The following is a 72,089-nucleotide window of genomic DNA, read 5'->3' as shown; positions in this document are numbered from 1 at the left end:
TTTGATGGGCGCTGGTGAGGCTGCATTTGATGGGCGCTAGTGGGCTGTATTTGATGGGTTCTGGTGGGCTATATTTGATGGGCGCTGGCAGGCTGTATTTGATGGGCGCTTCTTTAAAAAGGTGGGGTATACATGGGCAGGGCAAATGGGCTGTAGTCAGGGGTGGAGCCGGCAAAATGAGGTTTCGCCTAGGGCAATGATGGCGAACCTTGGCACCCCAGATGTTTTGGAACTACATTTCCCATGATGCTCCACTACACTGCAGAGTGCCAGAGCATCATGGGAAATGTAGTTCCAAAACATCTGGGGTGCCAAGGTTCCCCATCACTGGCCTAGGGTGTCAAAAATCCTTGCACCAGCCCTGTTCATCAATGCAGGCGTAACACAAGGACATGCGGAAAACAATGGTTCTCTATATTTACACCACGCATTTGCTTTAGTGTGCGTTGCATAAAAGTGCGACATCCTGAATGAGCAACATACAACTTCAAATTATTTATAGCTTATTCATCTCTATAATAATACATATATTACTACAATAATAGAGAATAGTTGCAAATAATGCAGCAAAAAAAGTAAAAAAAAATCTAATAATTACTCAAACTCAATTGTAAGGTAGTGACAACCAGGAACACCTGCATGACACAGAGAGATAGAACTTAGAGGGAGAAAAGTACCAATTATTATTAGAGCTTCAAACACAATGATTTTGAGTAATGACGGTTTCATCCATTACACACATACAGTATATACTCATCACAGTATACTCCTCCTTCATGTCTTTCTATTTTTACTTCTCTGTGTTTCTATACTATTTTTATAAGTTACTATATATAGTACAGGAAGAAAAGTAACTACGGGTAATATGAACATCACTTTAATCACTCAAAGTGAAGGGGAAACCTTTATACTAAATATACGGCAACAAAAAATGCATTTTAGCACAATCAGAAAAACTGTGACATTATGGCGGACTGATAAGACAATTTTGACACATATTTGGAACCATTGTCATTTATACAGCGATCAGCACTATAAAAATGCATTGATTACTGTGTAAATGACACTGGCAAGGAAGGGGTGTTAACCACTAGGGGGCGATGAAGGGGTTAAATGTGTCCTAGGGAGTGATTCTAACTGTGGGGGGGGGGGGGTGGGCTTCCACTCACATGACAGGGAGCAGTGATCTCTGTCATGACACTAGGCAGAACGGTGAAATGCCTTGTTTACACAGGCACTTCCCCATTCTGTGGCTCTGTAACACGATTGCCGGGAGACCGGCGGACATTGAGTCCGCCAGTCTCGAGGACAAGGTGCCTCTGTACGTGGCGTGCACGCGCCTTCTAGCTCCGCCTCTTAAAGGGGACTGACAAAACAAGCAGGACAAAACTCTGGATAGCCGCACACTGGAAAAAGACTTGAAATCCCATCATTAATTGAAACAACGTGGGTCACATCAAAACAAAATAAAAAAATCCACAGCAAAAGGAATAACAGGGTACAGGAAAATTCTGACGTGTTTCGCACCGTAATCAGTGCTTACTCATAGCCTCTTAAAGGGGACTAACAGGTATGCCCATTTGCCCACCTCTGACATTGTGTCATATATCTCGACATATATCGGCATGCAGTGGTTAAGAACGGACACAGGAGTGATTGGTATCAATCGCTCACTGTGTTCATTCAGCAATAGAAGTAAATTACATATCTACCGGCCCCTTCCCCTGCTCTCCATCCTGAAACATCCCCCGTGTGCCTTCAGCTGCCAGCAGGAAAGGAGGGAAGCTGACAGCGTTGCGGGGGGGAGGGGGAAAGGGGCACACAGGGGGGCCCGGACAGCAGATGGAAGGGGTGCATGTGCTGGAACCTGCAATGCAGCCGGACAGAGAAAGAAGAGAAGCTGGCAGTGCTGCAAGGGGAGGCAGAAGAGGAACGGTGTCTGCAGTAAGACTTTACAGAGGGACCTGCTACTCAGCAGGTGCCGGGCCCCTCTTTTGAACTGGTGGGGCCCAGTACAGGAGGGGTGGCTGTACTGCCTTATCAGCGGCCTTGCACATACCAATCTGTTTGTAAAGGTGTACACCCCACCACCGTACCTCCCAACCTTTTGATATGGGAATGAGGGGCACCTATCAGCAAAGGTATGCAGGCATAGGACACACCCCTGGCCACGCCCCCCTAAAGCAGAATTGTACAATTTAGAAACCAGATGAAAAGTTAAGTACTAAAAAACACTTTTTGATAGATAAAAAGTGCATTTTATATATATCTCTATAGATCAGACCAAAATGAGGTACAAATGAGGAGGAATGAGGGACATTGCTCCAAAATCAGGGACAGTCCTTCGAAACCAGGGACAGCTGGGAGCTATGCCCACCACCCCCCACATCAGAAACTTTGTCTGGAATTTTCTCATAGCTCAGTGGTAAAACTCCAACAAAATATTGAAAATCCTGGCAGTTTGGTCCCTGAGCTGTCAGTTGTTGATAAGGTGAAGGAATGAAGAAGTTTGCTTGCACACTTTGATGTAGTCACCGGCATCACTATAAACACTCCAATACCGTCCGGCGCCCGGGCTCTTTTGTCCCGGGCACATTCCTGAACATTTTGCGGCATGCAGCAGGTTCAAATCTTTCATCAGCTTTACAGCTAAACAAAAAAAATGTGAAAAACGGTCGGAGAACAAGACGATCGGCTTGTGGTTACACGAGTCCAACATCTGCTCGCATGAAATGTAGTTGTCACCCTTCATTTAACCTCCTGCTTGTCACAGGTGTGTAGACTGAGCGCTAACATTGTTCAAACAATCTGGCAAAGGAAATGACAAAGGAAATGAATACCTCTCTTATCTATGGATAGTTCATGGAATCTGACTGCCGTCCTTGAAGGGTAACTCCACTTTCGTGGGAAAAAAATTGCAAATAAAAAAAAAAATAATAATAATAATAATAATATAGCATATACAATTGCTACACCAGTCATATCATAATTGAATGTTATTAAAAATGACCTTTCCTTTTCAATCTGCAGCTCTGTAATTTTCTGTAAAATGCAATGCAATATGGCTACCTGTCCGGTACACAGATGATGTACAGAACGCCCCCCAGAAATCTCATTTCCTGCATGTGTGATTGGCTCACTGATTTTCCCAGAAGTCTTCACTAAGATACTCTCAAAGGGAAGGTCCAGACCCTGACACTTTCCTCATTAGAGCCCTGCAGATGCAGCAGCTGATTGATAATTATCAAATCGCTTCCATATAGCTGTACGTGGACGCAGATAAACAAACCGCTATTTCTTCAGAATAACAAAAGGTAGGAATCTGCAACAAAGTTTGTTAAAATCCTTGCAATGTACACAGGTCACCCGGAGGGGAATTTTTGTTTTTTGTAACAAAAGTGGAGTTACTTTTTAAAGTGGTTGTAGAGGCTAAACCTTTTTTTTTTTTTTACCTTAGTGCATTCTCTGCATTAAAGTGGTTGTAAAGCAGGGCTGCTGTTAGAAATCACGGGGGCCCCATACAGGCTACCTGACAGGGCCCCCCCCCGTCCAAAAGTGACTGAGAACATCGATTTATCAGTCCCATTCTCTACAGCCTCATCTGCACAGATGAATGAATAGGAAGCGCTCGGAGGCTTCCTGCTCATTCACAAACTGAAGCTTAGTAAACAGTTTCTTATGCTTCAGCGATGCATGGACACAGGAGTGATTAATACCAATCGCTCACTGTGTTCATTCAGGAAAGGAAAAGACCAGTAAATTACATTTACCGGCCCCTTTCCCCGCTCCACATCCTAAAGCATCCCCCTGTGTGCCCGCAGAAGCTGCTGGTGAGAGAAGAGGAAAGGTGGCAGTGCGGTGGAGGAAAAAGGTCACACGGGGAGGCCCAGACAGCAGATGGAAGGGGTGCATGTGCTAGAACCAATTCCTGGGCCCCCCTTTTTGAACTGACGAGACTCAGGAGCAGTACAGGAAGGCTGGCTGTACTGCCTTATCAGCAGCCCTGTTGTAAAGTCTCAAGGTTTTTCACCTTAATGCATTCTTAGTTAAGGTAAAGAATCTTCTGTGCTGCAGCTCCCCCCCCTTTTTTTTCTTACCTGAGACCGAATTTTTGAATTTTTGCATTTTCGAATTTCCGAATTTATGATCTTTTGAATTTACAAATCTGCAAGTATTTGAATTTACGAATTTCGATCATAACGAATTATATTGTGTTTGTAAATTAAATTTAACCACTTGCCGACCGCCGCGTGTATATACACATTGTATATATATATATATATATATATATATATATAAATATATATAATGTGTATATACACATTGGCAGAATGGCACGGCTGGGCAAATAGGCGTACAGGTACGTCCCTTTAAATTTGCCTCCGTGTGGTCACCTGTGCGCCGGTGGCGCATGCGCGACCCTGCCGGGAGCTCCATGAGTGGGGACAACCGCAATCGTCTCACGGAGCTGAAGAAAAGGGAGATGTTAATGTGAACAAGCATCTCCCCGTTCTGCCTAGTGACAGTGTCACTGATCATAACTCCCTGTGATCGGGAGCGGTGATCAGTGAAGTGTCATTCGTAGCCCCTCCCCCTAACAGTTAGAATCACTCCCTAGGACACACTTAACCACTTGATCGCCCCCTAGTGGTTAACCCCTTCACTGCCAGTGTAATTTTTACAGTAATCAGTGCGATTTTATAGCACTGATCACTGTAAAAATGACAATGGTCCCAAAAATGTGTCAAAATTGTCCGATGTGTCCACCATAATGTTGCAGACTGGATAAAAATCGCTGATCTCCGCCATTAATAGTAAAAAAAAAAAATATTAATAAAAATGCCATAAAACGAACCCCTATCTTGTAGACACTATAACTTTTATTCAAACCAATCAATAAATGTTTATTGAGATTTTTTTTTAACAAAAATATGTAGAAGAATACGTATCGGCCTAAACTGAGGAAAAAAAATCATTTTTTTATATATTTTTGTGGGATATTTATTATAGCAAAAAGTAAAAAATAATGCGTTTTTTTTTTTCAAAATTGTTGCTGTATTTTTGTTTATAGCGCAAAAAATAAATCCACAGAAGTGATCAAATACCACCAAAAGAAAGCTTTGTGGGAAAAAAAGGACGTCAATTTTGTTTGGGAGCCACGTCGCGCGACCGCGCAATTGTCAGTTAAAGCGACGAAGTGCCGAATCACAAAAACTGCTCTGGTCTTTGGCCAGCAAAATGGTCCAGGACTTAAGTGGTTAAGTATATTTTTTCCCAGAAAACACCCGTTTGACCCGTTTCATGTAACATAAAAGATCCGGCAATGAAGATCTTTGCTCGGGTACTTCCTCTACTTCCTGTTCTTACTTTAGGAGTGACTGTTCCCGTCCCCCAGATGTCATCCTGCATTGTCAGTTGTCGCCTTGTCATACAGGCCTCCGATGTAGGCTACAAGTGGCTTTTAACACAAGTGTGATCCACTGTTGTCACCATCAGGAACCCCACCCTGAGAAATGCCCTGCAGCCATCATTGAAGAGCATGGAGACAGGAAGTGACCGCAGGGAATCCGTAACACTGAAATGCAACAAAGGATCAAAAAGGGTGAAAATCTGTTTTAGTTCAAAATAAAATATCAGTTTAAAAAACTTAGCAGGTTAAAGGTCAATCGATCTAGGTTTTCATCTATTCTATTAAATGATCTGACAGGTACTCTTTAGGCCTGAAGTAAGCCAGGATTACGTTTGTATGATGATAAGTGATACCCTGGGAGAGATATGACAAGTATATAAATGAGGTCTCCAGACGGGGATGTTGCCAGGATAGAGAGGGTCGGAGCTGGAGATCCAGCCATTGACGTACACAGCAGGCGAAGATGGGCTGTAAAGGTGGAAAAATATCCTTTGTTACTATAGAGGCAGAATCCAAGAGGATGGAACCTGTGTAGACCTATTGTAAGTAAATGACCTTCATCAAAAAGAAAATAGGAGCAGGATAGAAAAAAGAATGCTAAGATCAAGATATATATATATATATATATATATATATATATATATATATATATATATATATATATATATATATATATATATGTATATATATACACACATACACATACACACATATATATATATACACACATGCATATATATATATTGTAAGGGATCTTCCCGGGGTAGGGTGTGTTTGGACACAGTTCACAGCAGACTTGGAATTTGATAAAGCAGATCTTGGCGTTTATTCATGGTACAAACAGTCCAGCAAACAAAATATACAGCAACACCGTGCTTTCTAAGTACAACAAAAATAAAAGTCCTAGCCCGGCTGGGCGCTTACTAACAGGTTCTGCTCACCTATCTGACACTTACAAACACAGCGTCTTTCGCCTGGATATCGCAGGGTGAGTTTTAGCTCCAGCAGTGGCTGTGCTTGCAGCTTCCTTCAACACACAGATTGTTCATTCCCTGGCTGAGAAGCAATCACCTGCAGACCCTACAGAGCCTTTAGCTTCCCAGGCTAATTAGGATCCAAGCTCACCTGATCCCAAACCCAGAACTGGATCGGGGGATGTGGAATGACAGGTCCCTCTACCAAACCTACCTGCCATTCCATATAAACCCAGGCCCGGCAAAATTAAATAACAACTCAGCAGCATATCGCTGCTGAGAAACTGATCCATCCTGGATTTACCATCTCACACTGTGTAGCAACCTAGGTGAGATGTACACCCCCTCGATCACTTCTCCAGTGACATGTCTACAATATATATATATATATATATATATATATATATATATATATATATATATATATATATATGTATATATACACACATACACATACACACATATATATATACACACATGCATATATATATATATATATATATATATATATATATATATATATATATATATACACATACATATATACATACATACATCTGTATATATACTGGGAGGTGAGGCAGCTGTTGAGGAGTATTCTGCCAGAAGGCGAAGGTAGGGGTTATCGGAATTAAAGAAAGCATAGAAAAACTTGCACACTCAGCAAACATGATAAAATACCTACATAGCATTAGGAAGACTCACACATCCAATGGATGAAAGGGGGGGGGGGGGGGGGGGGTATCAATTCTGTCACACAGCAAGGTGATGCTAGCCAGGAGCAGTGAGGCAGATTTACTATGGGATTGCAGCTTCATTCATAAATTCTTCCCTCTGCTAATCTAATGTAGCACTGCTACAAAAAAATACAATTGCCCATGGTCCATTAGCCGACAGCTGAGCGGCCAGCTTTCAGAAGGAAGGGCTGAGCCCAGCCCTGACAAGGATAAAACCTGCCTGACCTCTTCCCAAGTGTACAACAGACTAAAACCTGCCTGGACCTCCTCCCAACTGTACAACAGAATAAGACTTGCCCAGACCTCTTCCCAACTATACAACTGAATAAGACCCGCCCTGACCTCTTCCCAACTGTACAACAGAATAAGATCTGCCCTGACCTCTTCCCAACTATACAATTGAATAAGACCCACCCTGACCTCTTCCCAACTGTACAACAGAATAAGACCTGCCCTGACCTCTTCCCAACTATACAACTGAATAAGACCCGCCCTGACCTCTTCCCAACTATACAACTGAATAAGACCCGCCCTGACCTCTTCACAACTATACAACTGAATAAGACCCGCCCTGACCTCTTCCCAACTATACAACTGAATAAGACCCACCCTGATCTCTTCCCAACTATACAACTGAATAAGACCTACCTTGACCTCTTCCCAACTGTACAACAGAATAAGACCTGCCCTGACCTCTTCCCAACTATACAACTGAATAAGACCCACCCTGACCTCATCCCAACTATACAACTGAATAAGACCTGCCCTGACCTCTTCCCAACTATACAACTGAATAAGACCCGCCTTGACCTCTTCCCAACTGTACAGCAGAATAAGACCTGTCCTGACCTCTTCCCAACTGTACAAGAGAATAAAACCTGCCCCAACCTCTTCCCAACTGTACTACAGAATGAAACTTGCCCCGACCTCTTCCCAACTGTACAAGAGAATAAAACCTGCCCCAACCTTTTCCCAACTGTACTACAGAATTGTCAGAAACCTTGAATCAGACGAAGTACAGTTAAATCACACTTGTTTAATAATAATAAAAAAAGGTAAACAGAGTAAACTTAGTCAAAACATAGAGTTCAGGAACCGGAAGGGAGAGTCAGACAAGCCAAAACATCAGGGAGCCAGAGATGAGCTTAGTAGAATAGCAAGCAGGATCTGGAGCCAGAGGGAATAACAGCCAAGCAAGTCTTTAACAGGAACACAGGAAAGCGTCTCTAGAGATGTGACCAAGGTCAAGGCAGAGATCATCTGGACTGGACGGGCTTAAGTAGACAGGACTGATGAGCAGGATATCATCAACAGGTGGGTCATTGTGGAGAGATAGGAGCTGGCAATTAGCTGACAGCTGAGCGGCCAGCTTTCAGAAGGAAGGGCTGAGTCCAGCCTTGACAAGAATAAAACCTGCCTAACCTCTTCCAAACTGTACAACAGAATAAAACCTGCCCTGACCTCTTCCCAACTGTACAACACAATAAAAATCTGCCCTGACTTCTTCCCAACTGTACAGCAGAATAAAAACCTGCCCTGACCTCTTCCCAACTGTACAACAGAATAAAAACCTGCCCTGACCTCTTCCCAACTGTACAACAAATAAAACCTGCCCTGACTCCTTCCCAACTGTACAAGAGAAAAAAAACCTGCCATGGCCACTTTTTCTCCTACAGGAGTTTATTAGCAGAAAAACCTGGTAAAAGCTGTGTTTTTGTATGCACTTTAGCGTGCCCTTACGCATTGGCATTTCTGAATTCTATTGGCCGGAATGTTAATTTATTTTGACCATTAGAATGTATTAAGGAGCAAACGTACATAAACGCACCTAGCGTTAATGCGTTTTTTCATGTTTAGGAGCTTTTGAGCATTTTTTTATGCTCAAAAGCTCCTTTCCTTTGGTGGGATTTTTTTCTGCCTCTAAATGCCCCATCCTCTAAACTCCTGTAAACACCTATAGCGTGCAATGGACACATAGGGGTTGATTTACTAAAGGCAAATACCCTCAAATTAAACCTGAGAGTGTGCACTTTCAGCCCATATACATTATATAACTATAGCTTGAAAATGTTTTGGTAAATACCTGAAAAAAACTAAAATTGTGTCGGTGTCCAAAAATATATGGACCTAACTGTACATAGTTACGTTGATCCAAGCTGGACCAGTGTAACAATGTATAATATAACCAAGCCTGGAATTCTTCTTTAGAGCTCTTTATGTTTGACATGTGTCAGGCTGTTGTCTGAAGTGTCCACAATGCGATAGTGTCCCTCCCTGCCCCCCCTCTGGGACACCACATGTATTATTTATAACCGGTATGGACGCACAAAAATAACCGCAGTGATAAGGAAATGTCATTTTACACTCTTGCTGCAACCGCAGTGTGAAGTGTCAACAACAGGAGCAACGGAAGAGCCATGAGCACAAAGTGTGTCTATGGGAGGGATAAACAAAAGACTTGTCTATCCACAGGGCAACGCTATGATCCCGAGCCATGGATCACTGACCTTAGGATGGTATATTACTATTATAGTTGTATCATTGGCTCTGCAGAGCCAGGCAAAGTGTATACACTAAATTACAAAAAGTATTGGGACACCTGCCTTTACACACACATGAACTTTAATGGCATCCCAGTCTTAGTCCGTAGGGTTCAATATTGAGTTGGCCCACCCTTTGCAGCTATAACAGCTTCAACTCTTCTGGGAAGGCTGCCCACAAGGTTTAGGAGTGTGTCTATGGGAATGTTTGATCATTCTTACAGAAGCGCATTTGTGAGGTCAGGCACTGATGTTGGACAAGGAGGTCTGGCTCGCAGTCTCCGCTCCAATTCATCCCAAAGGTCTTCTATCGGGTTGAGGACAAGTTTCTCCACCCCAGACTGGCTCATCCATGTCTTTATGGACCTTGCTTTGTGTACTGGTCCAAATCATTTGGTGGAGGGGGGATTATGGTGTGGGGTTGTTTATCAGGGGATGGGCTTGGCCCCTTAGTTCCAGTGACGGGAACTCTTAGGGCGTCAGCCTACCAAGACATTTTGGAAAATTTCATGCTCACAACTTTGTGGGAACAGTTTGGGGGACGGCCCCTTCCTGTTCCAACATGACTGCGCACCAGTGCACAAAGCAAGGTCCATAAAGACATGGATGAGCGAGTTTGAGGTGGAGGAACCTGACTGCCCTGCACAGAGTCTTGATCTCAACTCGATAGAGATAATGAAGATGTTTTCTGATTAATATCCACATGTGCAAATGAATGCCCAATCTGTGCCAATCAGTGCCCACAAATGGGCACTGACTGGCACCATTATGTAAAAAAAATTACATCAGTGATGCCCAGCAATGCCATCCATCAGTGTCATCAATGCCACCCATCAGTGTCCATCGGTGCCACCTATCAGTGCCCATCCATGCCCATCAGTGCCCACCTATCAGTGCCCATTAGTGCCCATCCATGCCACCTATCAGTGCCACCCATAAGTACCCATCAGTGCCACCTACGAGTGCCCATCCGTGCCAGCTATGAGTGCCCATCAGTGCCACCTATGAGTGTCCATCAGTGCCGCATACCAGTGCCACCTATCAGTGCCCATCAGTGCCACCTATCAGTGCCCATCAGTGCCCATCAGTGCCATCTATTAGTGCCCATCATCAGTGCCCATGAGTGCCACCACAGTGTCACCTCATTGGTGCAACCTCATCAGTGCCCATCAGTGCAGCCATATCAGTGCCCGTCACTGAAGAAGAAAACCAACTTATTTACAAAAATTTTTAACAGAAACAAAGAAAAACTTGTTTTTTTTTTAAAGTTTCGGTCTTTTTTTATTTGTTGCATAAAAAAGAAAAAAAAATCGCAGAGGTGATAAAATATCACTAAAAGAAAACTCTATTTGTGGGAACAAAATAATAAAAAATTTGTTTGGGTACAGTGTAGCATGACCGCGCAATTGTCATTCAAATTGTTACAGCACTGAAAACTGAAAATTGGCTTGGGCAGGAAGGTGTCTAAGTGCCCGGTACTGAAGTGGTTAAAATAGCTACAAAGTTGCTTATGCAGAGTCAACTCAGGCAGGAGGAAGTTGTAAGAAATGTTTTGACTTTTTTTGTATTTTGTATACTTGTATTTGTATCCAGTTACAGTTCATCTCAACCTGCTACATTTTCTTTTTTTTTACTTCTGAACTGTTGAATATATCATGGATTATACAAAGAATGGAGCCGGTGTTCTATCGAGAAATGCCTCCTGTCAAAAAATGCCTCCGATGGGTCTGCGCATGAACAGTACCAGTGGCAGCCTATCCATTAAGGGTGCATGGCCGACACCCCTCTGTTCATGCCACTCCCCTATATGGTTAATGGATAGATTCATGCATAGCGTTGCGCTCTGAGCCCACCCAGGTGTGTTAGAAAAGCAAATGAATATTTGCTTTTCTAACACTGAATCGCCTCTCCGCCAATCAGGAAGCGCAGGTCGAAGCCGCCGTGATCTCAGGAGAGAAGAGGACACAGAAGATGCTGCCAGATGCCCGCTGCAGCCTGATCCCCTGCCCGATGTGCCCGCTGATCTCCAATTTGCCTGCCGGTCCCCGCTGCCGATGGGGTAAGTGCCGGAGGCATTTTTTAGACAGGAGGCATTTCTTGATAGAACACCAGCAACTCCAAATGTCCTTGTTGCCTCTTTATTGGTGCATAAAAAAATTGAGTAAAAATATACAGGGGCTCACGCGTTCCGGCTTACAAGCCTTGATTTCAGTGTTGTGCTGTGATTAAGGCTTTTGAGGCAGAACGCGTGAGTTCCTTTGTATTTTTACTTTTTTTATCACCAATAAAGAAGCAACAAGGATGTTTGGAGTTGCCAGCTCTATTACATAATAAATACTAGCACATTATGTGAAACTAATGCCGCGTACACACGATCAAACAATCCGGTGGGCTCCGGCGGACTTTTTTTACCCAAAAGTCCGGCAGACTAAGAAATTAGTTTTGCACATCAATCTGTCCGCCGGACTCGCATTTCGGCGGACAATATGGCCGTGTGTGTGCTAGTCCGCCGTACTTTTGAAATGAACGGACTTTTCCCACCAGGAGAAAAGTCGGCTCATTTTGAGCATGGCTCTAGGTAGCCGGGACCAGCGAAGGAGGCGTCGCTGGCCCTGTCACCTGGTATGGACTTAAAGGGGAATCCCTACGCCGAAAAAAACGGCGTGGGGGTCCCCCCCTGGTCCATATCAGACCCTTATCCGAGCACGCTACCCGGCCGGCCAGGAAAGGGGGTGGGGACAAGCGAGCCGTACCAGGCCGCGTGCCCTCAACATGGGGGGGTGCTTTGGGTAAGGGGGGCCGCGCGGCCCCCCCACCCCAAAGCACCTTGTCCCCATGTTGATGAGGACAAGGGCCTCTTCCCGACAACCCTGGCCGTTGGTTGTCAGGGTCTGTGGCGGGGGCTTATCGGAATCCATGAGCCCCCTTTAATAAGCCCCCGGATACTGGCCCCCCACCCTATGTGAATGAGTATGGGGTAAAATGTACCCCTACCCATTCACCTGTGAAAAAAATGTAAAAAAAATACAACACACAAGGGATAAAATAGTTTATTGCACAGCTCCGGGGGTCTTCTTCCGTCTTCGGGGGTCTTCTCGCCGGACTCCTCCGCTATCTTCTGCTAGCTCTTTTACTAGCGGAGGAGCCCGGCTTTCTTCTTCGCCGCCGCCCTCTTCTTCCGACTTCGGGGGTGTTGTCCCCCTCTTCGGTTCTTCTTGCCGGGCCACCGCGCCTTCTTCTAGCTCTTTTACAAGTGGTGACCCGGTCTTCTGTCGCCGCCGCCGCCGCCGCCTTCTGTTCTTCTGTGTAAAAAATAGTCCGGGTCCTTAAATCGTTAACATCAGGGTGCCCATCAGAGTTAATCTCGATGTCCCTTCTTATATCAGAGTCCTTTCTACCGTTAGGGCCCCCCTTATATCGGACTCCCCATCAGAGCAGAGACACATCACCACAGCAGTATTATTATTATTTAAGGTACTTATGTAGCGCCGTCAATTTACGCAGCACTTTACATATACATTGTACATTCACATCAGTCCCTACCCTCAAGGAGCTTACAATCTAAGGTCCCTAACTCACATTCATATACTAGGGCCAATTTACACAGAAGCCAATTAACCGACCAGCATGTCTTTGGAGTGTGGGAGGAAACCAGAGTACCCGGAGGAAACCCACGCAGGCACAGGAGGAACATGCAAACTCCAGGCAAGTAGTGTCTTGGTTGGGTAGGCTGCATAAAATCTTGTAGCGGGCATCATGCTGCCTGTGGTTCTTAGTTTGGAGACCCTGATTTTAGAGCAATACTGCAGGCAACCGTAAAAAAGTAACACGTAGCCGAAAACATGTGAAATGTGTTATCTGATAGTAAGATTTTTTTCTATGATCAGAACTTTTTTTCTTAAACCAGTAAAATAACTTTTATTTGCTCAGAAATCCTGACCTTGTAATAAAATGTCAGTCTGTGTTTCCGGTTATCTATAAACGCATGCAGAATTTTTGGAATATTTCAGATTTTTTCACCCAGGTTACAAGAGGAGTTTGTTTGTAGCTAGACAAAAAGTAACTATTACTGTTTTATTTGTTTTTGTAATGGAAATGTTTCCAGCGTGTTCAGGTCTGCTCTAGTTTATTCATGTAGAGCTGCAGGGAACAAGCTGTGAAAGTGTTAAAATATTTAATACAAGTTTAGGAACCCTCTGCTCCAGCTAATGTCTAATGAGGTAGCTAAAACGACTCAATCTCTTCTTGGACTCTGGCGCCACCAAGTGGATTTTTTAGAATTTTAAAGCAAATCTAAACCCTTAAAGCCCCATACACACCAGCAGATTTTCTGCTGATTTTTTCCTTCAGAATTACCGAAACCATATAATATGAGGTCAAACCTTAGGAGTTTCAATCAGTATGCAGTCAGGCAGGCCCCTGCACTACATGGTTTTGGTAAATCTGAAGACAAAAGGCTGCATTCATACTTGATCTGATTGTCTTTGCCCATTTTGCTGGGTTTTTATTTTTTAGGTAATTGCCTAGGTGTTTTTTGGGGTATCTAAAATTTGGGGTATTTTCTTTGTTTTTGGCTGATGGAAAGTTAGTTATTAGGGGGAAAATCACACATCTTCCCACTGACCACCAATGTAAAGAGCATTCTTCCCACTGATCACTGATGCAATGAACATTCTTCTCATTGATCACCAATGTAAGGGACATTCTTCCCACTGATCACCAATGTAAGGAACATTCTTCCCACTGATCACCAATGTAAGGAACATTCTTCCCACTGATCACCAATGTAAGGGACATTCTTCCCACTGATCACCAATGTAAGGAACATTCTTCCCACTCATCACCAATGTAAGGGACATTCTTCCCACTGATCACCAATGTAAGGAACATTCTTCCCACTGATCACCAATGTAAGGAACATTCTTCTCACTAATCACCAATGTAAGGAACATTCTTCCCACTGATCACCAATGTAAGGGACATTCTTCTCACTGATCACCAATGTAAGGAACATTCTTCTCATTGACCACCAATGTAAGGAACATTCTTCTCACTGACCACCAATGTAAGGAACATTCTTCCCACTGATCACCAATGTAAGGAACATTCTTCCCACTGACCACCAATGTAAGGAACATTCTTCCCACTGATCACCAATGTAAGGAACATTCTTCTCACTGATCACCAATGTAAGGGATATTCTTCCCACTGACCACCAATGTAAGGGATATTCTTCCCACTGATCACCAATGTAAGGGATATTCTTCCCACTGATCACCAATGTAAGGAACATTCTTCCCACTGATCACCAATGTAAGGAACATTCTTCTCACTGATCACCAATGTAAGGGGCATTCTTCCCACTGATTACCAATGTGAGAGGCATTCTGACCACCAATGTAAGGGGCATTCTTCCCACTGATCACCAATGTAAGGGGCATTCTTCCCACTGATCACCAATGTAAGGGGCATTCTTCCCACTATCACCAATGTAAGGGGCATTCTTCCCACTGATCACCAATGTAAGGGGCATTCTTCCCACTGACCACCAATGTAAGGAACATTCTTCTTAAGCCCCATACACACTATCAGATTTTCTGCTGATTTTTGTCTTCGGATTTACCAAAACCATATAATATGAGGTCAAACCTTAGGAGTTTCAATGTGTATGCAATCAGGCAGGCCCTTGCACTATGTGGTTTTTGTAAATCCGAAGACAAAAATCAGCAGAAAATCTGATAGTGTGTATGGGGCTTAACTGATTACAAGTGTAAGGGACATTCTTTACAATGACCATCGATGTATTCTTCCTACTGTCCACCAATGTAAGGGAGATTCTTCCCTCTGACCCCGGATTAATTCATTTTATCAGGGCTTCCCTGGTTCAAGGTTTTCTCTGTCCCCCAGCTATGATTCCCCCCTGGTCCCTCATCCAATCAGTAAAAGTAGGTTCTCATTTCACTTTAGCACATGCACTAAACAGAGGCCATCTTGGAATGGGCAGAGTACAAATTGACGCTGAACCTGGCGCCCCCACCCGTGCTCACACGAAAAGGTGTACGCATCCGTAGGTCATGCATGCATATGTAAATAGTGTTCACACCACACATGTGAGGTATCATCATACATTATAGCAAAAGCAATAGTTCTAGCACCAGACCTCCTGTGTAACTCTAAACTGGTAACCTGTAAAGGCGTTTAATGCGTCGCTTATGAAGATTTTTAAGTACCGTGGTCTATCGCCATTCCACGAGCATGCACAATTTTAAAGCGTTACATGTTAGGTATCTATTTACTCGGCGTAACATCATCTTTTATTTTTTACCAAACAATTGGGTATTATACTGTGTTTTTGTGCATTAAATTCATTAAAGTATAATTTTTCCACAAAATGTGTGTTTAAAAAAATTGCTGCGCAAATATTGTGTGACATAAAAAATTGCGACACCCACCATTTTATTTTTTAGTCTTAGGGGGTTCTAACTTAGAATGTCTAAGAAATTTTCTAGCAAAAAATACAGATTTTTGAATATAAACAAAATGTGTGAGAATTGATCTAGTCTTAACCCGTTACCGCCGAGCATACGCAGATGTGCATACTTGGATTTCGGGGGATATACCGAGATGATGCTCGCAGCTGCAGGCATCATCCCGGTACTGTTGTTTAGATCGGGTGATTGGCTATCCAGGGATAATAACCGATGTGGTGTCCCCCCCCCCCCCCCCGCCGCCTTCCGTTGCTCTTCCCGGGCCTACCGGTGTCATGGGAGGCCCGATCGACAATCCGTCGCTTCTGGCGGCTAGGGACAGTGTAGAACAAAGCCAGAAACGGCTTCGTTCCAGCCTCCTGAGTGTAAACACGGAAGCGACGTTGCAATGTCACTTCCTGTTTACTTGGCTGCCAATGGCGCCAGTTTTAAAAAAATATACAGTATTCAGAATCACCGAAAACGGCGATCTGAATACATTGAAGTGCAAAGGAGGGATTGGAGGTCTTTTAGGCCCCCGATCCCTCCATAAAGAGCACCTGTCCCCACCTATTACTGTCACAAGGGATGTTTACATTCCTTGTGACAGCAATACAAGTGATCAAAAAAAATTTTTTTTTAAACACAACTTAATAATATAAAAATAAATAAAATAAATAAGATTTTTTTTTTTAAAGCGCCCCCGTCCACGCGAGCTTGTGCAGCAAAGAAAACACATACGGAAGTCGCGCCCGCATATGTAAACGTTGTTCAAATCACACATGTGAGGTATCTCCGTGATCGTCAGAGCGAGAGCAATAATTCTAGCACTAGACCTCCTCTGTAACTCTAACCTGGTAACCGTAAAAAAAATGTAAAGCGTCGCCTATGGAGATGTTTAGGTACCGTCGTTTGTCGCCATTCCACGAGTGTGTGCAATTATAAAGCATGACATGTTTGGAATCTATTTACTCAGCATATCATCATCTTTCACATTATACAAAAAAATTGGGCTAACTTTACTCTTTTTTTGTTTTTTTTTAATCCATGAAAGTGTCTCTTTTCCCAAAAAGTTTAAAACACAGCTGCACAAATACCGTGTGACATAAAATATTGCAACAATTGCCATTTTATTCTCTAGATTCTCTGCTAAATATATATATATATATATATATATATATATATATATATATATATATATATATAATATTAATATAGTATAATATATATAATATATATATATATATATATATATATATATATATATATATATATATATATATATATATATGTTTAACTCAAGTTAAGTTTACACATGTCCACATGTGTTTGTGCCCATTGTGTATGGAAAAACTCCAGCCTTCTCTACTTTTTTTAACCCCATAACACCCAATATCATATAACCGCAATGCTACTACTGTACACTCATACTATAAACCATTTGCTTTTATTGTCTATGCGTTTGGAATGCGTTTATGAATGTATCCAAGTGCAACTGATGTGAAAGGGCCCTAAAGGGCCAAAAGGTGTTTTGCATGTAAAGGTAGGAAATGGTAATAATTACATTCTACTGAGCAGATAACAAATGTATCATCACTCAACAAGATTTTCCAGTCTCTGTGCAAAACAAAAAAATTTAGTATTATCAGGGTGTGAAAGAGATAAGGATCCTAGCAAGGCATCATACACATGTGTGATCATGTTGAAGGATGAACCAGCTCAATTTAAATTATTTACATGCAAAATTTACATGTAAACTTCATCATGCATCTCCAGCCAAAAACGACACCTTTCTAAAAAAAACAATAAAAATACCCACGTTATTATAGCTTTGGATAATAACATGGGGGAAGCAGGGGATTAACAAAGAGCATAAAAGCAGTATCTTCTCTAAATGGAGAAAACAGAGCAGATCCTGCTCCTTATTAACAAAGAGGGACCTAAGCCCTCTTAAGAGCAGAGCGTTCTGCCCCATTTTCTATGCCAAGTCTGTGCCAGACACAGCATAGAGAGCAGGAGAAATGGAGCTACTTGCTCAGCTGAGAGCAAGAGGGAGGATGAAGGCCCTACCCTTCATTTGCTGGGTAGGGCCAGGATAAGGGGAGTGGTGGGGGATGGCTGCCCTGGGCACTGTGGTATCATTTGAGGCGTGGGGACGCCACAAGGAGATTGGGGGGTATATTTGTGATGGGTGGGGGAATTTTAGGCACAGCAGGGGGTAAGAATTGTTCTAAGAGGGGAAATTATCGGGAAGGGGAGGGGAGCAAGGAAAGGTTATTGGGGAGGATCTGTGTTGGAAGGGGGAATGGGGAAAGATGATTTATGCTAGAAAAGGTGATGTGATAGAGGGGGGGGATTTGTGCTTAAGGGGGAAACAATTTTTTTGGGGGGGGTGTGCTTGTATGGGTGATTGAAGGGTATTTGTGCTTGGAGGGGAAATTTGTGAGGGGGGGATTGGTGCTAGGAGGGGAGGAAGGATTTGGAGTAGGGGGGAGAGGATGTGTACTCTGAGGGGAAATTTGAGTAGAGGATTTGCGCTAGGAGGAGTTGTTTTGGGGTTTTTTGGGCGGGGGGAATTTTCCTGGGGACAGAGTGTATTTAAGCTGGGAGGAGGGATGGTGGATTGCAAGGATTTATGCTGTTGTGCCCAATTCATTATTGGTGAAACTTCCGCTAAGAGTGCTTGGCTCCGCGTTCCTCCCTGATGGTGTACGTATGCTACCGCTGCCTTCTTGTCCATTTGAAGTGTGACACTGGCCCCTTTTATCTGACCCTGGAATGCCTTCAGTGCTTGGAAGGCTGCCATTATTTCTATTACCTCTCTCCTCTTGCTTTCCCATCGGCCCTGGGCTAGGTGCCCATTGCAGTGTGCTCCGTAGCCCACTGCTGATGCATCCGACGTGACCACTATTGGTATCAGTGGATTGAGTTGGTGACAGTTCGCTAGATTGGTCGACTTCCGCCACTAATTGAGGGAATGTTTCACTATTGGTGATAACCTGATCTGCTGATGAGTGGATCGGCTCCTCCACTGTTTTAAGAATTCCATTTGAAACGTCCTCATTCGCCAATGGGCCCATTTTACCATTGGAATTGTGGCTGCTAATGATCCCAATAGTCGGAGGCAGTGAAATGCTGAGAGGTATGTCCGGGTTGTTATTCTTTCTAGTCGGAAGATTAATGCTGAGCATTTGAGGAAAAAAAAAAGAGACTGCTGCCTAGGGGGAGACGACTTTTTTAAATATAGTATAACCAGTCCTGATTGGGCAAGAGGTGGAGCCTATCCCATATGTGTTTTCTATTATGCCTGTGTCAGGAAAAATATATTTTCCAAATATTTTTTCCGGAGTTTTTGTGTGTTTTTTTTTTTTTTATATGCATTGTTTCTTTTAGAAAGAAGAGATGAAAAAAACAATTTTTTGAAGCATTGTGCGGAGTATGCGGAACAGCGAAAAAATCAGAATAGTCTTTATAATGTTCGATAGATATATTATTAGTGGGTTTTTTTCTTCAACTGTCTTGTATTGTAAAATATTTGTTTAGTTGTATTCTACTTTTTTTTTTTTAACAAAAAAAGTTGTATCTACATTTTAGTATGTGGATCAATGTGATAGATAGATAGATAGATAGATAGATAGATAGATAGATAGATAGATAGATAGATAGATAGATAGATAGATAGATAGATAGGGAATAAGTATATAGTTTATATTGGTATTCTGAGCGTTGTTTACCATTAGTTCCAGGAATGGACTAGGTTAATTTAACCACTTGCCGACCAGCCGTCGAAGTTGTATGTTATGTTACGTCGCTTCGCCCTGTGGCCACTAGGGGTGGTAATCAAAGTAATCAATGCACTTTTATAGCACTGATCGCTGTATAAATGGCAATGGTCCCAAAATAGTGTCAAAATTGTCTAATGTCTCCGCCATAATGTCGCAATCCCGATAAAAATCGCAGCTCTCCTCCATTACTAATGAAAAAAAAATTATAATACAAATGCCATAAATCTATCCCATATTTTGTAGATGCTAAAACTTTTGCGCAAACCAATCAATATATGCTTATTGCGATTTTTTTTTACCAAAAATATGTAGAAGAATACGTATCAGCCTAAACTGAGGCAAAAAATAGTTTTTTTTATATCTTTTTGGGGGATATTTAATATAGCAAAAAGTAAAAAATATTGGAAGTGCAGTCGCTTTAAATCTAAGGGGTAAATCTGAAATGAGTGGAAGCTCTGCTGATTGTATCATCCAATCATGTGCAAGCTAAAATGCTGTTTTTAATTATCCTTGCATGTCCCCCTCGCATCTACAGCAACTTTACTTCCAAGTGCACTTGTAGTGCAAAGTGGAGTTGCCTTTAGTAAATAACCCCCATTGTGTTCTTTTCAAAATGGTCAGTCTTTTTTCGTCTATAGCGCAAAAAATAAAAACCGCAGAGGTGATCAAATACCACCAAAAGAAAGCTCTATTTGTAGGGGGGGGGGGGGAAAGGACTTCAATTTTGTTTGGGTGCAACGTCGCACAACCGCGCAATTGTCAGGTAAAGCGACGCAGTGCCGAATCGCAAAAAGTGCTCTGGTCAGGAAGGGGGGTAAAATCTTCCGGGGCTGAAACGGTTAAGGTTTAACAAGGAGATTGGGGAAGGGATACACCTGTGTGGGCTCTGATGATCTGTGTGCATGCGGGGCAATAAATGTGAGTACGAAATTCGGTATTAGACATGCAGCTTGATGAAGGACATGTGTTTGTCCGAAACTCGAGAGTCACTTGGCTTGTAAACCTTTACCTTTATATGCATGAAGATTTGAAATAAAAGAAATTCAACTGAAGCTGAGATTGCATCTCCAATAAAAAAAAAATACATATATATATATATATATATATATATATATATATATATATATACTGTGTATATATATATATATATATATATATATATATATATATATATATATATACTATATATATATATATATATATCCCTGGAGTTTAAATAGCTCATCTGTATACAGTAAACACTTTCTTTTCTTTACATCTGCTCTATATTCCATATACTGTGTCACATGACCGCAATGCAGACGATTTGGCCAAAGGTCTGGGTGTGATCAGGGTATGACAGGTAAAGGTGCACAGTGTACAGTGGGTGTGTCTATCTCTCATACAGCCTCAGACAGTCATCCCGGCTACACTACACCTGCACCCAGCACAGGGACCATGAGGACCATTCGCTGCTCCTACGCTCCCCTGGTAGGTGACAGAAGGCTGCCGGCACATTGTATGCTAACCTTCTGCTATGTGTGTATTGTCACTTGTTATTGTCATGGATGACTATGGCAAAAAGCTGATTGTCAGAGACCCTTATCACGTTTCAGCAAGAAAATAGCATAGCTAGGAAGGACAGTCTACTCATTGAGCTATTTATCTTTTTTGATATTTTTTTATTATATTATTTAATTTTTATTTTATTTATTATTTATTTTATTTTATATTATTTATTTTATTTTATTTATTTATTTATTTCAGGTACATATATATAGCATCGTCAATTTACGCAGTGCTTTACATATACATTGTACATTCACATCAGTCCCTATATTATGTAAATTTAGTGCGAAAGTTGACCCATCTGATTGTCCACTGTAACCACTGGAAGAGCTTAGTCAATTCTGCCAGCCCCTTGGTATATAGACATAAATTGCAATATTGCTGTCTTTTACATATGTTTAATGGTGGCCGTGCACATTGAGATTTTTTTTTTCATCCAATCGGTATGCAATTCGATCAAAACTGCAACCAACTGACTAGCCATATCTTCCCTTACGATCAGATTCAATCAGTCAAGTGGAAATCTATTGATCGTGTGCATCAATCAGCGGCACTGAGAACTTGAATCATGTTCAGGAATATGATCATATGTTGATATGATTGATAATTCACAATATCATAAATTATGATTGTATCATAACTTCCAATGAACCCGTACTTCCTTGTGTGTCGCATATTGAACGAATGGGTTGTTGTCTATAGATCGAATATTCCTATCAGAAGAGATTGTTGGGAAAAATAATTGTAATATATGGAAGAGTGTATGATCACCTTATGCCGCGTACACACAATCGGAATTTCAGTCTGCAAAAGATTGAGAGCATGCTCTCAGTTTTCCGTCTGGGAAAATGCGATCGTCTGTAGCAATTCCAACGTGCAAAAGTCCTACGCATGCTCGGAAACAATTCGACGCATGCTCGGAAGCAGTGAACTTCATTTTCTCAGCTCGTCGTAGTGTTATACGTCACTGCGTTCTTGACGGTTGTAATTTCAGCGAACTTTTGCGTGACCGTGTGTATGCAAGGCGAACTTGAGCGGAATGCCGTCGGAAAAGCCTTCGTATCTTTTTCCGACGAGAAATCCGATCGTGTATAGTCTGACAATCTCCTTTAGATCTACTATTCACTTTGTAGTGCCTGCCAAATTTGAAACAAATTCATTGGATTGTTTAGGTTGGTTTTTATATTACATAGATTGGGTAGCTCGAATTCTCTCCATACACCTTGAGGGTTGTACACACAATCAGGATATTGGAGGAATGATCGTCTGTTTTTTTTGGGGGGTTTTTTGCATGCTAGTCTCCATATCGAAAAATAAGAGGTTACTCAATTTCCGAAAATTCTCGAACAACAGAACAAAACATTGGAAATGTTATAATGTATTGTATTGTATTTGTATTGTATTTTCAGGCGAAAATCGTACAATCTGTTATCATACAAGAAAAATTGTCATGCTTGTTCCTTCTGATAATTTCAGATGATCTGTCGTGATTGACTCTCAAAAGCTGTGTACTAATGATCAGATTATAGTATACATATCATTGTGATATAGTACATTATAGTACGATCTATTCAAAAGCAGTGTTTTTTGTATGATTTTCTGATCATGTGTACTAGGCTTTACAATTTGACTGTACGACTATCTGTACCAAAAACGATGTAGTAGACGGGCCTTCTTGGTTAGATACAGATAGATAGCATAGAAAAAATATTACATAGTTTTGGTAATTCTAAAACCGATTATGCAAAGGTCAGATTACAACGTGTATGGTGACCCAATAGGAAATTCGTCAAGACCCTGTGTATACTCTCGTAAAATTCTTCTTCAACCTCTTATAGCCAGGGAGGTAGCATTTTCAGAAGGTGAGCAGCAATGGAAGTCTCTATAATTCTAATTAAAAAAAAAGGTTCACCTGTTTATGTTTTTGATTCTTCCTCTTTCAGTTCTTTGTTGGTTGAATAAATGGGCAGCATTTCATTGCAACCAATCAGATTTCAGTTTGCAGAAGTCAGATCTTTAAAGGTGACAGGTTATTGGCTGCATAAACAGTAACAGCTCTTTATGTAAGGCTAGGTTTCCACTAGTGCGACTTTTCATGTGATTTGGGACTAAAAAATCGCATGGCAAGTCGTACCCCATGATTTCCAATGAGTACCATTCATATCTGTGCGACTTCAAGATGCAGCCACTTCAAAGTAGTTCCTGCACCACTTTGGTCCCACTTTGTGGTGACTTGAGGTCCATAGACCTCAAGAATACACAGGCATTGCTTCAAGTCGTGGCAAAATCGTGCGACTTTGGGGACGCAATAGTGGAAACATAGCCTTTAGGAACATGTTTCCCCCATATATTCTCATTGCTCCGCTGCTGCTCCACTCATCTAAAACCCTAATTCCAGAAAAGTTGGGACAATGTGTAAAATCTACATAAAAACAGAATGCAATGATTTACAAATCTCATAAGTCCATATTTTATTCACAATAGCAAACATATCCAATGTTTAAAATGAGAAAATGGACTATTTTAGAAATAAATAAAGTCATTTTGAAATTGATGGCAGCAACAAGTCTCAAAAAATTTGGGACAGGTAAACAAAAAGCTGGTAAAGCAAGTGGTACTAACAAGGAAGAGCTGGAAAAACATTTTGCAACAGGCCAGCAACATGATTGTGTATAAAAGAGAGCATCTTAGAGAGTCAGAGTGTCTCTGAAGTAAAAATGGGCAGAGGTTCAGCAATCTGTGAAAAGCAGAGTCTAAAAATTGTCACACAATCTCTGTGTGCAAGGGATAAGGCCAAGAAACTATATTGAATGCCACTGATCTTCCGATCCTCAAACGGCATTGCATTGAAAACAGGAACGACTCATGGGCTCAGGAATACTTCCACAAATCACCGTCTGTGAACACAGTTTGCCATACCATCCAAAAATGCAAGGTAAAGCTCCCTCATGTAAAGAAAAAGCCGTATGGCAACATGATCCAGAAATGCCGTCGGTTTCTCTGGGCCCAAGCTCACTTAAATGGTCTGTTACAAAGTGGAAAACTGTTTTGTGTTCAGACGAATCTAAATCTGACACTCTTGTTGGGTAATCATCCTCCAGACTAAAAAGGAGAAGGGCCTTCTGGCTTGTTATCAGCTCTCAGTTCAAATGCCTGCATCTCTAATGGAATAGGGGTACATTAGTGCATAGGAATGGCCAGCTTACACACCTGGAAAGGCCCTATCAATGCTGAAAAATATATATCCATGTTTTAGAGCAGCACATGCTCCCATCTAGATGACATCATTTTTCGGGGGAAGGCCTTGTGTATTTTAGCTGGACACTTGTAAACCACGTACTGCATCTATGACAACAGCACAGCTTTGTAGTAGAAGAGTCTGAGTGCTTTACTGGCCTGCCTGCAGTCCAAACCTTTAACCAACTGAAAAATATTTGGTGCACCTTGGAATGAAAAATATGACAAAGAAGGCCCAGGAATGTTGAGCAGTTAGAATCCTATAGTACATCTAGAAAGTATTCATAGCGCAAAACTCTTTCCACATTTTGTTATGTTTCAGCCTTATTCCAAAATGGATTAAATAAATTTCCTCAAAATTCTACAAACCTTACCCCATAATGACAATGTGAAAGAAGTTTGTTTGAAATCTTTGCAAAATTAAAAATTAAAAAATCAGATGTACATAAGTATTTACAGCCTTTGCCATGACACTCAAAATTGAGCTCTGATGCATGTTGTCTCCAGTGATCATCCTTGAGATGTTTCTACAACTTGATTGGAGTCCATCTGCTAAATTTCTGTAGCACTGAAGGTCCCAATAAACACAGTGGCCTCCATCATCCGTAAATAGAAGAAGTTTGAAACCACCAGGACTCTTCCTATAGTGGGCTGCCCGGGCCAAACTGAGCGATCGGGGGAGAAGGGCTTTAGTCAGGGAGGTGACCAAGAACCTGATGGTCACTCTGACAGAGCTCCAGCATTACTCTGTGGAGAGAGGAAAACCTTCCAAAGAATAACCATCTCTGTAAGCCAATCAGGCCTGTATGGTAGAGTGGCCAGACAGAAGCCACTCCTCAGTAAAAGGCGCATGACAGCCCGCCTGGAATTTGACAAAAGGCACCTGAATAACTCTCAGATCATGTACTTGGTGAGGGGGGGGGGGCTGTACTAAGGGAGGGAGATCTATACTGCCCAAGGGGGATCTGTACTTAGAGGGGGTGGTGCAGACCACCCCCTCCATAAGTGCAGCCCCCACGTCCATCAGTGCAGACCCTCTCCATCAGTGCAGACCACCCCCTCTCCATCAGTGCAGAGTGCAGACCCCCCCTCAGTGCAGACCACCCCCCTCCATCAATGCAGACCCCCCTCAGTGCAGAGCGCAGACCACCCCCCCCCATCAGTGCAGACCCCCCCTCGGTGCAGACCACCCCCCCCCCCTCCATCAGTGCAGACCCCCCTTAATGCAACGTGCAGACCACCACCCCCCATCAGTGCGGTGCCCCCCCCCCCATCAGTGCAGACATTGAACTTTAGTACATTAAACTTTACATACCTCAGAAGAGCGCAGGATACAGCGGTGAGTCCCTTGGATTCTCTCCTCCCTCTCATACAGCAAAGCTCCGCAGACCAAAGCCAACACCTCCTCCTGTAAATGTAAACAGAGAGGAGGGGGAGGTGGCTTTGGTCTGCTCCACTGTGTGAGGCAGTCGAAATCCAGGCACACTGAAATCCATGCGATTCAATTCTGGTGCGGACAAAAAAAGGGTCCTGCAGGAGTTTGGTGTGAATGCAGTGCGATTAGAGCCATGCAAATCTATGGGTCAAATCGCACCCCAGAGACGCTGCAGGTAATTCACACAGGAATGTGCTGAGATTCCTGTGCGAATTACATGCGGGGGTCTCATTCCACAATAGTGTGAAGGAATATGCATGAATGAAATGTGTGAGTGGAAAATGGATGTGTAAACCTTTGTTACCATGCAATTGCAAACTCACTGTCATTTGAAAGGATCCCATTCAGATGTCTTGGCATGGAACCGCAGGACAACACCTCCAAGTATGTGAGTACGTGATCCATTGGAAGTCATTGCTTTAGGCATCACATAGCATTTTGGCTTTATTGCAAGGTAATCTGGCCAGAATGTACAAGCCCTTACATAACCCTAAAGCCCCATACACACTATCAGATTTTCTGCTGGGTTTTTGTCTTCAGATTTACCAAAACCATGTAATGCAAGGGCCTGCCTGACTGCATACAAATTGAAACTGCTAAGGTTTGACCTCATATTATATGGTTTTGGTAAATCTGAAGGAAAAAAAATCAGCAGAAAATCTGATTGTGTGTGTATGGGGCTTAAGACAATGTGTCTTGGAAAGCATTGCACATGCAATTGCATCATAATGAACTGCTGGTCGGTTCTAAAAACCAGGGACACTTTAACCCCTTGCCAACCCGCCATATTGTTGGCAATGGAACCATTCAAATTGCTGTGACTCACATCTACAATACACACACTATACAACTTTTGTTGTTTGATTTCCTTTAGATTTACCTTCAACTATGTAGTGCCTGCCTGATTGCATACAAATTGAAAGTGTTCAGGTTTGACCTCATGTTATATGGTTTTAATAAATCTAAAGGAAATAATCTGAAGAAAATTGTATAGTGTGAATCCCGCTTTAGACACAATCGTAATACGGGCCCAACATAAGCACAGCCACCTGTATGATTCTATACATGGATGCACTTAAGCCTGAAGAGTCCATTAGAACTCTTCTCAGAAGATATTCCTGACTACACGGAGTATGCTTTGATCCTAGAAGTCATTGAGCTATTGTAATACTTGCAGTATATGAAGTAAATCTATATGTCCTTAGCTTACCTGGTTGCAGGTGCTCTCTCTAATAATGATCTTCAATTATGTCATCTCACAAAGCAGTTAGGGGAAATGGACCACTGGGGAATGAGAACAGCCTCAGACACAAAGCACAGGTGTATATATATCGTTTTATCTGCACACTGGCCATACTATATCAACCTATTTCCGAAAGAGGAGATGTATGTAAATCACAAGACTTGCTGAACAGATTTACATATATCGTTTGGTTAGTGAAACAATTCACTTGTATCTATCTCTGCAGTTTCCCTAGAGTTCAATTATAATAAAATACATCATAAATATATATAAGTATCATAAGATGAAGTGGAAATGTATAATATCAATGTAGTTTGATTTGTATCCTGGAATATTACAGTTCTACTCAATATTCTGTGTTCTGATTGCCTTCTGAGGATCAGGGAGAAATGTATTTTTAAAAGATAATTAACAAATAATAAATACATGTGAATTGAAACAAAAGTGATAAGCATATATAAAATGATCTCAATTCATAAAAAGTGAATAAATAAATCAATTGAAATTCATATACTATCAGCAACCAACTCTATCAATAAATAAACGTCCAAACTTTCATAAAGAAACATGCAGCCAAATGAAGCCCAAGAAAGTTCCATGTGAATAGGTGCTCTCAAGTGGATGAAACACAACCAAAGTGTTCCTATGCTTAAAAACTCAGTTGCCCCAGTGACGACGTCCGTTTCGACAAAACACGTAGGGCGGAGTTACAGCGGTGACGTCATCACTCCTGCCGGGGAGTTGAGTGCTGGACTTTGACTTTTCTCCCTATGTGAGTAGATGTCTAGTTTTTAACAAATGTGTTTTTTAATTACTGCGCTATGAGCGATTCGCTTCCTCTTGCATGCAATACCTTGATATGATTGTTCCATGGGGGCACCCGTGCATGCTCCCTCCTGAGCCATCTAGTCTGCATCTATTGACACAGACCGGGCAACTCGGCTCCACCTCTGGCTCCCTTGTCGCAGCATTTGATTGACAGCAGTGGCAGCCAATGGCTGCCACCGCTATTAATTTGCCCAATGAGTAGGGGGATAGTGGATCAGATTGGGCTCAGGTAAAAATAAAAGGGTGGGCTCTAGCAGAACCACTTAAGTATTACTCCTTATTCTAGCACCCATAGACATAACAAGCATTTATTCCTTGCAGTGGGGGAGAAGCCCAATTGCAAGGCTATTCTGTATTATGTAGACATTCCAGCGATGGCTGCATGGCACATCTTCAGGTGGGTTTTCTGGTGGTGTCAACGGTTAACCATGCCTGCATGTTGTGTGTTTAAAATGGTCCCTTGTGGTCTCCATCCGAAGCCTATGTGACAAGCTGACAATGCAAGAGCAAAATTGGAACAAAGGAACAGTGCGTTGTTACCTGACAAGAGGAAGTACCTAAACAAGAATGTTGATGGCAGGATCACCAAGTACTATTTAATTAAAGCTGCAGATTTAAATCTATTAAAATTTCTTGTACCCATCCACATTGGAGTCATTGCCTGCTAGTAATTTTCCTGTTTAGTATTTATGACCCACTTGTCATTGAAGTGATGCCTGTTGTCCTGTAATTGGAAGCAAGGTTAATGTCCTATGTAACTATTACTTACAATGTTGGGAAGGCGCAGTGTTTATACTACAAGCTTTTGCATGTTTAGCCAACACGGCATCATTTCCAACCGTGTTTACTCCAACACAGTGACTAGTCAGGGTGCCATGCTGGGAGGATTGGGAAACATGTTGTCTGTAATTGCAAACCCTGCAGAGAGGAGGGGAGGGAAGATCCCCTGACCTGGGCAATCCTACGGATGGTTCGCCAGGATTCATGGAGTGTGAAGACAAATTATTGATAGACTCCCCTGAAGGGGATGTTATGGAGAAGATGTGAAATGGAGCATGTGACATAACAAGTTCTCAGTTACAACACCTATTAGGGGATTAGGGGTGCTTAAGTTTAAGGACCCTTTTAGATTTATGCGTTGCTGGAACCTCAACTGCAGAAAATGTTACAATCATTTTAAATGGTATCCCAATACATTAGAACAGAGCACCATTTCTTTTCATAGAGGAGTCAAGGTCCTTAAGACAGTTAATTTTTCATTGTTTATTAGCTGAATTATCTAATAATATGGATGTAATATGAGGTTCCCCCTTCTGTTACATTCTCCATAACATAAAATAACTACATTATCCATCAGGGAAAATATAGCTTTGCCTATAACATAGCAAATCTTCCGCAGCTAGGGGTTACAAACATGTCTATTGAACCATATTTAGCTGGACAGAGGGAGAGCAAACAGGCATTCCCAGTACTGCATGTCTCTGGAATTACTAATAGCATTTAGACAAGGTTGTAAAATCTTTCAAACAATCATCCATTCCGAGAGTGGTCAGTTGATAGGTCTCAGTGTGGTCATCTGGTGGATCTCAGCATGGTCAGCTGGTAAGTCTCAGTGATAAGCTGGTGGACCTAAGAGTGGTCAGCTGCTGGGTCTCAGAGTGCTCAGCTGGTAGATCTCAGAGTGGTCATTTGATGAATCACAGCATGATCTGCTGGTAAGTCTCAGAGTGATATGTTGGGTCTCAGTGTAGTCAGCTGCTGGGTCTCAGAATAATAAGGTGCTGGGTCTACCGGGTCTCAGAGTGGTCAGCTGGTTGGTCTCAGAGTGATAATCTGGGGGATCTCAGAGTGATAAACTGAGTGGTCAGCTGGTGGGTCTCAGAGTGGTCAGCCGGTGGGTCTCAGAGTGGTCAGCTGGTGGGTTTCAGAGTGGTCAGCTGCTGGGTCTCAGGGTGGTCAGCTGGTGGGTCCCTGAGTGGACAGTTACTGTGTCTCTGAGTGGACAGTTGCTGGGTCTCAGAATGGTCAGTTGCTGGGTCTGAAAGAGTTCAGCTGCTGGATCTCAGAGTGGTCACCTGGTGGGTCTTAGAGTGGTCAGCTAATGGGTTTCAAAGTGGTCAACTAGTGGATCTCAGAGTTGTCAGCGGCTGAGTCTCAGAGTGGTCAACTGCTGGGTTTCAGTGTGCTGAACTGCTGGGTCTCAGATTGGTCATTTGGTGGATCTCAGCATGGTCTGCTGGTAAGTCTCAGAGTGATATATTGGTGGGTCTCAGTGTGGTCAGCTGCTATGTCTCAGAGTGGTCAGCTGGTGGTTCCCAGGGCAGTCAGCTACTGGGTCTCAGAGTGGTCAGCTGGTTGGTCTCAGAGTGATATTCTGGGGGATTAGGTTCCAAAAAAAGGCAATGTTCCTCCATATGAGGGCCAATCAGGAATGTAAATGCAGGATTCACAGCTGCCAAACACAGCTCTCGACTAAACGCTCTCTATGAGCAGACAGATCTTTTTATTTGCTAATGCATAAACCAACATCAAGAGTAAACAAAGGCTAAAGAGAACATAAGAAAGGACTAGGATATACATTGAGATCATCAAACAATGGAGGCAGGTGCTGGCAGAGGATATATTATGATGTTCATGGCAGAAATTAACCGCCATGAATACACAAATTTATTTAAGCAAATATAATATCCAGGTACTGTGGGTAGCAGGACATTCTAAGTTGTATCATGTACACATAGGTCATGAAAACATAATCTATAACCATACTTAATATCAGTATTGTGACTTACAGCGGTTGGGGCAGTTTAGAGTACAGTTGACAATAGACATCAGTGTCTCCCCCCAACCGTTTTAAGCCAGATGAGGTGGCAATCTCATGTCTATGACAGCAGCTTAAACCCACTAACTGAACTTTCTGAGGCCGACCAGCTTATCACTCTGAGACTCACCAGCTGACCACTCTGAGACTCACCAGCTGACCACTCTGAGACCCATCAGCTATGCACACTAAGATTCCCCAGCTTATAACACTGAGACCCAGCAGCTGGCCACTCTGCATCCCACCAACTGGCCACTCTTAATCCCAACAGATGACCACTCTGAGACCCAGCATCTGACAACTCTGAGATCCACCAGTTGATCACTTTGAGACCCACTAGCTGACAAATCTGAGATCTCCCAGATTATCACTCTGAGACCAACCAGCTGACCACTCTGAGATCAAGCAGCTGACCATTCTGAGATCCAGCAGCTGACCATTCTGAGATCCATCAGCTGACCACTCTGAGATCCCATCTTTCCCTCTCAGTTGTTCTTTTTTCTGACTTCCACAAAGAATGTTCTATTTAACACCAAAACTGTTACACGGCACTAATCCAACATATAAATTAGTGTATGGTGTAGATTGGAAACCTAATTGACAGGATTCATAGAGGTGGAAAAAAAAGTCTATACTTGTTCCCCACCATGGTCCTGATTTTGCATTAGCACCCAGGTCCTACTAGCAGGAGGGGAGGGGGGGGGGGGGGGGTGAAAAAAAGGGCAGGACCTGATACCTATGCAGCTATAGGGGTTATAGGGGCAGGGTATGCACTTTTGCCTTTTTACCTTGGGTGCTAAAGGATCTTGTCCCAGGACTGTTGGCGCCATGTTATTGATGAGAATTATTCATATCAGTCCCTGTCCCCCAAAGGAGCATATCATCTAATGATTATACTACACTGCCAGCAAGTCTGCAAATTCATCTACCAGAGGAAACTCACATGAAGACCCTACACTATATTACCAAAAGTATTTGGGCCTTTACATGCACATAAACTTTAATGACATCCCAGTCTTAGTCCGTATGATTCAATATAGAGTTGGCCCAACCTCTGCAGATATAAAAGCTTCAACTCTTCTGGGAAGGCCGTCCACAAGGGTTAGGAGTGTGTCTATAGGAATGTTTGACCATTCTTCCAACAGCGCATTTGAGAGGTCAGGTACTGATGGACGAGAAGGCCTTGCTCGCAATCTCCACTCTAATTCATCCCAAACATGTTATATAGGATTGAGGCATGGGCGTCCACAGAACTTTTTTCGGGAGGGCATCATTTTAAGGCCACTCATGCCCCGTCCCTTTTTGACAATGTCATGATAGGGAGGGGGGCTTAGTAATTATCACTAGTGATGGCCGAACGGTTCGCCCGGCGGTCGTTTCGCGGCGAATTTCCGACATTCGCGGTCCGCACGTTCGAACGCCTTTTTCCGTCGTTCGCCGCGGCGGACTTACGTGTTTAATGTATACAAGAGCTTTAACCTTTGGTGACACGTTTATCATGTGATACAGGACAGCCAATTGAGACATGACAGCACATGGACACTTGTACATTCCCCCTAACCTATAAATACACCCGATCCGGTGGCCATTTTACATTCTTTCTTCTGTTAAGATAGGGACAGGTTCCTGTGTGGAGTAGGGAGAGATAAACCACTAGCTATTTGGTACACAAAAGTTCTTTTCAGGACTGGTATAGGTGTTAGGTGTTGATAGGTTTGCTGTGCTGCTGATTCTTGCAGCAGCCTGAGTGTCTTTTGTTAGTTTAGAGAAAGGGAAAGGACGGTGTATGCTACAGGGACAGCCAGATTAGTCTTTCATCATCATCATCATCATCATCATCATTAGCTGTTACTATCAAGGTCCACAAAAGAGCTGTTCCAGTAACCACTAATCGTTCTCTTTTTTTGCCAATTTGTATAGGGACAGGAAGGAAGCAGTGTTGTCAGGCAGTGAGGGTAATTTTAAAGACTTGCTGTTATTATTAGTTCCACAAAGGTTCTTTTCAGGACTGGTATCAGTGGTACAGTAATAGGCTTGTACATGTATAATATTCTTTCTTCCAAATATAGAAAGGATATTATACTTGACTGCTGCCCTTCTGCTGCAGTCTGCTAAACATTCACAACTCACTTGTTCCACAAAAGTTCTTATAAGGACTGGTAACTTGGTATAGGGTGCTACGGTACATAGGCTTGAGTGCGGTACAGTCTGCTGTTCTGTAAGGACCGCTATCGGTCCACAATAGATAGGGTTGACGTGCACCACTGCTGACCGCTGCCCTATACTGCAGCAGTCCTTCAGCGGTATAGGGACTGACGTACAGTCTGCTAATCACTAACACACAACCTGCTTGTTCCACAAAAGTTCTTATAAGGACTGGTAACTTGGTATAGGGTGCTACGGTACATAGGCTTGAGTGCGGTACAGTCTGCTGTTCTGTAAGGACCGCTATCGGTCCACAATAGATAGGGTTGACGTGCACCACTGCTGACCGCTGCCCTATACTGCAGCAGTCCTTCAGCGGTATAGGGACTGACGTACAGTCTGCTAAACACTAATACACAACCTGCTTGGTCCACAAAAGTTCTTATAAGGACTGGTAACTTGGTATAGGGTGCTACGGTACATAGGCTTGAGTGCGGTACAGTCTGCTGTTCTGTAAGGACCGCTATCGGTCCACAATAGATAGGGTTGACGTGCACCACTGCTGACCGCTGCCCTATACTGCAGCAGTCCTTCAGCGGTATAGGGACTGACGTACAGTCTGCTAAACACTAATACACAACCTGCTTGGTCCACAAAAGTTCTTATAAGGACTAGTAACTTGGTATAGGGTGCTACGGTACATAGGCTTGAGTGCGGTACAGTCTGCTGTTCTGTAAGGACCGCTATCGGTCCACAATAGATAGGGTTGACGTGCACCACTGCTGACCGCTCACCTATACTGCAGCAGTCCTTCAGCGGTATAGGGACTGACGTACAGTCTGCTAATCACTAACACACAACCTGCTTGTTCCACAAAAGTTCTTATAAGGACTGGTAACTTGGTATAGGGTGCTACGGTACATAGGCTTGAGTGCGGTACAGTCTGCTGTTCTGTAAGGACCGCTATCGGTCCACAATAGATAGGGTTGACGTGCACCACTGCTGACCGCTGCCCTATACTGCAGCAGTCCTTCAGCGGTATAGGGACTGACGTACAGTCTGCTAAACACTAATACACAACCTGCTTGGTCCACAAAAGTTCTTATAAGGACTGGTAACTTGGTATAGGGTGCTACGGTACATAGGCTTGAGTGCGGTACAGTCTGCTGTTCTGTAAGGACCGCTATCGGTCCACAATAGATAGGGTTGACGTGCACCACTGCTGACCGCTGCCCTATACTGCAGCAGTCCTTCAGCGGTATAGGGACTGACGTACAGTCTGCTAAACACTAATACACAACCTGCTTGGTCCACAAAAGTTCTTATAAGGACTGGTAACTTGGTATAGGGTGCTACGGTACATAGGCTTGAGTGCGATACAGTCTGCTGTTCTGTAAGGACCGCTATCGGTCCACAATAGATAGGGTTGACGTGCACCACTGCTGACCGCTCACCTATACTGCAGCAGTCCTTCAGCGGTATAGGGACTGACGTACAGTCTGCTAAACACTAATACACAACCTGCTTGGTCCACAAAAGTTCTTATAAGGACTGGTAACTTGGTATAGGGTGCTACGGTACATAGGCTTGAGTGCGGTACAGTCTGCTGTTCTGTAAGGACCGCTATAGGTCCACAATAGATAGGGTTGACGTGCACCACTGCTGACCGCTCACCTATACTGCAGCAGTCCTTCAGCGGTATAGGGACTAAGAGTTTTGTCACAGGGTCATTTAAAAAATGACATGCAGAGGAAGAGGCAGGCCCTTCCGCAGGGGTGGTAGGGGTAGGGCAGGAGCAACAGGCTTGAGCCAAAGTGGGAAGTTGCAGAAGGTGCGTTCAATTACTTTAAAGGATGCACCAGACTTGGTTGAGTGGCTCGCTCAGCCTTACTCTTCTGCACCCTCCTCATCCTCTCGATCTGCACCCTCTTCTTCACTCTCTGCTATGTGCACCCCCAAAGACACTACCACCAACAACACGACCACCACCACCACCACCACATACCTTCCGCTTGAGTCACTGGAATTATATTCCGATCCATATCAAGAGGACATTTCTGATGCGCAGCCACTCTTGGTATTGGATCAGGAAGAGGAGGTAGCAACAAGCGCTACTCAGCAGTCTGACGCCAGTACCCAGATCAGCCCAAGGAGGAGGTTGGTCCCCGGTGTTGCTGCCTACTCCGAGATCTCTACTTATAGCGGTGGGGAAGGTGACGTTGATGATGACGTGTCTAGTGATGTCACGTGGGTGCCCACAAGAGAGGAAGAGGAGGGGAGTTCAGAGGGAGATATGGACCAGCAGATAGGGAGGAGAAGCAGCAATGACTTACATTGCACAGCAGGGACAAAGCAGACTGCAAATGTATCAGGAGCGAGTCATCGACCATGTACGGTCACATCTGGCGCTCCCAGGACACCGGCACATGGCTCCGCAGTGTGGGCTTTTTTTAACGTGTCCGCTGCTGACAATAGCGTTGCCATCTGCAATCTTTGCAGTCAACGCGTTAGTCGCGGTAAGCCCAATACTCACCTAGGGACGACCGCCTTAAGAAGGCACATGAGCAGCCATCACCGAGCCCAGTGGGAGCAACGGAACACACAAAGCCACACTGCAGGCTCTCACCGTCCAGCCTCGTCTTCTACTTCTCCTTCTCCTCTCTCCTCACAATTGTCCTCCACTCCACCTTCCATCACGCCAAGCTCACATTTTTCTGCAAAAAGGCAGGCTTCCGTGGGCCTAATGTTTGAGCGTAAAAAAATGATGATGCCGGATAACCCTCTTGCCCAACGGTTGGCGGCTGGCTTGTCAGAACTCATAGCCCGCCAACTACTGCCATATAAACTGGTGGACTCGGAGGCCTTTCGCAAATTTGTGGCCATTGGAACACCACAATGGAAGGTCCCAGGAAGGAAGTATTTCTCAGAGAAGGGCATCCCAGAGCTATATGGCCATGTTCAGCGGCAAGTGAATGTATCTCTGGCACACAGTGTCGGTGCCAAGATACATCTGACCACAGACACGTGGTCTAGCAAACACGGGCAGGGAAGGTATATCAGTTTTACTGCCCACTGGGTGAACCTTCTGACGGCCGTCAAGCATGTAACCCGTGGCACCCGTGTAGATTTGGTTTTACCGCCACGGATTGCATGCAGGCCTGACTCTTCTTCTCCTCCTCCTACTCCATCCTCCTCCCTCTCCTCCTCAGCTGCCTCCTCCTTTTCCGCTGCTAGCGTCTCTTCCACTGCACCGCCCAAGCTCCCCAGAACCTATTCCACATGCCAGGTGAGACGTTGCCATGCCGTGCTGCGTCTGTTGTGCCTGGAAGCAAAGAGCCACACTGGCCCGGCACTCCTTTCAGCTTTGCGTTCACAGGCAGATGAGTGGCTAACACCGCTCAATTTGACAGTTGGTAAAGTGGTGTGTGACAACGGTGCCAATCTGCTTAGCGCATTGAAACAGGGCAAAATCACGCACGTGCCGTGCATGGCACACGTCTTAAACTTGGTCGTGCAGCGATTCCTTGTCAAATACCCTGGGGTCCAGGACATCTTGCGGCAGGCAAGGAAAATCTCGGCCCATTTCAGAAGATCTTACACGGCCATGGCTCGCCTTGCTGACATTCAGCGGCGACACCATCTGCCGGTCAGACGTCTTATTTGCGATTGCCCGACGCGATGGAACTCAACCTTCTATATGCTTGATAGGCTGCTCCAGCAGAAACGTGCAGTTAACGTCTACCTGTATGAACTCTGCGAAAGAAACGGTTCTGGGGAGCTGGGTTTTTTTTCACCGCGCCAGTGGCTGCTCATGCGCGACACATGCAGACTTCTGCGGCCATTTGAGGAGATCACCAAACTGGTCAGTCGCAGCCATGGCGCCATCAGTGACATGGTACCTTATGCCTTCTTTCTGGAGCGTGCATTGCGTCGTGTCATTGATCAGGCTGTGGAGGAGCAGGAGCGGGAAGATGAGGAAGTTGCAATGCTGGATGAATTCCCAGGGGGGGCTACTCTATCTGAGACAAGTCAACAACAGGAGTCTGATGAGGAGTCAGAGGAGGATGGTGCCGGGGCGGATGAGCAGGAGCAAGAAGAGCATGCTTTAAACCTTTCTGGGATCCCTGTTGTGCGAGGATGGGGAGAGGAGAATGAAGAGGACGACATTATCCTGGATGATGAGCAGGAGCCAGGCCACCACACCGCTTCCACTTTAGTGCAAATGGGGGCCTTCATGCTCCAGTGTTTTAATAGGGACCCCCGTATAAAAAGCATGAGGGTCAAGGACCAGTACTGGGTGGCAACGTACTTAGACCCCCGGTACAAACACAAAATGGCGGAAATGTTACCGCCGTCGCAGAGGGCTGTCAGAATGCAGCACTTCCAGGCCTTGCTTCGAGAAATGCTGCATTCTGCTTTTGCGTGCGCTGGCAGAGGAGCAATTCCCACTCCCAGAGAAGGATTTGCGGGTACCAATCCAACAGCGCCTGCAAGAAGAGGCCGGTTTGAAGATGTGTTGGTGACTTCGGATATGAGGTCATTCTTTCAGCCGACCCATCGACAGGTGTCATCCGGATCCAGCATCAGGGAACGCCTAGACCGTCAGGTGTCCGACTACATTGGGTTAACGGCCGATGTGGACGCTCTGAGGAGTGATGAACCCCTAGACTACTGGGTGGGCAGGCTTGACCTCTGGCCAGAGCTTGCCCAATTTGCAATCGAACTGTTGGCTTGCCCCTCATCCAGTGTCCTGTCCGAAAGGACGTTCAGCGCAGCAGGGGGGATTGTGACCGATAAGCGTACTCGCCTAGCTCACCACAGTGTTAACTACCTCACATTTCTAAAAATGAATGAGGCATGGATCTCGGAGGAATTCAACACATGTGACCAGTAGACCATGTATATGTCTATAAACTATTTTTTTAATCAAGCACACAGACCTTCTTAATTCATTTGGCTCACTTCCTTGACCCAAAAAAGCACACCGTACTATATGCCCCTACCCTCCTCTTTGAAGAGGTTGAGCGGTGTCATATTTCTACTGGGGCTGCTTATGATATCCCTGTGCTGTGCTGACTTCCTCCTGGGGGTTCTTATTATGAAGGGATCACACTATCCCTGTGCTGTGCTGACTTCCTCCTGGGGGTTCTTATTATGAGGGGATCACACCATCCCTGTGCTGTGCTGACTTCCTCCTGGGGCTGCTTACGGTGCTGCTGTCAGTGCTGTATGTCACGGTGCTGCTGTCAGCGCTGTATGTCACGGTGCTGCTGTCAGCGCTGTATGTCACGGTGCTGCTGTCAGCGCTGTATGTCACGGTGCTGCTGTCAGCGCTGTATGTCACGGTGCTGCTGTCAGCGCTGTATGTCACGGTGCTGCTGTCAGCGCTGTATGTCACGGTGCTGCTGTCAGCGCTGTATGTCACGGTGCTGCTGTCAGCGCTGTATGTCACGGTGCTGCTGTCAGCGCTGTATGTCACGGTGCTGCTGTCAGCGCTGTATGTCACGGTGCTGCTGTCAGTGCTCTGTATTACGGTGCTGCTGTCAGATGCCTCTATCACGGTGCATGTGTCATTCCGGTATGTCACGCTGCTGGTGATCATCTCCTGCACCCTCTTCTTTGCCTACCCTGGTCCCTGACCTTCCCTCTCCTCCATTGCCTTCATTAACTCCATAGTCCTGAATTGTTAGAACAATTTCCCAAATAAAATAAAAATGCTTGTAGTTATCGATCCCAAATTCACCTCATACATGTATTATGTCATTGTCCAGATGGTGGGACTACGTTTTACCCCCTAATAATTACCACGTGGCCGCAAATTCGACATGAAGGTTTGCAAAGTTCGCCTCCCATTGAAGTCAATGGGGCCCGCGGCGAACGGTCGGTTTCGCGAACGTTTGGGTCCGTTCGCATTTCGCGTTCGCGAAACGTCCCGTCGGAAGTTCGTCCATCACTAATTATCACATAAAGCTCAGGCCTGCAAAGGTTTGAGACACCTGATGCAAGAGCTTAATAAAAAGATCAAACTGCCATTGTCTGATTAGCAATTTCTAATCAGTTTTTATGTTTACAGAGATTTCCACTACTGACTTTTCTTTCTTTTAAATGCCAGCACCATGGCTCTATTGTTCCAATATTTATATTAATCCGGAGGAGGGATGCAGATAAGAATTTTTTCCTTAAACTTTTTGATGTGCATACAGGCTTTGGCTTAGGAAGCATTCAGACCCACGGGTCAGCATTACAGCCAGGTAAAGAGCATTTTTAGAAGGTTAACATTGATATCTCCCACATATCTATCATGAAATAATTAATTTAACACCTTGGCTGCAATTATACAAGTAGTGCTGTTAGATGAGCTCCACAACATGTACACAGGCTGCTTCACCTCAGGTGATGATGCAGGTGCACAGCTCACACTCAGCTGTTCAGGAGTGCTCCTTTCCTTCCATCAGGCTCTGTGCCGCGCTGCCGTGAGAAGATGGAGAATGTGGGTGGGGCCAAAATTGACCAGACACGAAGGAGGAAGATGTTCCTCCTCCACTCTGAATGCTGGGGCCTCGCTTCGTTCTCATGACGTGACATCACTAGTTGCTAGACACCAGGCGAGTCTAGCAACCAGTGCAGTGGGCAGCAGAGAGGCTAGCCGACGGTGCAATAAGAGAGTCTCGGGAGTCGGGGCGGCACCGCTGCTGCTGAATGTAACAGTAAGTAACTGCCACAGCTTCCGCACCCCCCCCCCCCCACGCAGCTTGTGGCGTCTGGGCGCAGTGCACCCTGGGCACTCTTCCAGGATTGGCCCTGGGTGTCTGTGTGCGGACACCTTGCTCCACGGATGGCAATTGCACCCCATGCAGACACCCATGGGTTGAGGTCAGGACTCTATGCAGGCCAGTCATGTTCCTCCACCCCAAACTTGCCCAATCCATGTCTTTAAGGACCTTGCTTTGGAACAGAAAAGGGTCATCCCCAAACTGTTCTTTCGCAAAGTTGGGAGCATGAAATTGCCTTACCTTAGGGCCGGTTCACACTGCAGGCGAGGCGAGGCGTCTCCGACTTGCCTCGCCGCGACCTGCGGCGACCTCAGCGGCGACTTGCAGATGACTTCTGTATAGAAGTCAATGCAAGTCGCTCCGAGGTCGCCCAAAAGTAGTACAGGAACCTTTTTTCTGAGTCGGAGCGACTCGAGTCGCTCCTCTCAGAACGGTTCCATTGTACAGAACGGGGGCGACTTGCGGGAGCGAGGCGAGGCGAGTCGTGTCGCCTCGCATCGCCCGCTGTGTGAACCGGCCCTTAAGGTCTCCCTTCACTGGAACTAAGGGGCCAAGTGCAAGCCCTGAAAAACAACCCCACACCATAATCCCCCCTCCACCAAATGATTTGGACCAGTGCACAAAGCAAGGTCCATAAAAACATGGATGAGCGAGTTTGGGGTGGAAGAATTTGTCTGTCCTCACCTCAACCCGATACACACTATCCGATTTTCTGCTGATTTTTTCCTTCAGATTTACCAAAACCATGTAGTGTAAGGGCCTGCCTGATTGCATACAAATTGAAACTCCTAAGGTTTGACCTCATATTATATGGTTTTGGTAAATCTGAAGGAAACAATCAGCAGAAAATCTGATAGTGTGTATGGGTCTTTAAACCTAAATGCAGGTCTCTCAATACTTTTGGTAATATAGTGTACAAACTCCACACAGGGGGTTTTGAACTCAGGGTCAAATCCACAAAGCAAGATTACTAACCCTTTAGGCTACGATTAACTTTTTTTTTTATATTTGTGCAAAAAGTCCTAGGGGTCTATTTATAAAAAATTTGCTGTGCGAATGTCTCAGCATTCACACAGCCGTCACAACTAATCCCTGTAACATATCTAATTTGTTTATCTCTTATGATCGTTCGTTCCATCTAGTGGCCCCAATGCTGCATGTTTGAGGTATTTCTTCTGTAAGTTATTGCCCCTTGCACATTAATGTCCAAACAATGTCAAAGCAAACCCCCCCCCCTTTTTTTGTCTAACAGAAAAACAATTTCCAGGACACACTTTCCAGCGATGATTCTGATTTCGAGATCATAGAAGAACCAGATCTGAAAACTCAGAAAAAAGTTGATGAGAAAAAGAAAGAGGAAGTAGAGGAACCCGTTTTGATTGGCTGCAGTCAGATTGTTGGGAAGGATGAAGTCAAGCAGGTGAGTGGTATCCCTGGCCCACTGTGGCTATTGTATTTAGATACATCGCTGGATGCCTGTCGCCCAAAAGAAGCTTCCTAAATCTTCTGTTGGGGGCGACAGGCGTCCCGGCGATTCTGATCTGGAACGCCATGGTGTGAACAGAGCCTAACGCACCAGTGTTTTGTTTTTGATGCGTTTTTTTTTAGTCACATGACCTATGAAAAACAAACCATAGCACAGTAAAATCGGCATAAAATCGCTGTGAATTTGCTGCAAAATTGCCTGCGTTTTCGGTGCCATTATCAGCACCTTTTTCTCTCATCGGTGGTAAATATAACAGTGACCTTTCTCCAAGGAAGTCCTGAAAAGTAACTTTTATGATCGTGATTACATATTGTATAAATAAATGTCATTGTTTTATTGTTCCAGATTGCACAACATTTGCCACCAAAGGTCATAGGACAGAACTGGAGGCTGCTATACAGTACAGACAAGCATGGCTTCAGCCTGAGGACAATGTACAGGACTATGAGTGCAATCAGCTCCCCAGCTTTACTGATTATTAAAGATGATGAAGGAAAGGTAATTCCCTAATAACATAGATACATGACTGCACATAACTAAGGAAGGGTTTATGTTCTCTTTTACAGGGGTCTTAAAATGTTTATTTTTTTATTTTTTGGTTTGTTTTTCTTCCACCGTCATTATTGGTAGGTTCCATGCAAATTTTTTTAATAAATTTATTTTTAATAATTTTTTTTTTTTTTTTTTGGATTGTGCTCTTCTTTTGCCGCTGCTTCCTCCCCTTCCCTCTCTCTATCCTCACCTCCTTCCTTTTTTTTTTTTTTTTGTTTTGGGTGGAGTTTTAGATTGGTTGGGTTTTGTTTGTGGTTTTTTATTTTTTATTTTTTTTTATTATTTGAATAAGGTGGGGATGGTGGGTTCTAAATATTGTATGGAAGGGTTTATTAGACAAACGATATAGTTGATAAAAAATGATTTAAGGTAGAAGAGTAAAGATAAAAGTGTCTATGTTAACCCCTTCCCTGCTGGTGTCATTTACACAGTAATCAATGCATTTTTATAGCACTGATTGCTGTATAAATGACAATGGTCCCAAAATAGTGTCAAAAGTGTCTGATGTGTCCGCTATAATGTCACAGTCATGATAAAAAATGTAGATCGCTGCCATTACTAATAAAAAAAAGAATAATAAAATTGCCATAAAACTTTCCCCTATTTTGTAGACGCTATAACTTTTGCGCAAACCAATCAATATACGCTTATTGCGATTTTCTTTACCCAAAATATGTAGAAGAATACGTATCGGCCTAAACTGAGGAAAAAATATGTTTTTTTAAATATATTTTTGGGGGATATTTATTATAGCAAAAAGTAAAAAATATTGCGTTTTTCTCAAAATTGACGCTCTTTTTTTGTTTATAGCGCAAGAAATAAAAATCGCAGAGGTGATCAAATACCACCAAAAGCTCTATTTATGGAAAACAAAGGACGTCAATTTTGTATGCGTCCAACGTCGCACTACTGTCAGTTAAATTGTCAGTTAAAGCGACACAGTGCCAAAAAATGGCCGGTCATCCAGCGGCCAAATCTTCCGGGGCTGAAGATCATCAATAAGACCCCTTTCCCACTGAAGGTGTTTTTCAGGCGTTTTAGCGCTTAGTGCTTTCACACTGGGACGGTGCGCTTGCAGAACGTTAGAAAAAATGGACACACAGCATATTTGGGGCAGTGGAGGAGCGGTGTTTACACCACTCCCAAAACGCCCCTGGCAATTGAAATGAATGGGCAACACTGCCGAAGCGACCCACAGAGCGCTTCAGCAGCACAGGCGCTAGCGGGAGGTAAAAGCGCAGCTAAAAGGTCAGCAAACCACCGCTAAAACTAGCGGCCACGGCTGAGTGTGAAAGGGGTCTAAAGCTGAAATGAGATAAATTCTACCCTTGCAGTGATGCCCCCCCACATGTTAAAGTATATGTGAACCCTTACCTTGTAAAACAACCCAATCAGTTTAAAATAGAAATGAAAGACAAATAAATATATATATATATATATATATATATATATAAACACACATACACATTATAAAATCCTTTTTTTTTTTATCACATAATCTATGGTTTTAGCTGAGTAAAGGGCTTGGAGAGCTGGGGTGAAGAGACGGCAGTACACTGATCTTCCTAGTGAAAGGCAATGCAGGGGGCGTGTCAGCACGAGTCTGATCATTGGAGGACAAGCATGCTGTTCTCCCAGCACAGCCACAAAACTGACCACGCTGGGAAGGATATGCTTCTATGCCTAGAATGGTCAGTTTGAAATAGGAGAGCGGGGCGCGGGGGGGGGGGGTTACTGGCAGGATCACCACGTATTTCACACAAAGGGGCAGTACAAAGAGAATAGGATACTTGGTACATGTTGTAGATGGTACAACAGACATAGTTAAGGATTATGAAATGCTGTTTAGTCTAGGGGTGCAGGGATAAGGTGTCATACCTACCTTATTCCTGCCCGCTGCAGACTTCCCCCATACCTTTGATTAGTCCCTCGCTGTTTCCTCTCTACCCTCTCCAAGGTGAACTGACCCTTTAATAAATCTCTTGCAGGTGTTCGGAGGCTTCTCTTCCAATGAGCTCAAGGTTAGCCCTAGTTTCTACGGAACCGGAGAAACTTTTCTGTTCAGCTTTTCACCACAGCTTAAGGTATTAATAGAGACAATTAACAATCCAGCTATGCTAAACTTTAAAAAAAATAAAATAAATAATGCATTTTTAAATGATACCCCAATGTGTGTGTACTAGCCTCTTGTTCTTTAGCCTTCAGATTGTGAGAGGCCAGCAATCAGGCATTCCTGACTTGCTGATTGGAGGAGAAAATGCAGAAATGACCTCATCAGTCAGCTGCTGCTTCATTGATAGCCAATCACAGATGTACAGTGGAACCTTGAATTACGAGCATAATCCGTTCCAGAAGAATGCTTGTAATCCAAAGCACTTGTATATCAAAGCGAGTTTCCCCATAGGGATCAATGGAAACTCAGATAATTTGTTCTACAGCCACTGCTTGTGTATGCAGTACCGCATGTGGCCAGAGGTGGGGGGGGGGCACCGGAGACAATTGGAAACACTCAGGAACGGAGTGTTTCTGAGTGTTTCCGAGCATCCCCGGCACCCCCGCACCTCTGGCCAAAAAAAACAGCTCATATTGCAAAACGCTCGTAAACCTCGTTATTCGCAATCCGAGGCTTTCTGTAATCAAGCTTTAACTAAAGTGGAGAGAAGTAAATGATCAGGGATTGTATAGGGTCTTGTAGGGGAGCCTGAATATAAAAACTGACTGAAAGGTATTACAAGTTATTTTTAAAGGGGAAACAGTTCACGTATACACCCACCGGCCACTTTATTAGGTACACCTTGCTAGTACCGGGTTGGACCCCCTTTTGCCTTCAGAACTGCCCTAAATCTTCATGGCATAGATTCAACAAGGTGTTGGAAACATTCCTCAGATTTCGGCCCTGCCTCACCTGCTTTCCCTGACTGAAAGTCCCTGATCAGGAGGCAGTAAAACCAACGCTCAACTGCTTATTTTTACCCCCACCCGACCACAAGTGTAAACTTTGTGTGCACTAAACTGCAGCACTGAAATGTCAAGTCCCTGCTCTGCCAGTCAGGGCTTTGCTGTGTGCCAGAGCTGTGTAAATCTCAAGACTGGATGGACAGACCTACAATCCTCTTATACTGTATATGCATTTCATTTGTGTAATCAGACTTTTAAAGGGAGTTCAGCTTTACTGTTTTAGAGAAAATAATAAATGTTACTTTTACTTTTATCCTGGCCCTGACGTAGAAACCGTGAAGAAAGTTTATCTTTTTATCTCTGTTTGAAAATGTGACTAATTAATTTGGCTGTATCTGATCTTTTTAAAGACGTCAACCAGATTGTAAATGTATACAGTACAAAGGTTTGTCCGATATATTCGGGACTTTTCAGGTGTCATTTATTGTAGCAGGAAATGAGGACCTTTCACCAGCAGTGTACAGTACAGGAAAGTCTTCTTAGATCAGAAGGTGTTTCCATCACATGTATCTTCACTACAGGCTTGTTCCCCGACTAGGCTTCCGCTTGATGCCAACCTGCAACCACTGGATACCAACCTTTGGTTACTCGTGATGCTTCTGCTTGATCCCTATCTGCTACCGGCCCCCGACTTGCTCACATACTGTTAGGGGGATCCTGAGAACCACGGCCTGGATTAAACTTCTGACATTTATTTTATTTCCCTTTTATCCATGCCTACTTATATGGTGACAACTGCACCCCATTTCTTGACATAGTGTCCTCTAGATAGAACTTCTGTTTTTATTTCCTTCCATGCCCACTTCTCTGGTGACAACTGAACCCCATTTTTGTCACAGTGTTCCCTAGATAGAACTTCTGTTTTTATTTCCTTCCATGCCCACTTCTCTGGTGACAACTGCACCCCATTTCTTGTGATAGTGTTCCCTAGATAGAACTTCTGTTTTTATTTCCTTCCATGCCCACTTCTCTGGTGACAACTGCACCCCATTTCTTGTGATAGTGTTCCCTAGATAGAACTTCTGTTTTTATTTCCTTCCATGCCCACTTCTCTGGTGACAACTGCACCCCATTTCTTGTGATAGTGTTCCCTAGATAGAACTTCCGTTTTTATTTCCTTCCATGCCCACTTCTCTGGTGACAACTGCACCCCATTTTTTGTCATGGTGTTCCCTAGATAGAACTTCAACTTCTGTGTTTATTTCCTTCCATGCCCACTTCTCTGGTGACAACTGAACCCCATTTATTGTGATAGTGTTCCCTAGACAGAACTTCCGTTTTTATTTCCTTCCATGCCCACTTTTCTGGTGACAACTGCACCCCATTTTTTGTCATGGTCTTCCCTAGATAGAACTTCTGTTTTTATTTCCTTCCATGCCCACTTCTCTGGTGACAACTGCACCCCATTTCTTGTGATAGTGTTCCCTAGACAGAACTTCCGTTTTTATTTCCTTCCATGCCCACTTCTCTGGTGACAACTGCACCCCGTTTTTTGTCATGGTCTTCCCTAGATAGAACTTCTGTTTTTATTTCCTTCCATGCCCACTTCTCTGGTGACAACTGCACCCCATTTATTGTGATAGTGTTCCCTAGACAGAACTTCAGTTTTTATTTCCTTCCATGCCCACTTCTCTGGTGACAACTGCACCCCGTTTTTTGTCATGGTCTTCCCTAGATAGAACTTCTGTTTTTATTACCTTCCATGCCCACTTCTCTGGTGACAACTGCACCCCATTTCTTGTGATAGTGTTCCCTAGACAGAACTTCCGTTTTTATTTCCTTCCATGCCCACTTCTCTGGTGACAACTGCACCCCATTTCTTGTGATAGTGTTCCCTAGATAGAACTTCTGTTTTTATTTCCTTCCATGCCCACTTCTCTGGTGACAACTGCACCCCGTTTCTTGTGATAGTGTTCCCTAGACAGAACTTCCGTTTTTATTTCCTTCCATGCCCACTTCTCTGGTGACAACTGCACCCCATTTCTTGTGATAGTGTTCCCTAGATAGAACTTCTGTTTTTATTTCCTTCCATGCCCACTTCTCTGGTGACAACTGCACCCCATTTCTTGTGATAGTGTTCCCTAGACAGAACTTCCGTTTTTATTTCCTTCCATGCCCACTTCTCTGGTGACAACTGCACCCCATTTCTTGTCATGGTGTCCCATAGATAGAACTTCTGTTTGGCATCACAGGAATAGATCCCCTCACAATGTTTTTATTTCCTTCCATATCTACTTTTCTGATGACAACTGCACTTTCATGCCATGGTGTCACAGGGATAAGACGTGAGGGGGAAAAAACTTCTCGGTGGGGTTACAGATGGGGTTATAAACCTGTGAAAAATTGTGACCACTTAACCAAAGTTACAAAAATTGAATAGCGTTAGATTTAACATCTATAATGAACCTGTATGTTCCGTTAAAGGTCTTTCGGTGGACAGGAGACAACAACTTTTTTGTCAGAGGGGATGTCCAGTCCTTGACATTTGGAGGTGGCAAATAGTAAGTATGCCAAAGTGTTCATGGAAGACAAAAATGTTTATTTTTGGACACATTTAACTTATTTTTACTATACTTTCCTGTTATTTCCTTCGCAGTGGTCATTTTGGTCTGTGGCTGGATGAAGATTTGTATAATGGAAGAAGTCAAAGGTGTGACACCTTCAACAACCACATACTGTCCAGTAGGGAGCAGTTCCGCATCCACGGCCTTGAAGCCTGGGCATTCACCTGAGTGTCCCTTGTGACCCTCCATGTCCATCCTTTGGACAGACTCTTAAAATGATTTGTTGGATGTAACAAATGTTCAGAGAATTGGGCAAAAGACGGATGGGGATTTGCTGGCAATTCAAAACACTGACAATGGCAGTGCTTTTTTTTTTTTTTTTTGGTGGTGTTGGCCGATACAGAACACTGCTGACACCGCTTCTGTGACATCGCCTTCCAGGACTATTAAATTAGGGAAGTTCATGAAATATAGCTAAGCTTTTGGGCATCAACTGATTTCCCATATTGTTGTGTCACAGAAATTCAAGGTTGTTAAAGAAAAGTAAAATTTTTGACAGTGTTTTAAGTATATATGATTTTAAATTATCCTAAAAATTGTTTTTTTGTGTGAATAGTTTGTGATTATATACTGTATGTACATGAGGCCATAGCTGGCCATTACCAGGATCTGCTTTCTGTGTGTGTTTTCCATTATCACCATACCCATGCTTTATTTTTTTCTCTATGGGTGAAGTGTGATTAAAAAACGTAGATTCTGCGTGCCTATTGTAGCTTAGCTCAACAGTCATTGAAGAGACCTGTCACCAGCTTAAAAAAAAATTTGCAGGAAAAAGTACAGAATTTTTTTTTAATATATTTTATATAAATATAAAATTTATTTATTCTTATATATATATATATATATATATATATATATATATATATATATATATATATATATATATATATTATATTTATATTTTAAATGTTTACCCGCACCATTTTTTCCTTTCTGTAAATGATTTTGCATTCCTTTACAACGTGCCTTTGAACTTGCTGGAAAATTTGACTACTCCAGAAAAGTCAATTCCCCAGCACAGCCCCTCCCCGCCTTACACAGCATAGCCCTCGCCTCTTCTGGGAGTGTCTAATTACTGTCTGTGCTGGCCCAGCTACTCCTCCCCTCCCTTCTGCTACCTACATAATCTTCTTTTCCTGGTGCCAACATACATGTGGTAGCATGCTGTCATGGATTGACTCCAGGAAAGAAAAATTACGGTAAAGAATTTGCTATAATTTTTCATTCCCTGGCACCAACATGGCAGCATGCAACCACATGTATGCTGCCATGAATTGGCTCCAGGAATTGAATACTACAGTAATTATGTTATAAACTGTTCCCGGTACCAGCATGGTAGCATACTAACACAAGTATACTGCCATGGATTGGTGCCAGGGAATGAAAAATGATGGTAAGTACTTTTTTTACAATTACAATTTTTCATTATGTAGCTGTCGGAGGTGAAGAGAAGATGACTACCATAGAGCTGTCTTTATTAACTTGTTTTACCCCAGAGGATCCCTTGAATTTAATTTCTGGTTCTAGGGGAACCAATGCTATTAAATCCGTGGGAAGAATTCCCCTCTTATGCCCCATACACACGGTCAGACATTCCGACCACAAAATCTGTCGTATTTTTTCCCAGATTTTTTTTTTTTTGGCCGAAACTTGTGTTGCATACACACGGTCGCACAAAGGTGTCGGGAAATCCGATCGTTCTGAACGAGGTGACGTCAAACATGTACGTAGGGACTATAAACGTGACAGTAGCCAATAGCTTTTGTCTCTTAGTTTATTCTGAGCATGCGTGGCACTTTGCCACACTACACACGATCGGAATTTATGCGATCGGATTTTGTTGTCGGAAAATTTTTGATCCTGCTCTTAAACTTTGTGCGTCGGAAAATCCGATGGAAAAAGTCTGATGAAGCCCACACACGGTCGGATTTTCCGACAGCATGATCCGATCGCACATTTTCCATAGGAAAACCTGACCGCGTGTATGGGGCATTACAGTTGTGGTCAAAATGCCCCCTTACAGACAGCTAAAAAGACCATTGGTGTAATGCCATTGGCTCTGCAACTATGCAGGCACCACGAGATGGAAGGTCAGTCAGCCACAGCTCAAGAAACCCCTTGGAACCTCCGGAGGACCCCTAGGACCCCATAGAACCCTGATTGAGAAGGCTGCTATATAGGGTCAATTGAGTAACAGTTCTGAGTCTGCTGGGGCTGCTAATATCACATCCAAGATGGCAACACTCAGCAATAGTCTCAGGGCATTTGGATAAGGAAGGCTTTTCCAGGTAAATAACATGTCTAAAATATGTTAATGCAGTATAGGAAGAAAAACCCACTCAAGGCGGCTGTTCCAAAATATCGTGGAAAAATGGGGTGTCGGTGCCAAACCTAAAATTCAAATATGTCTGAAGCTGCACCTAAAGTTAGTGGCTACTAATAAACATATAATAGAAAAATAAAGAGTGCAACACACATATATACTTTATGACAAACTAATAATAAATATGTGAACTATGGTAAGTGTATCAATATGTAAAATGGTTCAAAATGCACAGCTTATGTGCTGATATTAGAACAAAAAGTCCATATATTCAGAAAATATGATATATGAGTGATTTTTAATCTTCAGTGTATACTCCAATCACCGTGGTTTTCTAAAGTGCGAAGGGCTTCAATAAAAGTGATTCACCCAAAGTGATAAATCTAAACGTTCACCAGATATCTTTGGCCATAAAGTGACCCCAAGGCATAGAATATAGGATGTCTTTAGGACCTCCAATGCGTCCGTCTAGGAATCACACAGCAAACACCATTTGTTAGTAGATGTGCCAATTTCCCAATCCAGTCAATAGTGGCTGATACATGTAAGTTTCCTTATGTTGAGCTCATATCCCAATCATCTGCAAATATTAGCTCCTCCGAACAGAGCCACAGAAAGGCATAGATAGTGTAGTAATGTCTTTTCATCTCTTTAAATGCTGCACTTACATATCAAGTTCAGTGCAAGATACAGCAGGATAGCAAATGCAGCATTGTTCCGTGGTGTTTAGCGTGCGTCTCAGCTGACGGAAGTGGAGGACTCGTGTAATGCGTTTCGAGACTCGATTTCAATGCATTTCACGCTCAAGCGCACATCATCAACAACTATGCAGGCACCACGAGATGGGAGGTCAGTCAGCCACAGCTCACAAAACCCCTTGGAACCTCTGGAGGAACCCTAGGACCCCATAGAACCCTGGTTGAGAAGGCTGCTATATAGGGTCAATTGAGTAACAGTTCTAAATCCTCTGGGGCTGCTAAAAGCACATCCAAGATGGCGGCACTCGGCAACAGTCTATGGGTATTTGGATAAGGAAGGCTTTTCCAGGTAAATAACATGTCTAAAATATGTTAATGCAGTATAGGAAGAAAAACCCACTCAAGGCGGCTGTTCCAAAATATCACCTCCCCCACCAGTTAGGGTGCAGGCTTATGCCGCATACACGCGATCGGAAATTCTGGCCAGAAAAAGACCGATGAGAGATTTTCATCGGAAACTGTGACCGTGTGTATGCTCCATCAGAATTTAGATGTCCGAATTTCCGCCAGCCAAAAATTGATAGCATATTCTCAATTTTCCCGACGGAAAAACTTTCTATCGCCAAAAATCACGCATGCTCAGATTCAACTACGAGACGGATGTTATTGGCTACTGGCTATTGAACTTCCTTTTTCTAGTCACGTCGCACGTGTTGTACGTCACTGCGTTATAAATGATCGGAATTTGGTGTGACCGTGTGTAGGCAAGACAGCTTGAGCCGAATTCCGTTGGTTGGAATTCCGTTGGGAAAACCATCAGAGCTTTTTCCGACGAGAATTCCGATCGTGTGTACGCGGCATTAGTATGCAAGATATATATGAGCAAAAATAATCCGGATGGCCACACTACAGGAAACTATCTTTAGTGAAGAAAAAGTCCATATAATCAGAATAAAAATGGTACAGCAGCTGACGTGTTTGACACCACTCTTATTGGTGCTTAATCATAGCTAGATAAGCACCTGAATGACCGCAACATACAGTGTAATACTGACATATAATCACACACATAGGTTGGACTTGTGTCTTTTTTCCAACCTCACCTACTATATAATAAATGAACAACAGTGATATACAGTAAAACCTTGGTTTCAGAGTAACTTGGTTTGGGAGCGTTTTGTAAGTCAAGCAACAAGCGATGTCTTAATATACAAGTAGCGTCATGTCACAACTGAGTATAAAAGGAGAAGAGAGGCGCCTGTAAGTATAGCAATATTTTTACATTTGATGAAGGTACAACATTTAGCAACATATCGCTACACTTAGAGGCGTCTCTCTTCTCTTTTATACTCTGGAGCTCCTGCTGGATTTTGCTTCTAATCCCCTTGTGGAGGCTTCCATTTGTGGATGGACATTTTATGGTTACACAACCTATCACATTGCTATAATCTTTTTATATGGACTATAAACTGAAGGATTTATGAATAAATGGTTGTGGAACAAATCATTTGAGTTTCCATTATTTCTTATAGGGAAATTTGCTTTGATATACAAGTGCTTTGGATTACAAGCTTGCTTTCGGAATGAATTATGCTTGCAATCCAAGGTTTTGCTGTATAATACAGATGAAAAATACTTGATTTGTTCAAAATGTTGACGCCCACACAATCATGTGATGCTTCGGGTCCACTCAATGGGAACAGCTGAAACCCAGATCATAACCCTTTGTTGGTATTAGAACCAGGTGGTATCAAAGCCTACATGATGGGCTCCTGATTCTTAAGAATAAGTATCTGTTAGTGAAAACACCTCATCTATAAAATCCTAAAAGCAAAAAATAAAGATAAAAATGTATAATGAACTAAGTATATTCATAAACAATCATAAATGTTACCAATTTGATTCATATAAAATCGAAAAATAAAAACATATGTGAAAATACCCATACAATCAAAAATGTACAGTGGTGTGAAAAAGTGTTTGCCCCCTTCCTCATTTCCTGTTCCTTTGCATGTTTGTCACACTTAAGTGTTTCGGAACATCAAACCAATTTAAACAATAGTCAAGGACAACACAAGTAAACACAAAATGCAATTTGTAAATGAAGGTGTTTATTATTAAAGGTGAAAAAAAATCCAAACCATCATGGCCCTGTGTGAAAAAGTGATTGCCCCCCTTGTTAAAACATACTATAACTGTGGTTGTCCACACCTGAGTTCAATTTCTCTAGCCACACCCAGGCCTGATTATTGCCACACCTGTTCACAATCAAGGCATCACTTAAATAGGAGCTGCTTGACACAGTAAGGTCCACCAGAAGATCCTTAAAAGCTACACATCATGCCGAGACCCAAAGAAATTCAGGAACAATTGAGAAAGAAAGTAATTGAGATCTATCAGTCTGGAAAGGGTTATAAAGCCATTTCCAAAGCTTTGGGAATCCAGCGAACCACAGTGAGAGCCATTATCCACAAATGGCGAAGACATGGAACAGTGGTGAACCTTCCCAGGAGTGGCCGGCCGCCCAAAATTACCCCAAGAGCGCAGCGACGACTCATCCAAGAGGTCACAAAAGACCCCACAACAACGTCCAAGGAACTGCAGGCCTCACTTGCCTCAGTTAAGGTCAGCGTTCATGCCTCCACCATCAGGAAAAGACTGGGCAAAAATGGCCTGCATGGCAGAGTTCCAAGGAGAAAACCACTGCGGAGCAAAAAGAACATCAAAGCTCGTCTCAATTTCTCCACAACACATCTTGATGATCCCCAAGACTTTTGGGACAACATTCTGTGGACCGATGAGACAAAAGTGGAACTCTTTGGAAGGTGTGTGTCCAAGTATATCTGGCGTAGAAGGAACACTGCATTTCATAAAAAGAACATTATACCAACAGTAAAATATGGTGGTGGTAGTGTGATGGTCTGGGGCTGTTTTGCTGCTTCAGGACCTGGAAGACTTGCCGTGATAAAAGGAACTATGAATTCTGCTGTCTACCAAGAGATCCTGAAGGAGAATGTCCGACCATCTGTTCGTGTACTCAAGCTGAAACGAACTTGGGTTCTGCAGCAGGACAATGATCCTAAACACACCAGCAAGTCCACCACCGAATGGCTGAAGAAAAACAAAATGAAGACTTTGGAGTGGCCTAGCCAAAGTCCTGACCTGAATCCAATTGAGATGTTGTGGTATGACCTTAAAAAGGCCGTTCATGCTCGAAAACCCTCTAATGTAACTGAATTAGGACAATTCTGCAAAGATGAGTGGGCCAAAATTCCTCCAGGACGCTGTAAAAGCCTCATTGCACGTTATCGCAAACGCTTGGTTGCAGTTGTTGCTGCTAAGGGTGGCCCAACCAGTTATTAGGTTTAGGGGGCAATCACTTTTTCACACAGGGCCATGATGGTTTGGATTTTTTTTTCACCTTTAATAATAAACACCTTCATTTACAAATTGCATTTTGTGTTTACTTGTGTTGTCCTTGACTATTGTTTAAATTGGTTTGATGTTCCGAAACACTTAAGTGTGACAAACATGCAAAGGAACAGGAAATGAGGAAGGGGGCAAACACTTTTTCACACCACTGTATATTTGATATCCTATATAACCAAAAATAGATAGTTATAGTCAGGGACAGAGACAGCCCCCTCCAAATCAGAGACAGCCCCTCCAAATCAGGGACAGCCCCTCCAAATCAGAGACAGCCCCTCCAAATCAGAGACAGCCCCTCCAAATCAGAGACAGCCCCTCCAAATCAGGGACAGCCCCTCCAAATCAGAGACAGCCCCCTCCAAATCAGAGACAGACCCCTCCAAATCAGAGACAGACCCCTCCAAATCAGAGACATCCTCCTCCAAATCAGAGACAGCCCCTCCAAATCAGGGACAGCCCCTCCAAATCAGAGACAGCCCCCTCCCAATCAGAGACAGCCCCCTCCAAATCAGGGACAGTTCCTCCAAATCAGGGACAGCTCCCTCCAAATCAGGGACAGCTCCTCCAAATCAGGGACAGCCCCTCCAAATCAGAGACAGCTCCTCCAAATCAGAGACAGCACCTCCAAATCAGGGACAGTTCCTCCAAATCAGGGACAGCCCCCTCCAAATCAGGGACAGCTTCTCCAAATCACGGACAGCCCCTCCAAATCAGGGACAGCTCCCTCCAAATCAGGGACAGCTCCCTCCAAATCAGGGACAGCTCCTCCAAATCAGGGACAGCTCCCCCTTCAAATCAGGGACAGCTCCTCCAAATCAGAGACAGCCCCTCCAAATCAGGGACAGCTCCCTCCAAATCAGAGACAGCCCCTCCAAATCAGGGACAGCCCCCTCCAAATCAGGGACAGCTCCCTCCAAATCAGAGACAGCCCCTCCAAATCAGGGACAGCCCCCTCCAAATCAGGGACAGCCCCTCCATATCAGGGACAGCCCCCTCCAAATCAGAGACAGCCCCTCCAAATCAGGGACAGCTTCTCCAAATCAGGGACAGCTCCCTCCAAATCAGGGACAGCTTCTCCAAATCAGGGACAGCTCCCTCCAAATCAGGGACTGTTTCTCCAAATCAGGGACAGCTTCTCCAAATCAGGGACAGCCCTTCCAAATCAGAGACAGCCCCTCCAAATCAGGGACAGCTCCCTCCCAATCAGGGCCAGCTCTTCCAAATCAGGGACAGCTCCCTCCAAATCAGGGACAGCTCCCTCCAAATCAGGGACAGCTTCTCCAAATCACGGACAGCCCCTCCAAATCAGGGACAGCTCCCTCCAAATCAGGGACAGCTCCTCCAAATCAGGGACAGCTCCCTCCAAATCAGGGACAGCTCCCTCCAAATCAGGGACAGCTCCCTCCAAATCAGAGACAGCTCCTCCAAATCAGGGACAGCTCCACTAAATCAGGGACAGCCCCTCCAAATCAGGGACAGCTCCTCCAAATCAGGGATAGCTCCCTCCAAATCAGGGACAGCTCCACTAAATCAGGGACAGCCCCTCCAAATCAGGGGCAGCCCCCTCCAAATCAGGGACAGTGAGCAGCTATGCTGTTTCATTGAAGTGCAGTGCACAGTTCTTCAGATTTATTTAGACTTTCTTAGTCCTTGCATCGACCCCCTGTGACCACTAGAGGTCTCCGCAGCGCCGCCGAATTCCGGGGGCTGCTTTTTACTCCAGAATGGAACTTTTACAGATGAAAGAAAATGGGCGGAGATAGAACGTCCACCTCTCCTCTGATTGGCCGCGATCTACACAGCGGCACCGTACTTGTAGTTTCTGAATGAACTCAGCTGATCCGCGGAATGACTGCGAGTCCCAGAATGCAGCGCGGCATCCAGATTTCTAATTGGCCTCTTCAATCGTCCTCTTACAAAGCGCATAAACAAAAGGCTTCCTGTGGATCAGGTAGGATGGGGACTGCAGGGGCGGACATTGGGGGAAGGGAGCCGCACTTCACCATCAGGAGGTCTGGGGTGTCTCTCCATGAGTTTGGGGGATCCTATGGGAGAGATCCAGGAGGGATCAGACTGAACAATCCCAATGTATAGAATGAGGAATACATTGTATCTGATCAGCAGCTGGATACATTGTATTTATTATTATTATTATATAGCTGTCACATTCTGGGCACACTTTGGTGCTGATCATTGATGTTCACAATTTGAAATTGAAATAATTTTTTTGCAGAATCTGGGAATGTTTCATTTTACTAGATTTACTAAAACTGGTGCAGCTGTGCCCAGTAACCAATCAGCTTCTAGCTTTTTTATTGTCAAAGCTTAACCACTTAAGCCCCGACCAATTTGCAACCAGGCCCCTTTTTGCGAATCGGCACTGCGTCGCTTTAACTGACAATTGTGCGGTCGGGCGACATGGCTCCCAAACAAAATTGCAGTTTTTTTTCCCACAAATAGAACTTTCTTTTGGTGGTATTTGATCACCTCTGCAGTTTTTATTTTTTGCGCTATAAACAAAAATAGAGCGACAATTTTGAAAAACAATGCAATATTTTTTACTTTTTGCTATAATAAATATTCCCAAAAAATATATAAAAAAACGTTTTTTTCCTCAGTTTAGGCCTAATACGTATTCTTCTACATATTTTTGGTAAAAAAAAAATCGCAATTGCGATTATTGATTGGTTTGCGCAAAAGTTATAGCATTTACAAAATAGGTGATAGTTTTATAGCATTTTTATTAATAATTTTTTTTTTATTAGTAATGGCGGCAATCAGCGATTTTTATTGTGACTGCAACATTATGGCAGACACATCGGACATTTTTGACACATTTTTGGGACCATTGGCATTTATACAGCAATCCGCGCTATTTAAATGAAGTGATTCCTGTGTAAATTACACTGGCAGTGAAGGAGTTAACCACTAGGGGGCAGTCTAGGTGGTATGTGTTTTTTTTTATTGTAGGGGGCGTGGCCTGGCATGTGACGTCACTGATCGCCTTTCCCTATAAAAGGGAAGAGACGATCGGTGACAGCCACACAGGGAAGCACGGGGAGAGGTTTGTTTACACAGACCTCTCCTCGTTCTTCAGCTCTGTGACCCAGCGGCGATCCGGTCCACTGGTCCCACGACCACGGTCACGGAGCTCAGGACCAGGTCGAGAGCGCGCCGCCGGCCCACGGCTGGGCACTTAAAGAGCCACGTACAGGTACGTGCTTGTAACCAGCTATGCTATTCTGCCGACGTATATCGGCGTGAGGCGGTCCTTAAGTGGTTAAGCCCCCCCCCTTTCACTCCCCCCTTTGACAACCTTGCACCCACCATTCAAAAGAAAGCAACAAAGTTCCAAGAACATAGGTCCTTTCCAGGTTAAGTGGCGCTCAAAGAAAAAATATAAAACATAAATTAAAAATAAAAATCTATCTAAAATAGAAAATGTGAGAAAATAGCAATTTAAAATTATTAAAAAAAAGTGACAGTCCAGGTGCTGGGTAATTTCTCATATTAATATGACAGTTCTTATCAACTGAAGAGATGTTCTACTGTTAATACGCACCCTACAAATGTATTCATACCCCCATTTACTCTGATACCCCCTAACTAAAATCTAGTGAAACCAATTGCCTTCGGAAGTCACCTAATTAGTATACGCAGTGCCTTGAAAAAAGTATTCATACCCCTTGAAAATGTTCCACATCTTGTCATGTTACAAACAAAATCCTAAATGTATTTTATTGGGATTTTATGTGATAGACCAACACAAAGTGGCACATAATTGTGGAGTGCAAAATAGCTCAAGCTCTGTCAGATTGGATGGAGAGCATCTGTGAACAGCAATTTTCAAGTCTTGCCACAGAGTCTCATTTGGATTTAGGTTTGGACTTTGACTGAGCCATTCTAACACATGAATATGTTTTGATGTAGACCATTATTGTAGCTCTGGCCGCATGTTTAGAGTCGTTTTCCTGCTGGAAGGTGAACCTCCACCCCGGTCTCAAGTCTTCTGCAGACTCTAACAGGTTTTCTTCTAAGATTGCCTTGTATTTGTCTCCATTTCATCTTCCCATCAACTCTGACCAGCTTCCCTGTCCCTGCTGAAGAAAAGCATCCCCACCACATGATGCTGCCACCACCATATTTCACGGTGGGGATGGTGTGTTCGGGGTGATGAGCAGTGTTAGCTTTCCGACACACATAGCGTTTTGCTTAAACTTAAAGCGGGGTTCCACCCTAAAGTGGAACTTCCGCTGATCGGAACCCTCCCCCCCTCCAGTGTCAGAGTTGGCACCTTTCAGGGGGGAGGGGGTGCAGATACCTGTCTAAGCACTTGTACACACGGTCGGAGAATCCGTCGGAATGTGTCCTATCAGACCGTGTCGTCGGATAATCCGACTGTGTGTGGTATGCATCGGACTGATTCCGTTGGACCCAATTTTCCAACATGTTGGAAATATTTCCCGACCAACTGGGCCGATCGGACATACTCCGATCATGTGTAGAGAATTTTGATCGGACCAAGTGCCACGCATGCTCAGATCAAATTCCTACATCAAAGCTATTGGCTACTAGCCTGAATGTAGTCCTATCGTAACGAAATTACGTCATCACGTTCTGAAAGATCGGATTTTTTCGCCAACTTTGTCCGACCGTGTGTATGCAACAGTTTCGGACAAGTTCCGACGGACAAAATCCGATGGGCAAAATCTGACGGATTTGGTTGTGGAAATCTCCGACCATGTGTACAGGGGCTAAGACAGGTATTTGCACCCACTTCCGGGCATAGACTCCCACGGGAGTCTGTGCCTCTTCCTGTCCCTCTGCGCTGTCTGCTAGGACACACACGGGTCCCAGAGACAGCGCGGACCATTCCTAGTGCACTACGCGACTCACGCATGCGCAGTAGGGAACCGGGAAGTGAAGCCGCAATGCTTCACTTCCTGGTTCCTCACCTAGAATGGCGGCGGCAGCAGCCGAGAGCCGAGCGATCGATCGATCTCTGCTGCCGACATCGCTGGATCCTGGGACAGGTGAGTGTCCATTTATATAAAGTCAGCAGCTGCAGTATTTGTAGCTGCTGGCTTTTAATATTTTTCCTCTTTAAGACAAAAGACAAACTTTGGTCTCATCTGACCAGAGTACCTTCTTCCACGTTTGCTGTGTCCCCCACATGGCTTCTCGCAAACTGGAATTCTTATGGCTTTCTTGCAACAATGTCTTTCTTCTTGCCACTCTTCCATAAAGGTCAGATTTGTGGAGAGCACGACTAATAGTTGTCCTGTGGACAGATTCTCCCACCTGATCTGTGGATCTCTTCAGATCCTCCAGAGTTACCATGGGCCTCTTGGCTGCTTCTCTGATTAATGCTCTCCTTGCCCAGCCTGTCAGTTTAGGTGGACGGCCATGTCTTGGTAGGTTTGCAGTTGGGCCATACTCTTTTTATTTTTGGATGATGGATTGAACAGTGCTCCGTGAGATGTTCAAAGCTTGGGATATTTTTTATAGTCTAACCCTGCTTTAAACTTCTCCACAACTTTATCCCTGATCTATCTGGTGTGTTCCTTGGCCTTCATGATGCTGTTTGTTCACTAAGGTTCTGAGGGCTTCACAGAACAGCTGAGATTAAATTACACACAGATGGACTCTATTTACTAATTAGGTGGCTTCTGAAGGCAGTTGGTTCCACTAGATTTTAGTTAGGGGGTATCAGAGTAAAGGGGGCTGAATACAAATGCACCCCACACTTTTCACATATTTATTTGTAAAAAAAAATGAAAAACATTTATTTATTTTCCTTCCACTTCACAATTATGTTCCACTTTGTGTTGGTCTATCACATACAATCTCAATAAAATACATTTCCGGTTTTGTGGAGCTGTCTTTGCTCTCACTCTCTCCTGGGTGGAGATGCTTTTTCTCCCACGGTGGAGCCCTGAACTACTGCCAACACCTCTCCCTAAAGTATTATGCACACCTGCACGATCAGTATGCTTGTTTCTGGCAAAATGAACCCAGGGTTCAAGACTTCACTGCATCCAATAGTCTACAAAGCCTCTGAATTTAAGGACCCTATGCAGGATTTACTAATCCTGTAGGAAACTGAAAGTCCAGGCTCTTCCCATAGAAAACAAGCATCCTGGAGATCCTCGGGTGCCACCAGCACCACTTCATACTGTGACATGGCACAGCACCGTCATATTTCACCCCCTCTGTTTCGACTCAAGCCTGTACTCCTCTTATTTGCTTCTCTGTGCTAGCTGTCAACTGCTGGGAAACATTGATACCTGTCATTGCTTTTTACCTTACCTCTAAAGCGGGACTCTGCCTATTTTCCTCAACAGCCAGGGCTGTCTTTAACACAGGGCAAAAGGGGCAGCTGCCCTGGGCCCAGTCATTGTTGTGGGGCCCAACACAGCTGCCCCTTGAGCCCGCACATCCCTGAAATAGTTGATAAGAGGATTCGAGAGAACCCAAGAAAATCTTTGCCCTGGGTCCAATCAATATTTGGAGTCACCCTCCCATTCGGGCACAGTATGTATGCATGCCTTCTACTCTTTATTTGTATTAATCATATCTTGCTTAACGGTGTATCTGATCTTGGCTTCTCTTGTTTCCCCATATCCACGTCATCTTTTCACCATTATTGACTTACCATTCCCTGTTCTGCATTGGGTGGAGGCAGCCATCTTGGTAGAGGCAAGGGCTTTCCATCCTAATGTCAGAGATCCCCCTCCTGAGGGCCGATGACATGATGACTGGGAATATTCAGGATATATTAATGAGAATATTCAAGAAGCAGCAGGAAAGGTGGATGAAGCACAGAATGAGTAGCAGAAGCAGGGAGATCTTTGCACTGCAGGTTCTCAGGTACAGTTTCCTCTCCAGCAACGAGAACAATGAACAGCACAGAAGTGACATCACCAAATCTCAGTCCAATTCTGAGATTAACATTCTGAGGCAGCAGTGCCTTAGATCTCACACTGCAGATATATAGTTATGAGGCTATAGACACAGCAAGTGCACTGCTTCTTTCGGTAGTAAATCTAGATAAGGAGTAAATCTTTCACCATATTGCTTAGGCACGGTTAACATTTCCTAGATGTTCACTATAACAAGTCTTCAAAAAGAGAAGCATGGGTAAAGCTTTTTTTTTTTTTTTTTGACATACTTCTCTTCTGGGTTGTAGGAACGTACTTTTTTGTCGGTTTATATCAGGCTATAGCCCGCTGTCAGCTGACATCACAGAGCCCCTTCAGGCTCTGGATAGATCCCGACTATATTGCTGGGATCCACCTAGCTGCCTGACTAAGGCCTGGTTCACACCTATGCATTTTTAGTGCTTTTTGCATTTTACAGTCCATTTAATATGGTTTCCTATGGAACACGTTCTGTAGTGCAAAATGCAAAAAGCACTAAAATGTATAGGTGGGAATCAGGCCTAACAGCTGGCTCTACAGCTGCCCACTCTGCAGTCCTAGAGGGGAAGAGCGGAGAGCAGTGACAGACAGTCACCAATCTCTGCTCCGAGAAGACCAAGAACTGATTGATCAGCAGTCATGTGATTGCTCAGTTCTCATTCTTAGAGCCTGCGGGGGACCGCTGCAGCACTGATGCTGCAGCATTGAGGTAAGTATAAATTTTTTTTTTTTTTATATACCCCAAACATCTCCTTTACATTCAGGCTCAATTTAACATATACAGCTGTGAGGAATCTCTTTTTCCAGTCTCCTTTCATTGAAGATAATTAGGGCCGAAACAAGTAATCGATTAATCGAAAATTAATCGATTATGAAAATAGTTGTCAACTATTTCCATAATCGATTAATTGGCCAGCCGATTAGTTGTCCTCCATACAGAATGCATTATTTGTTTACATATCAGGAAATACAGTGCAGCACACAATACAGCTCAGTACACCATCCATACATGTAAGTAAGTGCATGAGAACTTGTGAATGTGTGAGGCGCAATGCCTCATGGGACATGAAGTCCTGGGCAGGAAGTGAGTGGTTCTAAAGGCAGACGTTTTTTTTTTATCTTGCTATAGGGGTCACTCTATACTATAATTTGCATCTCGCTATTGGGGTACTCTGAATCCAGGAGGACCCCAGAAAAGGAGAATCAGGGCTGCTCTGTGCAAACCACTGCAAGGAGCAGGTAAGTATGACATGTTTGTTGTTTAAAAAAAAGTCACTTTAAAGACTCTGTGAGGGGAAGATCAGCATCCGAACCCAATGAAGGTGGAGGCTGATAGGCTGGAGGTAATAGAAGGCATTACAATTACATTTAAAGCAAGCTTTTACCAGTATTGTGCATTATATTTAAAATGATCATATCCATGAAAAAAAAAAAAAAAGTCTCAGCTTTTAGTACTGCTTTAATATAAAATATGTATGGATGAGCGAGTCTTGGGGTGGAGGAACTTGACTGGCCTGCACAGAGTCCTGATCTCAACCCAAAAGAACACAGTTGGGATGAATCAGAGCAGAGACTGCGAGCTAGGCCTTCTCGTCCAACATCAGTGCCTGACCTCACAAATGCTCTACTGGAAGAATGGTCAAACATTCCCATAGACACACTCCTAAACCTTGTGGACAGCCTTCCCAGAAGAGTTGAAGCTGCAAAAGGGTGGCTAACTCAATAGTGAACCCTACGGACTAAGACTGGGATGCCATTAAAGGTCATGTGCGTGTAAAGGCAGGTGTCCCAAAACTTTTGGCAATATGTTACATTTTGTTTGTGCTACTTGAAAAGCTACTTATACAGATTGATGCTTCATAATCATGACTAGATTGAGACATAAAAAATTGGGACTGAGGAGGCAATGAGAATATTTTCCTTTTTTAGCACCGCTCTCTTCTCTTCCTGGTCTCACAGGAGACACTTGGGCTCCTGCTGCTCTCAGTCAAATTCCTGTGAGTTGGGAAAGGGGGCGTGGCTTGATGTCGCTGCGTGTGTCTATGGATGCACACAGCCCAGCTTGCTGAGGGGGAAAATTGGAAGATGAAAGAATGGACAGTACCAGCAGGGGAATGCCAAAGAGGGGGTAAGGGACCACTCTGTGCAATATCATTGCCCAGAGAATGTAAGTATCTTTTTCATAAAAAAAAAAAAATAGCCTTAAAGCTAAATTCCAAGTATGTTTTTTTTTTTGTGCTAATGTAAGTATGCATATTGCATGCCTAGCTGATCCCTACTGTTGTAGCTGATAACTCCCTGTTACTATGCAGCAGGGCAGCCACTTGGCATAGGATCTGGAAGACAATGGGGTCTATCAGAAGGATTGACCATATATAGAATTTACCACTCCATCTAAAACTGAAAAAATATATGTGGGTGCTGTATTTTAACTGATCCTTTTTTTTTTTTTTTTTTTTTTTTTTTTTAGATGATCAGTCTGTATTTAGCATATTTACCACTTGTGGGCCACTGCCTATGGCAGCAGGGCTAGTGGGGGAAGCACCCTGAGGACCATCTCTAGACAGGCTTTAGGTGGGCATAGGTCCAGAGATTGTTGTGAGTAATCAGAAAAGTCAATATAGGCCACAAAAAAAATGAAACTTCTATACTTTTCTCTTGTTTGGTGGTCTGTACACCAGTTCTGCATATAAAGTAGACCCCATTCTGTCTTCAATAGCCCCCTCTAGCAGTAGGTTTTTACTAATATAATTAAAGGGATTGTAAAGTTAATTTTTTTTTTTTTTTTAAATAACAAACATGTTTTACTTACCTCCACTGTGCAGCTCGTTTTGCACAGAGGGGCCCTGAACCAGCTCTTCTGGGGTCCCTCGGCGGCTGTCTCTGCTTCTTCCCACAGGTACTTCTCACGTTCATGTGAGCTCCCTCGCATTGGGGAGAGGCACCTGCAGGCGCACTCCCGTGATACAGCCGGCGGCTATAGCGGCTCGCTGTATCACACGGCCCCGCCCCCAGCGCGCTGCGTCATTGGATGTGATTGACAGCAGCGCGAGCCAATGGCTGCGCTGCCTTCAATCTATCCACTCCAGCCAATTAGTGGCCTGGATGAGCGGTGAAGAGGACGGCGGGGGCGAGCGCGGGACTTTCGAGGGGTGAGTTAAGTAAAACGGAAGGGGGGCTGGGGGCACCGGCATTGTGAGATGTTTTTTCACCTTAATGCATAGAATGCATTAAGATGAAAAAACATTTACCTTTACAACCCCTTTAAATTTTAGTAATAGAATGGGGTCATCATTATTCTGTTTGCCTAGGACAGCATGGTCTCTAAATACAATCCTCCTGATCATAGTATGCAATGTAAGGTCGTTTGCTGTTCTTACTGCAGTCTCTTACAATAGTTTTCACTTTGTTTTTTTCGGCGTAGCAGTCCATTACCTGGATGACCACAGATTTCTGTTCGCATCAGACTGAGAAATGGAAGCATCACCTAAAATCTCACAAAAGAGAACTCAAGAGGACTTGAGTAAATTGAAAACCAAGAAGGACCAAGAGGCCAAATGTTCATCTAAAGGGACTAAATCCAACGAGGAGAAATGTCTAAAAGTAAAAAAGACAAAGGACCATAAGGCAGCAGAAGATCCATCATCTATGGATGAAAAAGTAAATCAAGATCGTCAGTGGTTACGAATCCAACTAAATATGCAAACTAAGTCATTACCAATGAAGGTCAAAGACGAAAGGCAGAACTTGTCCAATGACCTTGAAGAGCATTCTCTTGCAAGGTCCAGGCCTTATGCCTGTGTGGTTTGCCAAAAAAGTTTTGCCCAGAAGTCGAACCTTGTCACTCACTTTCGAGTGCACACTGGCTCCCGGCCTTATATGTGCATGGAATGTGGAAAGACCTTCAGCACCAGCTCAAACGCAGTCACCCACCAGAGAGTTCATACCGGGGAACGCCCCTACAGCTGTGGCGAGTGTGGAAAAAAGTTCAGCATCAGCTCCAACTTGGTGACCCACCAAAGGGTTCATACAGGGGAAAGACCTTACTCTTGCACAGATTGTGGCAAGAGTTTCACTCACCGCTCCAATCTAGTCATACACCAGAGAGCCCATTCTGGGGAGAAGCCCTACATGTGCCAAAACTGCGGAAAGAATTTTACACACAGCTCTCACCTTGTAGCCCATCAAAAAGTCCACACTTAAAGCCCTTCTTCAATAAGAGTGATGGGTTTGGACACATGGCCATATCGGCCTAATCCATTGCTTGACAAAACCAGGCACTAGGTCCTGTTGTCTTTCTGGTGGGAGAGAACTGTGAACCTGAAACGCATGTTCATATGGATTTCTGCCTATTGGGTGGAATAAGGCAAGACTTGACCTAGTGTTGGTTCTTTATTGCTGTCAGGATCCATGGCAGCAGGATCTACCCTGCCCTTTCCCTTATTTGTTACTGGCCAGTTTAGTTCTTTATATACTCCTAGATTACAGAGCCAAAGATATAGGTATTCTGCACTTTCTAGAATTTACGGAGCACTGTTAGTGACAACAGTAGCATAGCTTGCAAATGATTTATGAAACATTACTAGCTGTTTCTTTCTTGGTGGTGCGGAGGGCTAGGTTTCCATGCCAGGGTCCCAGGCAGCAGTAACGGTCTACAATAGCTCAAGTCCTGACCCTTTTCCATCCATTCTGAAGCATTCTCTTTTTAGCGGAGATGCTCAATTATCTGCTGTTTATTATTTATATTACATGCTGTGTGATGTTTGACTGACGATTATGGGTGTCTTAAAAAAAAAAATTCCTGTTGGTCAGTATGTGAAGCAATAACCTTCTGACCAGCAATCCTTTCATTTGTGAGATGTATGGCAGACACTGCATGTAACAAAAGGAAACGAGATTAAAGTCTGGTACACACGATGAGAAATTTTGGATGGGAAAAAAAAAAACATTTTCGGAGTGATTGTCCGATAATCTGATCATTAGTAGCCAGCTTTCAAGAGCCGATCATGACAGTTATTGCGAAATTATCCAAAGGAACACTCTCATAAGATAACAGAAGGAATGATTTTCGTGTAATTAGTATTGTATTTGTATGAAAAAAAGTCATGTGACCAAGACCATGCATGCTTGGAAATGAAAGAATAAATTACAATGCAATACATTACATCATCGCAGGAAGTTATATTATGTCTTACGAGAATTTTTGTAACTTTAGTAACCTATTCGTTTTCAATATGAGACTAGCGTGCAAAAAAAAAACCAGACGATTATTCGTCCAATATTCTCATTGTGTGTACTCGGAATTAGACCAGGTACCCCCCACAGAGATGAGAAAACCAGGTAATTCTTCCGCCGTCATTTATATAAGTATTTTTGTCTGATAGCGGAAGATAAAGTATATCCAAATGGTTCGGTCAAGCATAGTATGGTGGTCATCTAGTTGAACTATCTGCTTCTGTTTTCATTCTTCCACTGGATCTATAGACATTTAGTAGTGTGCCCTGTAGTAGTCCTGTGGTCCAGAAAGGGTCAGTCCTACCAAAACTGATATTTCTGTTTTTGGTATCTGCTGGAGAAGTAAAGCACCCGTTTTCTAGAGCACTAAGCCCTTGTACACACGGTCGGACATTCCGACAACCAAATCCGTTGGATTTTGTCCGACGGCTTTTGTCCGAAACTGGTGTTGCATACACACGGTCGGACAAAGTTGTCAGAAAATCAGATCGTTCATAACGTGATGACGTTATTTCATTACGATGGGACTACGTTCAGGCTAGTAGCCAATAGCTTTGGTCTAGGAATTTGATCTGAGCATGCGTGGCACTTTGTCCGATCGGAATTCTCTACAAACGATCAGACAAAGTTCGATCGGATCATGTTGTCGGAAAATTTTATAGCCCAGCTCGAAATCTTTGTTGGGCGGATATTCCGACAGAAACAGTCCGATGGAGCCCACACATGGTCGGATTATCCGACAACACGGTCCGATCGGACATTTTCCGTTGGAATGTCCGACCGTGTGTACAAGGGCTTAGAGACTGTGGTCGTGAGATCTCTGTGCTTGACCTTACGGGTCTACACATCTGCCACAACCTTTATGAGGGGTTATAGCACTTTAGCTTAATTTTTCATAGTAAAAAAAATCAAAAGAAGTGGGACTACCTAAAGTTGAGTGGGAACACAAAACTTACAAGGTGGGTATCAACAGAGTCAGGACATGGCTAGGAGTTCTTAACACTGCAGTCTCCATGGCATGTAAAATGTCAGTGGGTTGCTTAGCCTACCAGTAGAAGTCCTGTAATGATGTCAACATCCTGTTGTAAAGGCTTCAATAACAAGAAATTCAGGGACAACATACAAAAGGATTGTGATACCCTCGTAATGCCCTTTGAAAGAATGGTTGCTTGCAGAGACTTATGACAGAAAGGTATTTCCAGTAGATACGTTTTCGATGTAGTAGGCCTTCAAAATGTTTCTTCTTCCTAATTAATACGTGACCAATAAAAAGTTGAATAATACATTAGGCACCTATTACCTCTCATGTTCCATTACACCTATACAGTCTGTGTCCAATGGGAAATATTCAGATTTTGCATGTTGTCATAGGGGAACGGTGGACATCTCTCTACACTTGACCTTCGAATGGTCGCTTAGACAAGAAATTTACCTACCTACATTTCTCTAATGGCGTATAAGCAAAATGTCTACATTTGCCTTTTGAGGCAGTAAATATTGTATTGTAAGTATTGACCTCTGGCATGTAGTATGAAAAGTGTCAGGTGGAGTTGGGTTTTGGCCGTCTCTTGGCCAGGCAGGATACATATTGGATACATGTTGTGAATGTTGTCCGTAATCGCTGGCTGAGCATCATGTGACCTTTATAAATACCAACCATAGATCACTCTTCTTTATAGCCCTTATTTTCTGATGATGTAAAAGCACTGGGGCTGGTGTGAAAAATAAGTAGAACTTTGCAATTAAAATGCTTTGGAGGATTCCTGCCTGAGAAAAATATACAGATCATAGTGTTGGTAGTATACTACAAGGGAACGACTGTGCATAAGTATTAAAGTATAACTAAAGACAAAACTTTTTTCTTTAGTTTAGAATGGAGAGGAATTAGAGCACTTGTCAGTTTTTATTGCTGTCTGTGCCCCCATTATGGATATTCACCCTCTCTCTCTTTGTCCTGTTTACCATTATCATTGAAAGTGAAAATAAAATAAAATCCCAAAATGTAATTCCCAGAAAAGTAATAGAGGGGAAATTCTTTAAGTGGGGACACTAGTTCTGGTGACCCAGGAGATTCCCATAATTTGCAGGGATGTCCTCTAACTTCCTGTTTTGGCATTTGGACAGGAAGTGAAGGTAAATCTCCCCATTGGGACAAAGAGGGCAAAAATAAACATCACAGAGGTTATAATTCTCCCTTACTCTAGTTAAAAAAAAATACAAAAAACATGCATGTTAGAGGCAATATACTGTAGAAACAAGTTCCTCAACCATTAGTCCTGCTAAGCAGCAAAGGAGACATAACTAAAAACTGCTTCTAACTCATAAGTCTGCATGTGTTTGCAGAAATACTGTAGATTAAATATTGTACCACTACTAGGAGCCTCTGAAAAGGTTGTTTCTACTAATTTGTGTGAGTACCACCATTAAGGTTTATGAGTACAGAAAATTCGTAGAAATGACCGTCAATCTACTTTAAGAGACCCTGTGAGATCTCTAAACAAATAAAAATGTAATTTCCTGCAACAGAAGGGGTGGTATGCCCCTCTGGGGGGGGGGTCTCCTAACTTCCCATGGCTGCTGAGTGATGTAGCGGTCAGAGGAAGAAACCATAACGTGGCGGGGGGCACAGGCATCCGACACTCAAAGAACTGTCAAATGCCAAAGTGACTGATGGAATTGGCAACGCTAGGACATAAGCTAAAGTAGGCTGTCCATAAGCTAAAGACAGGCTGTCCAAAAGGTGAGTATAATACCTCTTCTATTGCCGGGAACTGGCATGTTCATTTGTTTAAAGACCTAATAGGGTTTCTTTAATGGTAAAGTGGCAAAGAGATACCCAGGCTTGCTAAGAACAGCCAGACACCTCCTTAATGTTCTAGACCAGTGATTCTCAACCAGGGTTCTTTGGAACCCAAGCTAGAGAACAGAATACCGCGCAGGTGTGGTATATAATAGATTACTTACAGATGCTGACCCTGGCTCTCTACCACAGTGACATGCAAATGAGAAGAAAACTGGTCACAATTGTAATCCAATAAAATGTCCTTTATTCTTCAAACAGAAAGTTTCTCCAGAAGTTGTTGGGGGTTCCTTGAGCTGTGGCTAATTGACCTTCCATCTTATGGTTCCAGGTTCAATGCCACTTGGCAGAACAAGTGGTATGACACCAATGAACATTTAGCTGTCTGTGGCATTCAGACCATCAGAGAATTTAGTTATTCCTACTGACCACCAATGTAAGGGGCAATTTTTCCATGGACCCCTGATGATTGAATTTTTGCATGGGTTCCCTATAGGGTTGCCACCTCATCCCTTTAAACCCGAGCACATATGAATTACACAGGTTCTGAAGATAATTTAATGCAGATAAGGCACCAAGTGAGTTTAATTACCACCATAATAAGCCTCAGAACCTGTGTAATTTAATAAGTGTTCAGGTTTAAAGGGATGAGGTGGCAACCCTAGTTCCCAAGACCTGAAAATTATCTCAAAGGTTCCTTTGGTGTAAAAAGGTTGAGAAAGGCTGTTCTAGACACAGCAAAGAAACCACTTATTAGATATGGTATTAAAAACATTGGTTAAAGGAAATCTGTCATGGCAGAAACATAGAAGCGACCATTGGTGAACTGTCCTTAAAGCCTGTCTCTAGTTTTTATACGTAGTCAGATCTGGCAATCAAGAATCTGAACAGTATTCTCATATATATATATATATATATATATATATATATATATATTCATACCACTACCAAGTCCATGAATGAAAACAGATATAGAGCTATTTTTTCAGTACAGGCCTTCTGGAATTTTGTAGGCGCACACAACATTTTTCAAATTGGGTAGCATGTAGGTAGGTCTTAGGATGTCCCATTACACATTTGTTGTACTTGTGTGCATCGTAGAGAATGAAATCAAAGTTAAGAATGCACAAAAATATGTAAATATGTTATATATCCTGTGTTTATATGAGGCCACATTTGCATGCAAAAGTACATTTGACAACATAAAGATGGGGCAGGCATAAATAATGGGGCTCTGATTTTTAGGAAGAGTTTGCCTGTCATTGTGGGAGGAGTCTGGGATATCATACTTGCACCCCCATTTCCCCTTTTTTTTATCAGATCTGGCATCTTCTCCCTGGTTCCTTGACAATTTTGATAGGGCCAGCTCTATAAAGGATGACCTCCAGTGGGCTTCTCACCCACCCACTGCTGAGGGGACCAGCACTATACTCATAGAATGGGACATGCTGCCCTATATCTCAGTGGAAACAAATACCGAAGACTGTCATTTTAATCACTCTCCAGTTTGTCTCATACAAATTCAGATAACATCACCAACAACTCTCTCTCCTATCTATCTATCTATATATATATATATATATATATATATATATATATATATATATATATATATATATATATAAAGGTTTCCCCGTGGAGTTTTGTAGCGGCAAGAAATTCAAAATTCAGAAATTGTAAATATATATAAATACATATATATAAATTTATTGGAAAAGAGTAACATACAACAAGACATTGATTTATGTTAAAACATGAGCTCTGTGAATGAGGCTAATACAAGTACATCATGATACAGCCGTTCGGTAAACCTAAAAAGCATAGCATGATATAGGTATATATATAATCATACTGAAGAAACCGACGCGTTTTGACCATTAACAGTAGTGTTTTGCCGCGTCGCCTGGATCCTTGAGCAACCATTAGGCACAGCACTTGGGAGGCTACTTTTACAGTTGTCAGTGGTAAATATAATTGAAGAATTACAATTCATGTATCAATATCTATATATACTGTTGTCCGATTTCTAAATGTGTTTATCTTTACAGTGCATTTTTTCTCTAGAGTTCTTTTACTCTTTCCCCCAGAAGAAGACCTCTACTGTTAATGGTTGAAACGCATTGAGATTCTTCAGTACGATTATATATACTTATATCATGCTATACTTTTTATGTTTACCCAGTGGCTGCATCATGATGTACTTGTATTAGCCTCATTCACAGAGCTCATGTTTTAACATAAATCAATGTCTTTTGTATGTTACACTTTTCCAATAAATTTATACTTTATATTTTTTCAATTTATGAATTTTGAATTTCTTGCGGCAACACAAAACTCCACAGGGAAACCTTTCCAATTTATATTCCAAATTGGGGTGTGCAGCAATTTTTTTTTTTTGGGGGGGTGGGGGGGAATTCTCTTTATTACTTTTCAATAACCAACAATATTTTTAATCTGGAGATCCTTTTTAGAACTTTGTGGAATACAAGGGTTTATTGAAAGGAGGCCCAGCCTGATCCATTTAACTGAAGACTAACGCCCTGATTTTGGTCCAAAATGTGCCAGTGGTGGATTATTTTCAATTAAGTTCCTTAAGTTCCAGCAAAACTGTAGCCAGATATTAAATGCCAATTAAAAACTTCCGTAATTGTATTTTAAATAGTACTTAAGTTCTGGGTAGGTTGATTGGATGGGCGATCTTTGTTGTATCTATTTGCAATTGATAAACATTTGATCAGATCCTGGCCCGGGAAGAGATTGAACAAAATTAGCAAATTTTTCAGTGGGTAATACTTTTCATGGTTTGCATTTTGGCTACAAATGTAGCTGTTTACCTTTTAAAGTGGAGTTCTGCCGAAAAATCAAAAGTCAGCAGCTACAAAAAGTATAGCTACTGACGCTTAATAATCAGACGCTCACCTGTCCTACGGTCCAGCGATGTGGGTGTACGAAGCCTCGCTTCTCTCCCTCGCCTCTCCACGGTGCTGGCATTCTTACTGTGGGCACCCAACTGTGGCTGGGCACGCACTGTGCATGCGCGAGCCGTGCTGCAAATGGCCGGGCAATCTTCTGGGACCTGTGATGTGTCCCAAAAGATTGCGGGAAGGGAGAGGGGAAGAGGTGAACTTCCTTCTGGCGCCGCGGAGCCCCAGGAGAAAGCAGGAGCTGGGTGACCCTAAAAAGA

General features: G+C 43.3%; 2 protein-coding genes across 3 annotated transcripts; both read left to right on the top strand.

Moving 5' to 3' along the window:
* The first annotated feature begins 21,281 nt into the window (after positions 1 to 21,281).
* LOC143935257 (TLD domain-containing protein 2-like) lies at positions 21,282 to 48,212 on the top strand. Its single transcript, XM_077458973.1, has 6 exons — positions 21,282 to 21,383; positions 41,193 to 41,360; positions 41,772 to 41,924; positions 43,967 to 44,062; positions 47,361 to 47,437; positions 47,533 to 48,212. Exons 1-6 carry the CDS (start codon positions 21,351 to 21,353, stop codon positions 47,666 to 47,668), a joined length of 663 nt encoding a protein of 220 aa, XP_077315099.1. The 5' UTR covers positions 21,282 to 21,350; the 3' UTR covers positions 47,669 to 48,212.
* Positions 48,213 to 55,742: 7,530 nt separating this feature from the next.
* LOC143935256 (uncharacterized) lies at positions 55,743 to 67,393 on the top strand. Of its 2 annotated transcripts, none has more exons than XM_077458972.1 (2): positions 55,743 to 55,901; positions 64,298 to 67,393. In XM_077458972.1, the coding sequence occupies exon 2, from the start codon at positions 64,345 to 64,347 to the stop codon at positions 65,071 to 65,073; it is 729 nt and encodes a 242-aa protein (XP_077315098.1). In that variant the 5' UTR covers positions 55,743 to 55,901; positions 64,298 to 64,344; the 3' UTR covers positions 65,074 to 67,393. The 2 variants fall into 2 exon arrangements, with proteins under 2 accessions (XP_077315098.1, XP_077315097.1); XM_077458971.1 differs by having other exon boundaries at positions 55,749 to 55,901; positions 64,295 to 67,393.
* Positions 67,394 to 72,089: the final 4,696 nt, after the last annotated feature.

The sequence above is a fragment of the Lithobates pipiens genome, unplaced genomic scaffold (genome assembly GCF_037356315.1).
Source record: "Lithobates pipiens isolate NorthernLeopardFrog02 unplaced genomic scaffold, aLitPip1_a1.2 Scaffold_28, whole genome shotgun sequence".
Taxonomy (NCBI): domain Eukaryota; kingdom Metazoa; phylum Chordata; class Amphibia; order Anura; family Ranidae; genus Lithobates; species Lithobates pipiens.
This window is presented reverse-complemented; position numbering and strand designations above follow the sequence as displayed.

Excerpts from the sequence above, each read along its gene's own strand:
- LOC143935257 (XM_077458973.1), top strand. The coding sequence starts at position 21,351 with ATGAGGACCATTCGCTGCTCCTACGCTCCCCTG. Across the intron at positions 41,925-43,966 it reads TTAAAGATGATGAAGGAAAG|GTGTTCGGAGGCTTCTCTTC; the intron begins GTAATTCCCTAA and ends AATCTCTTGCAG. Across the intron at positions 47,438-47,532 it reads ACATTTGGAGGTGGCAAATA|TGGTCATTTTGGTCTGTGGC; the intron begins GTAAGTATGCCA and ends TTTCCTTCGCAG.
- LOC143935256 (XM_077458972.1), top strand. The coding sequence starts at position 64,345 with ATGGAAGCATCACCTAAAATCTCACAAAAGAGAACTCAAGAGGACTTG.